At 30.5% G+C, this 72,089-nt stretch overlaps 1 protein-coding gene across 3 annotated transcripts; it reads left to right on the forward strand.

Moving 5' to 3' along the window:
- Positions 1-18,407: 18,407 nt before the first annotated feature.
- LOC143248427 (menorin-like) lies at positions 18,408-34,802 on the forward strand. 3 transcript variants are annotated; one of them, XM_076496778.1, is made up of 3 exons: positions 18,408-18,924; positions 31,817-32,049; positions 32,668-34,802. In XM_076496778.1, exons 1-3 carry the CDS (start codon positions 18,777-18,779, stop codon positions 33,799-33,801), a joined length of 1,515 nt encoding a protein of 504 aa, XP_076352893.1. In that variant the 5' UTR covers positions 18,408-18,776; the 3' UTR covers positions 33,802-34,802. The 3 variants fall into 3 exon arrangements, with proteins under 3 accessions (XP_076352893.1, XP_076352894.1, XP_076352895.1); XM_076496779.1 differs by lacking the exon at positions 18,408-18,924 and adding an exon at positions 30,655-30,925; XM_076496780.1 differs by lacking the exon at positions 18,408-18,924 and adding an exon at positions 30,656-30,945.
- Positions 34,803-72,089: the final 37,287 nt, after the last annotated feature.

The following is a 72,089-nucleotide window of genomic DNA, read 5'->3' on the forward strand; positions in this document are numbered from 1 at the left end:
TGAACGTAACAACAAAATATAATACAATACTGTTAATGAAAGTAACACTAAATAAATAATACAGTATTGTTAATGAAAGTAACAATATTAACCACTAATCATTAGTGGATCCTTGCACTGGACAATCAACCACAGAACAAATCATTAGTGAATCCTTGCACTGGTAAATCAACCACAGAACAAATCATTAGTGGATCCTTGCACTGGATAATCAACCACAGAACAAATCATGAGTGGAAAAAAGTGTTGATTGCTCTGAGTGCAAATTAATTTTGATGTTGAAATTGAAAATACTTTTCATCTGAAGAACCTCAAACTTCATTTGTCTAATCTCTAAGACTTATAAATATGTTTCTAAGTTTTTTTCCGTTAAACTTTATTTTTATTTTCTTTACTGTAACTCAATACAATGCTTCATATCTATCACAGTATTTCTCACTTTCTATCTATGTGACAAGAGCCATGAAAAATTTATGTCACTAACATGTTTTTATGGAAATAAAGTTTACACTGGAGGTAAAACAGAAATTCAGTGTACAGAAAATAATATAATATGTGATTTGATATATTAAGGCTCTGACTTCCTGGTGAATATATATATACATAGCATTAAACATCTTAGAGAACAACTGGTATTTATAAAGGGAGGATGTGGCATGTGGGTGGGACAAGTGGGTCTAATTGTCTATTTTACAGTGATGTAACCAAATAAGACTGAAGACTACAAATATAATGTTTTGCCTGAGTGATGACGGTATTACACTGAATAATTTCTATTCCAGGCTCTCTAAAAAACCTCTTCATTTAGGTCGCCCGATGGTTAGTAAAGAATCTGTTTAAAACTTTAAAGCCATTCTTGCCATGGTGAGTTCAAATATTCTTACTCTTGTTATATTTCTTAACAAGTGGTTCCAACAAATCCATAACTTTTCCAGGCTCTGTACCCTGTTAAATAATATTTTCACACCCAATTATAGTCATTATCAGTGTACTAACTTAGTTCATTTCTCTTTGTGATATTTGTAGTGGTAAAATAGAAGAAAGGCCCAGCATGGCCAAGTGGTTACGGTACTCAACTTGTAATCTGCAGGTCGTAGCTTCGAATCCCTGTTGCAACAAACTGGGACACATTGCTCATTATGTTGATTTATCGTTAGAACAATCCAATATGGAAACTGTATGTTATATTCTTTGTACTGTTATAATTTTATAAAATCATTACAACAGTTTCAGGTTAAACGTTGAAGACCATTATTATGTTCTGGAGTCGTTATTTAAAGTAACTTGGCTCCAAACATCAGTAATCACCTTTAGTGTATCAAAAACCCTGTCTTTGGATTTCTTCAATAAGTCAAAAACAAGCTTATCAACTGAGGTTGAATAAAAATTGTAACAGCCTGTTTGTATATCGTGTCGATGCTAGTGTTTGTTCAGTTGTAACTTCAGGTTTGCTTAGTTGTAAATTACACAAAACATTTTGTAATTTAAGAGCTTAATTGCAGTCTATTATACTATGGTTTAGTCATTTTGATTTTAGCACACTTTGTATTATTGTTGTAAGTGTTACTATGAAATTTATAAAATGTTAATGGTGTTCAGAAATGGAAGTTTTATTTCAAATAGTTTTATTACCACTGTAATGAACTCAGTTTGATAAAGGTGAACATTTTAAAATAAGGTATGAAAACAGCTTTAATGAAGAAAACTGTTACAAGACTTAACATTGTAACAAATTTATGATGTTTTCACAAAACTTTGTCATGTGATTCAAGCAGTCCTTCAAAATCTGATAATTACTACTGTCTTTACCATGCGGTATAATTACTACAATAATTTATATTTACCATGGTTTGATAGTACAGTTCAATTACTACTGTAACTTGCCGTTTATATAGTATATGTACAAGGAAGTAATATTGTATTTGAATTGAAGTCAAGGTTGTGCTATTGTCCAAAATACAAATAGATAACTTACTTACTATTGTATAATACTCATTTTGTATTGTTTAAATCACTGTCATTTATTTATAGTTCACTGCATGGATCTAGTGTGTAATTTTGAATTTAAAAATTAATTAAGAATTTAGGTAAGAAAATAGGCTATTAGAATAAAAAGAATTGGAATTGTGTGTGAAGGACGACGTTTCGAAAGGCTGAGGATGTCATCCTCTACACTTGTGTCTACAGTTGCCATCCATTCTACAAAGTTTCATATTAAGGGTTTTGTTTTCATTAAATAGTTTTTTATTGTTGTTGTTGAATGATAGTGGAATATAATATACACATAAATGGATTAAAACTGAGAACAAATGTTGAGAACTTGTTTGATAAATTTGCCAATCAATGTTACGTGCAGAGGAATAAAGTTTTACGAAAGTATTTCTGTCAGAAATTAAAATAATCCACAAATGTCAGTGTTTTTAAGTGTTTAACTGTTATGAAAACGGAGAATGTTAGGCATTAATATTAATCTACATCATCAAGCAGCAAACATGTGATGCTGGAATTTCTAGTGGTGTTCTATAAACTATTACTTTGTTGGATAAAATGTGTTAATTGAGAGAAGCTAATATGCTAGATACAAAGTCTCGGTTGTTGACCTGCTGTCAATTTGTTGTTGAAGCACGTTATCAGGTCGTGGAATAACACTGAAATTTTAAATATGTAAGAACAGTAAAGAAATGTTGAGACAAATACAAAAGTTGTTATTAAATAAATAGATAAAGGATTGAAGAACAAATTCAGGTATAATTAGAATGAGAGCTTTGTCTAAATGAAGGTCAGTTTTGCTGTGGAAGAAAGTGGGCATGTCTTGCAAACGTTTCCCAAATGTTGACACTACCAGCAGGAGCACCTTATGTAAATACCTCTTACGGTAGTTTAACAATGTTTGGTTAAGGACTGCACTGAAGAAATACAGAAAATGCCCATTTTGTTTTACAGAACATCTTAAACCTTACACCCTTGTGGCTCTGGACACTGGCCTTCTGGAAGATGGATCGTAATAATTTCAGTGATTTTTCTTTGGGTCATTCTCATCGCTATCCAATGGTAAAAAATTGATTAAGGTTTATCATTAATAAAGTGTGAAAACTGAAGTCTATGTTATTGATTACACTGTTTGAGTAACATTAATAAAGCGTGAAAACTGAAGTCTATCTTACTGATTACTCTGTTTGGGTAACATTAATAAAGTGTAAAAACTGAAGTCTATCTTATTGATTACACTGTTTGGGTAACATTAATAAAGTGTAAAAACTGGAGTCTATCTTACTGATTACACTGTTTGGGTATCATTAATAAAGTGTAAAAAATGAAGTCTATCTTACTGATTACACTGTTTGGGTAACATTAATAAAGTGTGAAAACTGAAGTCTATCTTACTGATTACACTGTTTGGGTATCATTAATAAAGTGTAAAAACTGAAGTCTATCTTATTGATTACACTGTTTGGGTAACATTAATAAAGTGTGAAAACTGAAGTCTATCTTACTGATTACTCTGTTTGGGTAACATTAATAAAGTGTAAAAACTGAAGTCTATCTTACTGATTACACTGTTTGGGTATCATTAATAAAGTGTAAAAACTGAAGTCTATCTTATTGATTACACTGTTTGGGTAACATTAATAAAGTGTGAAAACTGAAGTCTATCTTACTGATTACTCTGTTTGGGTAACATTAATAAAGTGTAAAAACTGAAGTCTATCTTATTGATTACACTGTTTGGGTAACATTAATAAAGTGTAAAAACTGGAGTCTATCTTACTGATTACACTGTTTGGGTATCATTAATAAAGTGTAAAAAATGAAGTCTATCTTACTGATTACACTGTTTGGGTAACATTAATAAAGTGTAAAAACTGAAGTCTATCTTATTGATTACACTGTTTGGGTAACATTAATAAAGTGTGAAAACTGAAGTCTATCTTACTGATTACACTGTTTGGGTATCATTAATAAAGTGTAAAAACTAAAGTCTATCTTATTGATTACACTGTTTGGGTAACATTAATAAAGTGTGAAAACTGAAGTCTATCTTACTGATTACACTGTTTGGGTATCATTAATAAAGTGTAAAAACTGAAGTCTATCTTACTGATTACACTGTTTGGGTATCATTAATAAAGTGTAAAAAATGAAGTCTATCTTACTGATTACACTGTTTGGGTAACATTAATAAAGTGTAAAAACTGAAGTCTATCTTATTGATTACACTGTTTGGGTAACATTAATAAAGTGTGAAAACTGAAGTCTATCTTACTGATTACACTGTTTGGGTATCATTAATAAAGTGTAAAAACTGAAGTCTATCTTATTGATTACACTGTTTGGGTAACATTAATAAAGTGTGAAAACTGAAGTCTATCTTACTGATTACACTGTTTGGGTATCATTAATAAAGTGTAAAAACTGAAGTCTATCTTACTGATTACACTGTTTGGGTAACATTAATAAAGTGTAAAAACTGGAGTCTATCTTATTGATTACACTGTTTGGGTAACATTAATAAAGTGTAAAAACTGGAGTCTATCTTACTGATTACACTGTTTGGGTATCATTAATAAAGTGTAAAAAATGAAGTCTATCTTACTGATTACACTGTTTGGGTAACATTAATAAAGTGTGAAAACTGAAGTCTATCTTACTGATTACACTGTTTGGGTATCATTAATAAAGTGTAAAAACTGAAGTCTATCTTATTGATTACACTGTTTGGGTAACATTAATAAAGTGTAAAAACTGGAGTCTATCTTACTGATTACACGGTTTGGGTATTATTAATAAAGTGTAAAAACTGAAGTCTATCTGATTGATTACACTGTTTGGGTAACATTAATAAAGTGTGAAAACTGAAGTCTATCTTACTGATTACACTGTTTGGGTAACATTAATAAAGTGTGAAAACTGAAGTCTATCTTACTGATTACACTGTTTGGGTAACATTAATAAAGTGTGAAAACTGAAGTCTATCTTATTGATTACACTGTTTGGGTATCATTAATAAAGTGTAAAAACTGAAGTCTATCTTACTGATTACACTGTTTGGGTAGCATTAATAAAGTGTGAAAACTGAAGTCTATCTTATTGATTACACTGTTTGGGTATCATTAATAAAGTGTAAAAACTGAAGATTATCTTATTGATTACACTGTTTGGGTAACATTAATAAAGTGTAAAAACTGAAGTCTATCTTATTGATTACACTGTTTGGGTAACATTAATAAAGTGTGAAAACTGAAGTCTATCTTACTGATTACACTGTTTGGGTAACATTAATAAAGTGTAAAAACTGAAGTCTATCTTATTGATTACATTATTTGGGTATTATGAATAAAGTGTAAAAACTGGAGTCTATCTTACTGATTACACTGTTTGGGTATTATTACTAAAGTGTTGAAACTGAAGTCTATCTTACTGATTACACTGTTTGTGTAACATTAATAAAGTGTGAGAACTGAAGTCTATCTTATTGATTACACTGATTGGGTAATTATTTTTTTCTTCTACTAGGCACATAATTTGAGTGATAATGAACCAATTTATGATCATGGAATGATTATAACCTTCTAGAAAAGTTTAAGATAATCACTGTAGTGAAGAATAACAATAGCATATTAAAAAGTGATTTTAATTATTTGTTTTTTTGTGTTGTTTTTTCAGAGTGATGAATTTCCATTATCAGTAGAATCGTAAGTTGTATTCTGGTTATATTAATTATTTGTTTAGTGAAGAAAACAGTTTTCATTGTGTGGCATTTTGTAATTTAAAAAATATGATTTAAAAATGTGTTTAATGATATAAGAAGGTCAGATATAATCTGGACATCTGTGAGCTAGTGGTTAACACACTTGGCTGTGAAAGTGTTTCATGATTCATATCCTGCTATTGTAAAAATTACTTCCACGCAGTTGTTACATTGTAAGAATGACAATTAGATGTGAGTAGCCCAATAGTTAGTACTGGTAGGTTATTTGTATGTTCAAAATTAGGGGTTACTATAAACTTTGTATGAGAGGTTTAAAACAAGTGAAGAACGTTATTCTTCCTTTCAGATTATTTCATACATCTATTAAAAAGTATACATATTTGTTCTTTATAAACTCCAAATGATCTTCCAAGATTTTCAGTTTAGAAATGAGGTACCAGATTCCCTCTTTGAAATTCCACCTAATTACCAGGAAGACCCTAGTCGTTTTCCAGACTTATGATGATTGCTAGGTTTACTCATGTTTTCAATTGAGATGCAACCTACGTGGCCATCCTTCTTCCGTCAGAAGAGGCCAACTCCTGCAGCTAGTCCTAGACCTGTCTGTCATCTCTGGCTGGCAGTGTCTGATCTCCAGTTCTGTTTAGATAGTAGTTGTTATCAAGCTGTACAGGTTTTGTACAGAAAGTTTTATTTCATAATATTCTATGATTTTACAATTAATATTTATTGAGTTATTTCTAGTTATTGAGATGTATAAATCATCCAGTTCTTCTATTTGTTGAGCAAGTCTTTGACATTGAATTTTCTTAATACTAGCACCATACAAATAGTTTGAACTGCCCCTGTTGGGAAAAATGTTGATGAATGAGATGCTAATTTTCCTCAACAAACAAGAATTTGATTTATAGAGTTCATATTGTGTTTGTACATCAAGAGTGTGTTTGTTCTTTGGTTTAACAATGAAGGAAGATCTTTTATTCTAAAATTTGGATTTTTAAAACAATGTTGCTGTTACTCTAAGATGACAAGTTCAGCTTCATCTCAACCTGGATTCTAAAGGCCTTGTTTTATATAATATCTTGTAATTATTGTACAGAATCTGAGGTTGTAAGTTTAGAAAGTACAATTGTCTGGTTGGTGATCTCTTGTTGTAGCTGTAGTGAAAAATTATATCATGTTTTTAATAAATTCTGATTACTATTAATAAAGAATTTTTAACTATCCCTAGTTTTTGTTTTCCAATAAAGTTTTACATATTTATAGTTTCTAAATGTACTCTATTTTGGAAATACTTCCAAAAACTTAAATAGAGACATGGTAAGAAGCAGAAAGTTTGTAGTTGCATTGAGTTCATTATGTTTTCATATTTTATCAAAACATTCGTTTTTGGGGACTTTTATTACCTGTAAGGAAATTCATGAGGATAAGAGACGTGAGAAGTTGGATATAATTAACATTGTACATAGTTTTAAGTAGTTTAATTATTGTAAGAATAGTCATATCACATATAAGCCAATTAAGTTTGTTTTTATTCAGTGGAAGAAAGCAGTTTCAGACTAGGTTGCTTTCTTTCTATAAAGAAACAGGAATATATTACCATAACTTAAATTATTCAGTTCAATTTTGGAATAAAAAGAAAGTAGTAATACATTACAGTAAATGTAAGGAGAATATATTCATTTTGTGCTGAATTTATCTGGTTTAGGGTTAAGTTCACATCGTGTTGTATGTTTAAATAAAATCCACACCAATATGTGTGTAGAGGTTGTGGTGGTATTATTACATTGAGTTTGATAACCAGTGGTGTAATATTTCTCTTCACTTTCTGAGAATGTTACAAAAATTAGTTTACAGATCTGTGAACAAGTCTTATTTAGTATTGGGTTGTTTCTTAAATTCTATATTAAAAAGTTAAACAAAGGTGGCCAGTAATTTTTGTTTCTAGGTGAATAGAATAGCAGTGAGTGTTAGTAACCTTATATTCATCAGCAATATTCCAGTCAGGTTTTCTTCATCTGTCTCTTATTGCAGTGCAGTCCTTAATTTTTACTGTTGGTTTAGTTGCATTATACAAGTCTGTCAGTAGTGTATTGTCATAGATAAACCACATAAGTCTTTCCTTCCTTTTGTTCCTATTCTTACTCAAGTGGCTATTAAGTCGGTGTAGATCAAGCATCTGACTTGAGAACAAGGTAGTTACTGATGTATTCAGAGATTTTCTTCCACTTGCATATTTTTGTATTTGAAATACACCGTGCACAGTGAAGTAAACTTATAACAGAATTTTGTTATGTGACTTGCTAGGTTTAGTGCTAACAAGTAAGATATTTGGCCAAATACCATCACTGAATCTGCTACAAGTTCCGAAAATAATTTGAAGTACTAACAAAGTAGAGAATATTTTATGTTTTCGTAGCCCATGTAGCATGAAATGATGATTCTTAAAATGTTTGTCCGTCCTACATACGCTCTTCTGTTTCAAGAGTCTTTTTCAATTGTCCTTTCAGTAGCAGGACCTATATAACAGAACTGATTTTTGTTAATTTGTGAAATATTTGGTTACTAGGATTTTCTGTGATTCCAGGTGCTGTTGGATTATATTTTTATAATTAATTATTTGCTGTTAATCCATTTTAGTAACTTAAGCCCACTTAATATTTATATTGATTATATTTCTGTACATATCGAAGCAAAAACAGAATGTTACACATGTATAACCTTTCGCAAAAACAGAATGTTACACATGTATAACCTTTCTTGTATGATGCATTTCAAAAACAACTTTCTCATAAGAAGAAAACCTTTCCATCAATGACAGCTTGTGGGAACAAGTACTATAGTAACATGGCCTTTTGACCTATAAACTTTAATATTTTATGTAATTATGGACAATTATTTAATATACAATTTGCAGTTATTTGTGAATCTGGACATATAAATATAATAAAATTAATTTCTTAGTTTTGTGTCAGCTGATCTGAAGAATTTTCTTTCAGACTTCTTGCTTGTTTCCTAAGAACTGCAAATATCAGTAAAAATATCTAAGTTGTACAGTATGGCATGAGTTAAGTTTTATGTTTTATAAAGTACTTGTGTTGTATTAATTTAAAGCAGGGTAAGAGTGTACCCCAGTCATTAAGATGCTTTACTGTGGATATGAGGTTCCATGTTTTATAACAACTAAACATTGTGCATCACACTTTGGGACAGTGAGTGTGTTATAAAAGTGACAAGCAAATCCAATAATTTAGTGTGAAGAGTGTGTTCCAACAGTCGATAATGACCAGATGTCTTCCCTCTAGTGTGTCTCTTCAAAATTAGGACATCCTGTGGATTAGCTGTGTGTGAAATTCAACAATCACACAAGCTAACGTGGATTTAGAAAATATTTTTACTGATATTTATTTTATATTTACAGATAATTAAACATAATTATATCAGTCACATATACTACACACCACCTCAAAAGACTCACTTCCTATGATTTTCATTGTGTTAATTAGGAAACTTTTAAAATCTGTTTTTTTACGTTTCATTTACGAGCCTTTATCTCTGAAATTTCACTGACATATCATATACTTGAAATAAAGTTATGGTCTGTAAGTTAGGCCTACCTTATTCATTTGTTTTCATCTTTGTTACAGTAGTTAGAAAGCCATTTCTGTTTTCACTAACTATAATTTCAGTGGAACCCAAGTGATAAATTATTCAGAATAAATTAAGCCAGGTTGACATATTCTCTTACTAAATGTGTTTCCATGGAAGATGTATTGTATTTTCACATCAGTAAATGAATGAGCAATGCGGTTTGCTGAAATTAACCATGTTATAATGAAAAAAACGACTCAGAACAACATGGTGGAAAAAAAATTCCTTGTTTCACGAGCCTGTTTGATCTGATTACCTCTTAAAAATGTGACAGTTAAAATTCTCTATAATTCAGTCACCTTTAGTAAACCACACGTTACTGGAAAACTGGGTTTGTTGGTTTTCATTTTTGGTTTATTGTCTGTGATATTTGTTTTGTATGTTATACTGTGAAAGTGTATTGAAATAAATATTTTGAAAAAATATTGTTCTCTGAAGAAAGAATGCACGTCTTCGATGTAAAGTTGCTGACAGTATTGTTTCGCAGCATTCTAAGAAAATAAATAAAACAACAGAAGGCTGAAACTGAAAATCTTTTAACAATAATGCCACTAGTCAGTTATTATTATTGTTTGATATGTTTACTGAACTTTAAAAAAATAATAAAAAATAACTTTGAAATATTTCGACTAAACGAGAGTTCGATTAAAATATTAACAGAAGGTCAGTAATTGTTAGATTATGCCGAAAAGTAAAAATTACTTTATTTATGTGCAATTCACAGCTTAGTTGAAAGAAAATACACCAAATCCATGTATCGTAAGTACATAAATTTTTCTCAATAGTTATATTAAAGTTTTTTGTTTTTATGTGTAGCGAGTAGTTTAAATACTATTCCATTGATACATTTTTTTTGACAGTAGAGATATTAAAATAGAATAACCTTAATTAAATAAAGTACTTATAAACACGAGAACAGCATGGATAATGCTAGAAGACCCAGCTTTTAATGTTGTTATATTTAGGTTTTACCACACCACTGTTTTTGTGCGATTTGTTAGTAGATGTGTGATTCAGGCAGAAATTTATTGTTTTATAAAATAAGTACTTTCTACTAGAATTATTTCATAAAATAGGTTGTTTTTTTTATAATAAGATTTGTTGAAATATTCGGGTTCTGTTCCTAAATGCAGACGATATTCCACAAAATAAAGATTATGTGGGCAGTCAATGAATTTTAGCCTAAATAGGTTTAGGGAAAGTTATACCATATTTCTAACTTTGTTGGTAACACAGTAAAACTTCTTGATTGATAGTTTTTGCCTATTTTAATTATTTTTCAATGTAGTTTCATTATTATTATATGATGTACAGTGGAAGAAATATCACATTTTAGACGGAGAAATTAAACAAGTAATACAGACGTTATTGAAAATAAATCTTTTATTTTATGAACACGAGAACCACAACTAAAGATATTGTTAAGTTTCTTATTCGATTGACAATAACAAACATACACAGATAAATATTCAAAGTAACACAGTTTCTAAATATCGTAGTTCAATATGTGATATTGAATACTATAAAAACCCTTGAAGAAGTTCTCATTCGTAATTGTGTGAATTTTTTTATACTCGAAGAGTTTTACCAAACTTGCTGAAGAATGAAGCTAATGAAATAAAACTTATTTCTGTTGGAACTATAGGTATGTATCTTTATCTATCTAGTTTTGAATTATTTTGATTATATGAAGACGTTAAGCACACAATATCTCGTCATTCTTTTAGAAAAGGTGATTCTAAAATCCATTAAAAAGAACCTGTCTCGGCGCATGCTTTAAACTATCCACGTTTGACTCCTTCGACAACGGTATGCCAGATTTTGATCTACGAAATCTGATCAAAACATTCTAAGACTTCTTCTGTTACAGGTATCAGCACGGAGGCAGTGAGCTTTACTGAAGTGTGTGCAAAGTACAACTAGTGATCTACCCCACAAACAAGCCATTTCTTCAGACCTTATACCCGTGTTACGTAAAACGTGTTCAACAGTTGTCCCTGTCGTAATAATTATGTTCAGAAAAGAAGAGCAGCATGTTTGTATCAAGATTTGTGTGAAAAATTGTAAAGAAGGAACATAAATCCTTGATGTGTTAAGAACTGCCTTTGGTGATGACTACTTAAGTAAGAATGGCGTTTATCAATAGATAAAACGCTTCCAAGATGGCCGGGAATCGGTCAAAGATGACCCACGTTCTTGGTGACCGTCGACATCGTGATGAAACGAATGCTGAGATGAAAGAAAAAAATTGAAGTGTTCGACGATTAACTGTCCGCGAAATTCCTTTGCATCGTGTCGGACGATGTTAATGGTAAACTTTGCATGTGTCTTCACCATGGCAACGTACCTTCACACACTGCTGTGTCTGTTCAAGAATCTCTGGCAGAAAAAACATTCCTGTGATACCACCATCCCGTATTCTCCCGATCTTGCCACGTGTGGTGTTACTTTGTTCCCAAAAATCAAAATTAATTGAAAGGAAAGAGATGTGATGACATTCCAACCATTCATAATAATATGAAAGCAGAACTCAGTCACATAACAGTTGAACATTTCCAGCATGGCAGGAACATTGAAACAAGTGTGTATCAGGTGGGAGAGATTACTTTGACGGTGATAGCACATAATACTAATTTATGTGTATTATTGTTTTGAATAAAGTGAAGTCTTAGAACATTTTGATCACGTCTGGTATTTCTCAGATTATATAAATACATTAATTAATATTATGTAAATCACCAACCCCCCACTAGAAGATACAATTTGTTTGTTTGTTTGTTTGTTTGTTTTTGAATTTCGCACAAAGCTACTCGAGGGCTATCTGTGCTAGCCGTCCCTAATTAAGCAGTGTAAGACTAGAGGGAAGGCAGCTAGTCATCACCACCCACCGCCAACTCTTGGGCTACTCTTTTACCAACGAATAATGGAATTGACCGTCACATTATAAACATGCTGAAAGGGCGAGCATGTTTGGCGCGAAGGGGATGCGAACTCGCGACCTTCAGATTACGAGTCGCACGCCTTAACACGCTTGGAGAAGATAAAAAGAAACATAAAAAAGTACGAACATGAGCATTGATTTGGATAAAGATTAATCTGTCTGAAACGTGTCTGCTTCCTTCAAACTGAAAGTAGTTAAAAATTAATCTGCATAAAACGTGTCTGCATCCATCAAACTGAAAGTACTTCTGTCTGAAACGTGTTTGCATCCATCAAACTGAAAGTAATTAAAGATTAATCTGCATGAAACGTGTCTGCATCCATCAAACTGAAAGTAGTTAAAGATTAATCTGTCTGAAACGTGTCTGCATCCATCAAATTGAAAGTGGTTAAAGATGTATCTGCCTCAGACCCGTTTGCATCCAGCACATTGAAAGTGGTTAAAGATTTATCCGCCTCAGACCTATCTGCATCCATCACATTAAAAGTAGTTAAAGATTAATCTGTCTGAAACGTGTCTGCATCCATCAAACTGAAAGTAGTTAATGATTAATCTGTCTGAAACGTGTCTGCATCCATCACATTAAAAGTAGTTAAAGATTAATCTGTCTGAAACGTGTCTGCATCCATCAAACTGAAAGTAGTTAAAGATTAATCTGTCTGAAACGTGTCTGCATCCATCAAATTGAAAGTAGTTAAAGATTAATCTGTCTGAAACGTGTCTGCATCTATCAAATTGAAAGTGGTTAAAGATTTATCTGTCTCAGACCTGTCTGCATCCATCACAATGAAAGTGGTTAAAGATTTATCTGCCTCAGACCTGTCTTCATCCATCACATTGAAAGTGGTTAAAGATGTATCTGCCTCAGACCTGTCTGCATCCATCACATTGAAAGTTGTTAAAGATGTATCTGCCTCAGACCTGTCTGCATCCATCACATTGAAAGTTGTTAAAGATGTATCTGCCTCAGACCTGTCTGCATCCATCACATTAAAAGTGAGTCATGAAGCTTTCACTACTCATAAACATTTGAAATTAATCATAAAGAGATTCCAGTGTTAAGAGGTTTAGAAAATGCGGCAAATACTTGTAAGAATAGTATGTGATTAGTATGTTGTAATCTTCCAAAATACATAGTTACATTAAAAGGATACGCACCTATCTTCCAACAAGTACTAGTTCACATGTAAACACATAAGAGGCAGTAGCTAAGTTGCTAGTGTAGGGCGGGAAGTAACCAAAATGACCTTGACTCAATTCGACAAGAATATACTTTACAAATGAAAAAAGTTGTATTATAATTCTAACCATGATGAAAAGAATTTGTATATCACTGAACTTAACGGCCACTAAAACATATTTATATGTTCTTACATTTTACAGAACAATACAGAAAGCTAAATGTGCATTCATGTAACAGGTTAAACACATAAAGAAATAACAGTGTTGTCCACTGTCTCACAATGTGAGCCGTGTTCTTCAAATTTATCCTAGGGTTTGGTTTTTGTTTGTTTTCTGAATTTCGGCAAAGCTACTCTAGGGCAATCTGCGCTACCCAATCCTAATTTAGCAGTGTAAGACTAGAGGGAAGGCAGTTAGTCATCACTGCCCACCGCCAACTCTTGGACTACTATTTTACCAATGAATAGAGGAATTAACCGTTACATAACAACGCCCCCACGGTTGAAAGGGCGAGCATGTTTGGTGGGACAGGGATTCGAACCCGTGACCCTCAGATTACAAGTCGAACGCCTTAACCCACCTGGCCATGCCGGACCTATTATCCTAGGGGTAAATTTAATCTGACAAGTCGACAGTTTGATAACATTTGATATTTACAATAACACAAACTGAAGTATGTAGGAATTACACAAATTTGGATTACCAAGGTTAAATTAACTTTCACGCAAGTTTGTTTTTACACAAATGGTCACGAAAGAAATCATGAATCAGTTTAAATATCAACCTTAACACATGGTGACCAAACATGGACACTAACAAAAGATATAAGGTATATCAACCTTAACACATGGTGACCAAACATGGACACTAACAAAAGATATAAGGGATAGCAACCTTAACACATGATGACCAAACATGGACACTAACAAAAGATATAAGGGATAGCAACTTTAACACATGGTGACCAAACATGGACACTAACAAAAGATATAAGGGATAGCAACCTTAACACATGATGACCAAACATGGACACTAACAAAAGATATAAGGGATAGCAACCTTAACACATGATGACCAAACATTGACACTAACAAAAGATATAAGGGATAGCAACTTTAACACATGGTGACCAAACATGGACACTAACAAAAGACATAAGGGATAGCAACCTTAACACATGGTGACCAAACATGGACACTAACAAAAGATATAAGGTATATCAACCTTAACACATGGTGACCAAACATGGACACTAACAAAAGATATATGGGATATCAACCTTAACACATGGTGACCAAACATGGACACTAACAAAAGATATGAGGAAAAAGATACAAACTTCACAAAAAGCTATGGAAATAAAAATACATCATATAACACTACAAGACGGATGGAGAAATGACAGAATAAGATAAACAATAGATATAATAGATGCAGTATTGTATCTATTAAGATACTGTATTGTAAGATATTAAAATATGTATATTGTAAGATCTAAATGGAAATGGGCTGAGAATGTATGAATGTGTTCCAATAATAGGTGGACATCAAGAACAATGTGATGACAGCTTAGAATAGAAAAAGGGTGAAGGGACGATGAATACAGTGTGGTACTGGACTGATCTGTCCAACAAGAGATGACTTAGATAGATAGGATCTAAAACATCCCAGTGATGTTAAAAAAGATGTGTTCTGTTTTCTATAGAATTGAACTAAAACTACAAAATGAGAGAGAGAGAGACAAAACACTGTAGAATATTTACCTACTTCACGAGAAACGAAAACATGCTAATTTTTGATAGACATTGTCACGTGTACAAGACAGAGCTTTCATTGAAGATAACACAAATTCCACTACTTTTTTACTCTATAACTGGATACAGAGGTTTTATACAGTCACGTCTATAATAAGTGTTACATTCCATTTGTAGTCGGAATAAAACGCAAACTCGAACATAAAAATGCTATGGGTGCAATGCTAGATAACATAACTAGAGGGCATGTTATAACATAGGGTTTTTATTTCATTATATTACACTAGCAAAAGTAACCAGATTTGCTGAGATTATTACGTTGATACATTCGAGATGGTCAGTGTGTGTATTCTGAACTTATTTTAGAAGAATTGTCAGAAATATTTTAAAATTTTTTTATTTCCCAGAAACATAAAAAGTAGTAAAGAAAATACAGTAAATTAATGATTATTTATTACCAAAGAACTTTATAATATGTTATGGTCTCACGCGAAGTGACTTAAAGTATTTGTCGAAAGTCCTCAGCCAACAACAGAGGGACACCTTCCATTATCTTATAGGTAATTAGAGATGCTACTCTATGTCACTTTATCTAATCTATATAAAAAAAAATTATGTCACGTTTGATTTCTTGAAATAAGAAAAATCGTAAAAGCCAAAATACATTTATTCAGATAGAAGAGTTCGACTACTGGCGGCTCGTTATAATTTGAGTGCAAAGGATCCGTGAAGAGTGGTGTCATGAAACCTTATAAGTGTAGTGAATGTTGTTATGATTTCAAGAAATTAATAAACAAACCTAAAGTAAAGACACATTGTGTAATAACAGAGCCTAGAGCCAAGTGCTCAAAGTATATTATGAAAGTAAAAAATAATGATTCAATTCTAAACTTAAATCATTTCTGAATTAAGCACGTGAGTGTCTGTTGGTACGTGATTTCTATTTGTAATATAAGGAACCATATTTTGCATATGGTTTTTCACTACATTAAAAAGATTCATACATTAACATATTTAGGTAATGTAAGTAATACTTGGATGCACACCGCCAGTATGCTTGCAAAATTTCAGATGCCTATGTTATTTTCCTTTGGAGCTATGGTAACCACACTTATTTTCTATGTGCTTTTTCGCTAGATTATCTCATCAAAAAGAAGCACACGCACGAGGATAAGTGATAATACCCAGCTGCACACCCTCAAGGTGCACTTAGTATGGGTGTAACATTTCAGATTTCTAGGTTCTTCCCTTGGAGCTTGTTTGTTGTGAATTATCAAAACCTTATTTTTAACGTTATAAATTATTTAACGTTCAGAATTATTACTGAGTTACAAGCGGGTTTCAGAAATAGCTTATAGACCTTGAATTTATAGACAACTAGTGTGTTGTTCTCTATTCTAACTTCATCTTAATAACATTATCAATATAAAGGCACCTTGTACGATGCACAAAACCTACTAAATTTTTTCATTATTAAGATTTTAATACTGACACGCGTTACAAAATAGTTTGGATTTTGGATTACACCACATTAATTAAGTCTAAGCGACATCTCACTTACATGTGATTTAAACTCCTTTGTTTTCATCTGCCAACCAGAAGCAGCACCCCTGCCACAAGTGCTCTATTCGGTTCAAAACCAGAATAAATAAACTGGCAATCATTTAACAAGGTTAAAACTGGAAGTACAGAGCTTCTTCGACAGTGTTAAGTCTCAAACCTTGGATTACCATAGTCCGAACGCTAACCACTACCGTGTTTCTCCGATAATAAGACCTACCCTTAAAATAAGCCCTAGTTAAGAGTGGCAGGAAGAGGAAATAAATAAAAAAAATTAATTTATTAATTAGTTTAATAGTTAGTTAATTAGTTTGTTTAAGTATTAATCAGTTAGTTTAATAGTTTAATAATAGTTTATTTTAAATGGTTAGTTTAATAGTTTTACTTTGTAACTTCATTTTTTTAATATATCAAAATAAGACATTTCCCGAAAATAAGCCCTAGTGTCATATTTTGGAGTGAAAATTAATATAAGCCTTGTCTTATTTTCGGAGAAACACGGTAGGTCATTCTCCGGTCTCCAATTGGTCAAAATATTACTTTGTTCTCTTGTTTCTAGGATTATTTCATATATGATACTCATGTTCTACTGAATATGCATTAGGAATATAAGTGGTTAACTTTCAGCTTCAAGATTAGGTCATTCATTGGTGTTATGTGTTCAGGTCAATCCCACTATTCGTTGATAAAGGAGTTGTCTCGGAGTTGGCGGTGGCAGGTGAGGACTAGCTGACTTCCCCTCAGTCCTACACTGGTGAATTCGGAAAGGCCAGCATATATATAATACATTTTAATATTTCTATAGCACAACATGAAAATGTTGCTAGAATAAATCTAATAATTTTTCAAAAAATTTAAGAAATTAATAGAAATACAACCAGCGGGTTTGTTTTCAGTTTTGGTTTCCTCTTCATTGCATGTTATAATGACCTACCTTTGCGTTATAAAGTAACGGGTAGTTGCATTTATGAGACTTATTTCTTACTGTCTCTCTCAGTGGAATTATAAGATGAGTAATTCATGCTCTGCCCGCCACTGAGGAGGGGGTTAAAACTTATTTAATTATTTTGAAACACGATAATTATACATGAATGATCGCAGCTTATGTATAAAGTAGAACCAAGTAAATAACATGCATTATTTTTGTACACAATTAAAACATCTTTAATTAGTAGTTTTTAAATATTAATGACCGAAACAATTGTGTACAGGAAAACGTTTAGTTTTATTTATTTTATTTTACTACAATCATGAAACAAAATGTTACTATCAGGTATTTAGTTTCTGTTTTTGGAATTTCGCGCAAAGCTACACGAGGGCTATCTGCGCTAGTCGTCCCTAATTTAGCAGTGTAAGATTAAAGGGAAGACAGCTAGTCATCACCACCCACCACCGACTCTTGGGCTTCTCTTTTACCAACGAATAGTGGGATTGACTGTAACATTATAACGCCCCCACGACTGAAAGGGCGAGCATGTTTGGTGCGACGGGGATTTGAGCCCGCGACCCTCAGATTTCGAGTCGAACGCCTAAACCCACCTGGCCGTGCCGGGCCTTGAAACGTCACTCTAAGGAAAGTAGTTTCTGCGACGAGCACGTGACAAACTTACGGTTCACGGAACCGTGCAACACACGTGACAAACTGTAGTGGTACGACGTCTCTTCAAGTGCTCGACATCAGTAGGTTAAAATATTTCGGGTTCTAAACGTCAAGTTTGTATAGTTCTTTGAAAAAAACAAACAAACTGGACATTGAAGTGGATATCGTTTGTAGAGGGCGTTCAGGTGTAACGTTCGGTGATAGTCTAAATTTTAAAAACAGGACAGAAGCAGTTTTGTAGACAACAACGAACAAAGAAACTAAGGCCTGAAAATTTAGTGTTACCAGTTCTGTGAGTATTTCTCATCAGGAAATAGTTCGTTATTTATTAGGACACTCAGGTGACCACGAGAGGACGTTGAAGACACAACAAACACAATGTTTATCTCCTCCGCAATTCTAATACTGTTACTGAGCTTTGAAGGACAAACGGAGGCATTATCAAAATCAGTAGAACCCGATGCCAGTGACGTCACTTGGGCACATGCAGTAAACAGCCGCAGAGAACTGGAAAGACATCTCGCAAGTACGTGGCATTGTATATTTACACAACCGTACTTTGTACGAGAAAGGTTGCGTAACAGTTAATGAACTAAATCATTATTAAATTATATTAAATTACCTACATTAATTTACTGCGTTAATTATTACTTATTCATAACCTGTGGGTCCTAAGTAAATAACAAGTTGTGAAAAAAAACTATTTTCAATTTTTTCTTAAATTTTTCTTTCGACTTTTGAAAGATTGTCTCACATTCTCCGATCTTAATTAATTATCTTATTAACGAGAAAATAACTCCAGCTCAGGATTCGTGTCTAAGAAAAAATATATATTAGTTTACTTGTTTCTTGTTAAGTGACACAATGGTCTATCTGAACTATGCCCACCACAGGTAACGAATTCCGATTTTTAGGGTTATAAGGTCATAAGACTTACTGCCTAAGTCATTAGGGACTATGCAAGAAGGTTCCGTTAAGTGTGTACAATCTACAAATGTTGTGATGATAAAATAAGAGGTCAAAGTATGATCTTTACTACAATGTACAGTTAACTAACGAAGGACCTTGAGGGTAAAATAAAACCGCATAAACAGTCGGTGAAAAATTCCATCTCTTTATGAAACAAGTTGTGGCTTAGTGTTTGTCGCACCAGAGAGTCTAATGTTCATGTTATGTTACCACCGAAGCTAAACTGCTGTAGTTTGGGGCAGTGTATGCGTTATAAGAGTAACTATTAAATCCCATTATTCTGTCATATAAGCGCTGACAATGGTTGTTATTGAAGAACTGTTTCCCTCTCGCCTTATCAGTCAAACCAAGACAAAATCCTAGGACAACAATCAAGCTACATTCACAATGTACACATTGTACAGAGTCAGGTCATAAAACTTGTCAAAGTTATCGCTTTTACATTCTTGTTATCATAAACTAAATAATCATTAAATGACTAAATAAGTTAAATAACAACATGAACAGTATTGTATATCCTACAGAAACAACGTGATATTTGTTTTGTTACTTTAATTAGTTACATTTCGCTAAATATGCTTAAGTTAGTATAAAGAGTTGATGTAGTTATGTGCAGACTTATACATAATGAACCAGATGCAATATTACTTGTCTAAATATTTACCTTGAAACAAAAATAATATTTACAAAACCAATGAAAGTGATATTTTAGAAATTTAAAAGTAAAACTAACAACCAATATTTTGTAAACGTTTTTCTCGAATAATTGTATGAAAACCTAACAACTTATAAACATAAAAACAAAATACTTTACCTCCGTAGACCCGGCATGGCCAGGTGAGTTAAGACATTCGACTCGTAATCTGAGGGTCGCGGGTTCGTTATTATGTGATGGTCAATTCCACTATTCGTTGGTAAAAGAGTAGCCCAAGAGTTGGCGGTAGGTGGTGATGATTAGCTGCCTTCTCTCTAGTCTTACACTGCTAAATTAGCGACGGGTAGCGCGGATAACCCTCGAGTAACTTTGCGCGAAATTAAAAACAAACAAACAATTTACCTCCGTTTACCCTGTATAACCCTGGTTGACTCGCCAACATCAAGATTTATATGTATGGGCCAGATTCTTTACAAGAGGTGTTTGTGACTTGTTGGCAATAAATTTAAACAATAAACAAATAACGCACAGTTTACTTGTTTTAAAACAATAAATTATAATAAAATAAATAAATAAAAATCGTGGCAGATATTCCGATTTAACACTTAACATCTCAAGAAGAGATGCAAAGCAATCGAGGGCGCTCAGAAGAGACCTGTTCTTCGTCCTACTCGTGAAGTTAAATTCTGGGCTAGTGATTATTGGCTAAACCGAAAAGATTTAAAGTTAACGAGATTATGCTGCAATCTGGTGGAAAAGGTCCGTTGGTGGTCCACGAGAGGTTAAATATTGACCCCTAAAATATAAAAAAACAACAACACAAGAGGATAGGGATCTGTAGATCAAAAAAAAACCTCAGCATTTGCTGGGGGGGGGGGACGAGAGTATCCCGAGAAAACCGAGGGCGCCGAATAATCTATCCTGACCGTGCCCTGATGTTGCTGAAACGCAAATCATGGTTAGTAAAGCTTTTGAAAACAAAAACTCAAAAACATGCACAACGGTAAAACACAAGAGTTAAGTCAACGATGGGTCAAAAGACCGATCTAAGGCATCAGGAGGATAAAGATAGGCTGTTCGTGGATATAAAACAATTCTATCTGTATCGATGAGTCGTTCTATTTCTGTCTGGGTGTCTTCTTACGAATCTGTTTGTGTCTTCTTGCTAAACGTGATGTTGTCTGTAGCGGTTGATACGTCTGTAGTCTTAACGTGCGTGGGTTGAGTCTGGCATGAAGTTGTCTTCTTTGGTTTTGGTCGCTGCTGAAGAGTATCCTTGGCTTTTTTCTTAACATTAAGTGTCGAAATGCTGCTGGCAGCACAGATAATGGGCATCCATGGAGATGAAAAGCTTACTGGACGGGGGGTACTCTGGTTGACAGACTTGACATGTTGAGGTGGAGATGGTGGACGCCGGGGACGTTCGGCACTCAAATAAAAATATTGTATGGTACATCCATGGATAAGTATAAAATACTGTATGGTACATCCATGGATAAGTACAAAATACTGTATGGTACATCCATGGATAAGTATAAAATACTGTATGGTTCGTCCATGGATAAGTATAAAATACTGTATGGTACATCCATGGATAAGTATAAAATACTGTATGGTACGTCCATGGATAAGTATAAAATACTGTATGGTACATCCATGGATAAGTATAAAATACTGTATGGTACATCCATGGATAAGTATAAAATACTGTATGGTACATCCATGGATAAGTACAAAATACTGTATGGTACATCCATGGATAAGTATAAAATACTGTATGGTTCGTCCATGGATAAGTATAAAATACTGTATGGTACATCCATGGATAAGTATAAAATACTGTATGGTACGTCCATGGATAAGTATAAAATACTGTATGGTACATCCATGGATAAGTATAAAATACTGTATGGTACATCCATGGATAAGTATAAAATACTGTATGGTACATCCATGGATAAGTATAAAATACTGTATAGTACATCCATGGATAAGTATAAAATACTGTATGGTACATCCATGGATAAGTATAAAATACTGTATGGTACATCCATGGATAAGTATAAAATACTGTATGGTACATCCATGGATAAGTATAAAATACTGTATGGTACATCCATGGATAAGTATAAAATACTGTATGGTACATTCATGGATAAGTATAAAATACTGTATGGTACATCCATGGATAAGTATAAAATACTGTATGGTACGTCCATGGATAAGTATAAAATACTGTGTGGTACGTCCATGGATAAGTATAAAATACTGTATGGTACATCCATGGATAAGTATAAAATACTGTATAGTACATCCATGAATAATTATAAAATACTGTATGGTACGTCCATGGATAAGTATAAAATACTGTGTGGTACGTCCATGGATAAGTATAAAATACTGTATGGTACATTCATGGATAAGTATAAAATACTGTATGGTACGTCCATGGATAAGTATAAAATACTGTATAGTACATCCATGGATAAGTATAAAATACTGTATGGTACATTCATGGATAAGTATAAAATACTGTATGGTACATCCATGGATAAGTATAAAATACTGTATGGTACATCCATGGATAAGTATAAAATACTGTATGGTACATTCATGGATAAGTATAAAATACTGTATGGTACATCCATGGATAAGTATAAAATACTGTATGGTACATTCATGGATAAGTATAAAATACTGTATGGTACATCCATGGATAAGTATAAAACACTGTATAGTACATCCATGGATAAGTATAAAACACTGTATGGTACATCCATGGATAAGTATAAAATACTGTATAATACATCCATGGATAAGTATAAAATACTGTATGGTACGTCCATGGATAAGTATAAAATACTGTGTGGTACGTCCATGGATAAGTATAAAATACTGTATGGTACATCCATGGATAAGTATAAAATACTGTATGGTACATCCATGAATAATTATAAAATATTGTATAGTACATCCATGGATAAGTATAAAATACTGTATGGTACATCCATGTATAAGTATAAAATACTGTATAGTACATCCATGGATAAGTGTAAAACACTGTATGGTACATCCATGGATAAGTATAAAATACTGTATGGTACGTCCATGGATAAGTATAAAATACTGTATAGTACATCCATGGATAAGTATAAAATACTGTATAGTACATCCATGGATAAGTATAAAATACTGTATGGTACATTCATGGATAAGTATAAAATACTGTATGGTACATCCATGAATAATTATAAAATATTGTATAGTACATCCATGGATAAGTATAAAATACTGTATGGTACATCCATGGATAAGTATAAAATACTGTATGGTACGTCCATGGATAAGTATAAAATACTGTGTGGTACGTCCATGGATAAGTATAAAATACTGTATGGTACATCCATGGATAAGTATAAAATACTGTATAGTACATCCATGAATAATTATAAAATACTGTATGGTACGTCCATGGATAAGTATAAAATACTGTGTGGTACGTCCATGGATAAGTATAAAATACTGTATAGTACATCCATGGATAAGTATAAAATACTGTATGGTACATCCATGGATAAGTATAAAATACTGTATGGTACGTCCATGGATAAGTATAAAATACTGTGTGGTACGTCCATGGATAAGTATAAAATACTGTATAGTACGTCCATGGATAAGTATAAAATACTGTATGGTACGTCCATGGATAAGTATAAAATACTGTATGGTACATCCATGGATAAGTATAAAATACTGTATGGTACATCCATGGATAAGTATAAAATACTGTATGGTACATCCATGGATAAGTATAAAATACTGTATGGTACATCCATGGATAAGTATAAAATACTGTATAGTACATCCATGGATAAGTATAAAATACTGTATGGTACATTCATGGATAAGTATAAAATACTGTATGGTACATCCATGGATAAGTATAAAATACTGTATGGTACATCCATGGATAAGTATAAAATACTGTATAGTACATCCATGGATAAGTATAAAATACTGTATGGTACATTCATGGATAAGTATAAAATACTGTATGGTACATCCATGGATAAGTATAAAATACTGTATGGTACATTCATGGATAAGTATAAAATACTGTATGGTACATCCATGGATAAGTATAAAATACTGTATGGTACATCCATGGATAAGTATAAAATACTGTATAGTACATCCATGGATAAGTATAAAATACTGTATGGTACATTCATGGATAAGTATAAAATACTGTATGGTACATTCATGGATAAGTATAAAATACTGTATGGTACATCCATGGATAAGTATAAAATACTGTATGGTACATCCATGGATAAGTATAAAATACTGTATGGTACATCCATGGATAAGTATAAAATACTGTATGGTACATTCATGGATAAGTATAAAATACTGTATAGTACATCCATGGATAAGTATAAAATACTGTATGGTACATCCATGGATCAGTATAAAATACTGTATGGTACATTCATGGATAAGTATAAAATACTGTATGGTACATCCATGGATAAGTATAAAATACTGTATGGTACATTCATGGATAAGTATAAAATACTGTATGGTACATTCATGGATAAGTATAAAATACTGTATAGTACATCCATGGATAAGTATAAAATACTGTATGGTACATTCATGGATAAGTATAAAATACTGTATGGTACATCCATGGATAAGTATAAAATACTGTATGGTACATTCATGGATAAGTGTAAAATACTGTATGGTACATTCATGGATAAGTATAAAATACTGTATAGTACATCCATGGATAAGTATAAAATACTGTATGGTACATTCATGGATAAGTATAAAATACTGTATGGTACATCCATGAATAATTATAAAATATTGTATAGTACATCCATGGATAAGTATAAAATACTGTATGGTACATCCATGGATAAGTATAAAATACTGTATAGTACATCCATGGATAAGTATAAAACACTGTATGGTACATCCATGGATAAGTATAAAATACTGTATGGTACATCCATGGATAAGTATAAAATACTGTGTGGTACGTCCATGGATAAGTATAAAATACTGTGTGGTACGTCCATGGATAAGTATAAAATACTGTATGGTACATCCATGGATAAGTATAAAATATTGTATAGTACATCCATGGATAAGTATAAAATACTGTATGGTATATTCATGGATAAGTATAAAATACTGTATGGTACATCCATGGATAAGTATAAAATACTGTATGGTACATCCATGGATAAGTATAAAATACTGTATGGTACATTCATGGATAAGTATAAAATACTGTATGGTACATTCATGGATAAGTATAAAATACTGTATGGTACATTCATGGATAAGTATAAAATACTGTATGGTACATCCATGGATAAGTATAAAATACTGTATGGTACATTCATGGATAAGTATAAAATACTGTATGGTACATCCATGGATAAGTATAAAATACTGTATGGTACATTCATGGATAAGTATAAAATACTGTATAGGTACATCCATGGATAAGTATAAAATACTGTATGGTACATTCATGGATAAGTATAAAATACTGTATGATACATCCATGGATAAGTATAAAATACTGTGTGGTACGTCCATGGATAAGTATAAAATACTGTATGGTACATTCATGGATAAGTGTAAAATACTGTATGGTACATTCATGGATAAGTATAAAATACTGTATAGTACATCCATGGATAAGTATAAAATACTGTATGGTACATCCATGGATAAGTATAAAATACTGTATAGTACATCCATGGATAAGTATAAAACACTGTATGGTACATCCATGGATAAGTATAAAATACTGTATGGTACATCCATGGATAAGTATAAAATACTGTATGGTACGTCCATGGATAAGTATAAAATACTGTGTGGTACGTCCATGGATAAGTATAAAATACTGTATGGTACATCCATGGATAAGTATAAAATACTGTATAGTACATCCATGGATAAGTATAAAATACTGTATAGTACATCCATGAATAATTATAAAATACTGTATGGTACGTCCATGGATAAGTATAAAATACTGTGTGGTACGTCCATGGATAAGTATAAAATACTGTATAGTACATCCATGGATAAGTATAAAATACTGTATGGTACATCCATGGATAAGTATAAAATACTGTATGGTACATCCATGGATAATTATAAAATACTGTATGGTACATCCATGAATAATTATAAAATACTGTATGGTACGTCCATGGATAAGTATAAAATACTGTATAGTACATCCATGAATAATTATAAAATACTGTATGGTACATCCATGGATAAGTATAAAATACTGTATAGTACATCCATGGATAAGTATAAAATACTGTATAGTACATCCATGGATAAGTATAAAATACTGTATGGTACATCCATGAATAATTATAAAATATTGTATAGTACATCCATGGATAAGTATAAAATACTGTATGGTACATCCATGGATAAGTATAAAATACTGTATGGTACGTCCATGGATAAGTATAAAATACTGTGTGGTACGTCCATGGATAAGTATAAAATACTGTATGGTACATCCATGGATAAGTATAAAATACTGTATAGTACATCCATGAATAATTATAAAATACTGTATGGTACGTCCATGGATAAGTATAAAATACTGTGTGGTACGTCCATGGATAAGTATAAAATACTGTATAGTACATCCATGGATAAGTATAAAATACTGTATGGTACATCCATGGATAAGTATAAAATACTGTATGGTACGTCCATGGATAAGTATAAAATACTGTGTGGTACGTCCATGGATAAGTATAAAATACTGTATAGTACGTCCATGGATAAGTATAAAATACTGTATGGTACGTCCATGGATAAGTATAAAATACTGTATGGTACATCCATGGATAAGTATAAAATACTGTATGGTACATCCATGGATAAGTATAAAATACTGTATGGTACATCCATGGATAAGTATAAAATACTGTATGGTACATCCATGGATAAGTATAAAATACTGTATAGTACATCCATGGATAAGTATAAAATACTGTATGGTACATTCATGGATAAGTATAAAATACTGTATGGTACATCCATGGATAAGTATAAAATACTGTATAGTACATCCATGGATAAGTATAAAATACTGTATGGTACATTCATGGATAAGTATAAAATACTGTATGGTACATCCATGGATAAGTATAAAATACTGTATGGTACATTCATGGATAAGTATAAAATACTGTATGGTACATCCATGGATAAGTATAAAATACTGTATGGTACATCCATGGATAAGTATAAAATACTGTATGGTACATCCATGGATAAGTATAAAATACTGTATAGTACATCCATGGATAAGTATAAAATACTGTATGGTACATTCATGGATAAGTATAAAATACTGTGTGGTACATTCATGGATAAGTATAAAATACTGTATGGTACATCCATGGATAAGTATAAAATACTGTATGGTACATCCATGGATAAGTATAAAATACTGTATGGTACATCCATGGATAAGTATAAAATACTGTATGGTACATTCATGGATAAGTATAAAATACTGTATAGTACATCCATGGATAAGTATAAAATACTGTATGGTACATCCATGGATAAGTATAAAATACTGTATGGTACATTCATGGATAAGTATAAAATACTGTATGGTACATCCATGGATAAGTATAAAATACTGTATGGTACATTCATGGATAAGTATAAAATACTGTATGGTACATCCATGGATAAGTATAAAATACTGTATGGTACATTCATGGATAAGTATAAAATACTGTATGGTACATTCATGGATAAGTATAAAATACTGTATAGTACATCCATGGATAAGTATAAAATACTGTATGGTACATTCATGGATAAGTATAAAATACTGTATGGTACATCCATGGATAAGTATAAAATACTGTATGGTACATTCATGGATAAGTGTAAAATACTGTATGGTACATTCATGGATAAGTATAAAATACTGTATAGTACATCCATGGATAAGTATAAAATACTGTATGGTACATTCATGGATAAGTATAAAATACTGTATGGTACATCCATGAATAATTATAAAATATTGTATAGTACATCCATGGATAAGTATAAAATACTGTATGGTACATCCATGGATAAGTATAAAATACTGTATAGTACATCCATGGATAAGTATAAAACACTGTATGGTACATCCATGGATAAGTATAAAATACTGTATGGTACATCCATGGATAAGTATAAAATACTGTGTGGTACGTCCATGGATAAGTATAAAATACTGTGTGGTACGTCCATGGATAAGTATAAAATACTGTATGGTACATCCATGGATAAGTATAAAATATTGTATAGTACATCCATGGATAAGTATAAAATACTGTATGGTATATTCATGGATAAGTATAAAATACTGTATGGTACATCCATGGATAAGTATAAAATACTGTATGGTACATCCATGGATAAGTATAAAATACTGTATGGTACATTCATGGATAAGTATAAAATACTGTATGGTACATTCATGGATAAGTATAAAATACTGTATAGTACATCCATGGATAAGTATAAAATACTGTATGGTACATTCATGGATAAGTATAAAATACTGTATGGTACATCCATGGATAAGTATAAAATACTGTATGGTACTTTCATGGATAAGTATAAAATACTGTATGGTACATCCATGGATAAGTATAAAATACTGTATGGTACATTCATGGATAAGTATAAAATACTGTATAGTACATCCATGGATAAGTATAAAATACTGTATGGTACATTCATGGATAAGTATAAAATACTGTATGGTACATCCATGGATAAGTATAAAATACTGTGTGGTACGTCCATGGATAAGTATAAAATACTGTATGGTACATTCATGGATAAGTGTAAAATACTGTATGGTACATTCATGGATAAGTATAAAATACTGTATAGTACATCCATGGATAAGTATAAAATACTGTATGGTACATCCATGGATAAGTATAAAATACTGTATAGTACATCCATGGATAAGTATAAAACACTGTATGGTACATCCATGGATAAGTATAAAATACTGTATGGTACATCCATGGATAAGTATAAAATACTGTATGGTACGTCCATGGATAAGTATAAAATACTGTGTGGTACGTCCATGGATAAGTATAAAATACTGTATGGTACATCCATGGATAAGTATAAAATACTGTATAGTACATCCATGGATAAGTATAAAATACTGTATAGTACATCCATGAATAATTATAAAATACTGTATGGTACGTCCATGGATAAGTATAAAATACTGTGTGGTACGTCCATGGATAAGTATAAAATACTGTATAGTACATCCATGGATAAGTATAAAATACTGTATGGTACATCCATGGATAAGTATAAAATACTGTATGGTACATCCATGGATAATTATAAAATACTGTATGGTACATCCATGAATAATTATAAAATACTGTATGGTACGTCCATGGATAAGTATAAAATACTGTATAGTACATCCATGAATAATTATAAAATACTGTATGGTACGTCCATGGATAAGTATAAAATACTGTATAGTACATCCATGGATAAGTATAAAATACTGTATAGTACATCCATGGATAAGTATAAAATACTGTATGGTACGTCCATGGATAAGTATAAAATACTGTATGGTACATCCATGGATAAGTATAAAATACTGTATGGTACATCCATGGATAAGTATAAAATACTGTATGGTACATTCATGGATAAGTATAAAATACTGTATAGTACATCCATGGATAAGTATAAAATACTGTATAGTACATCCATGGATAAGTATAAAATACTGTATGGTACGTCCATGGATAAGTATAAAATACTGTATGGTACATCCATGGATAAGTATAAAATACTGTATGGTACGTCCATGGATAAGTATAAAATACTGTATGGTACATCCATGGATAAGTATAAAATACTGTATAGTACATCCATGGATAAGTATAAAATACTGTATGGTACATCCATGGATAAGTATAAAATACTGTATAGTACATCCATGGATAAGTATAAAATACTGTATGGTACATCCATGGATAAGTATAAAATACTGTATGGTACATCCATGGATAAGTATAAAATCAGCTACCTCTTTAAACAATAAATTATAACAAGTTAAACGTATACACATATATAAGTGTTAGTTACGCTGTTGGTACCACAGTTGTCTCCAGAGGTTTAAATGATTGTCTGTTGTTGTCAAAGTCCACACAGTCGTCTGGTTAAATTATTGTAGAACAATTTACAAAATTAATTATTATTCTGTTTTCAATCATTACAATAAAATCTGTGATAATTTTATTTTAAAAACTGCTACTATATGACATGTATGGTTAAACTCACTACCACGCAGTCTAGATCTGCCTTTCTGTCTACTAACTTTTAGCTAGCTACATAACTAATTGGAACTACATTTTGTATGCGTATTTGTAGTTTGGCCGAGCCATATCACTTCCTACACAATACGAGATATGATGCAATAAAACTAGATCAAAACATAGAAGGGTTTAGTAATATGACGCAATAATACATGTTCCAATTCACAACAACTGAACTACACAAAGCGTTATTTGTTACAGAATTTCACGCAAAGCTACACGAGGGCTATCTACGCTAGCCGTCTCTAATTTAGCAGTGTAAGACTAGAGGGAATGTAGCTAGTCATCAACACCCACCGCCAATTCGTGGTTTTCTCTTTTATCGTTACGGATTTACCGTTACATTATAATACTCTCACGGTTGAAACGGCGAGCCGGTTTGGTGCGACGAAGATTCAAACCCGCGACCCTCAGATTACAACTTGAGCGCCTTAACCACCTGGCCATGCCAGGTCAGTATGATTTACACACAGTTACGTATATAAATCTCCTATAAACTATTGCTTCTAAAGATAACTAAAGTTAACATTCGATCTATACTTAAGCTATGTAAATCTTAACATAGGTGTTATACAGTAGTGTATATCAGAAAACAAACCATTCTGCAAAGTTTGATTGTAATTTTGTTAATATCTGTTTATAACATTATTTTAAATAAACGGTTCACCTAGCTATAAATACCCTTTTCATCTCTATTAAATATTTTTATGTCTAATACAATCGTATTTTCCATTCCCCACACAAAAAAATCAAATACGGAAATGATTTTTTTATTTAGTTATAGTTGTCGTATATTCAAGAACACTGTTTTAGTCTGTGGTAGTATACTAACAGGTGTAGATATGGAGACATTCCACGCTCTTGGCTTCATATTATGCTATTGAATCGTATAATAGCAAGAAGTACACAACTTCTGTGTTTGTCGTTTTTTACGATAAAAGATGATGGAGCCCCATGTAATTAACAGATAGATGAGAAATTCATTGCATTTAAGTGAATTATGTGTGCAGCTTAAATTTTATAAATAATTCCAAACTAGTTAGAAACATCCTCCACATTCCACTATGGGGTGATAAATCCGCGATATTAAGAAAATATTTAGAAGTAAAAGAGTGAGGAAGTCTCAGTAAAATAAACCAATAGTCAGATAAAAAATTAAAAATAACATATATTTTTGTTTTTCAAATCGTACTGTAGATGTCTTTTTAATTCATAAAAACAGTTTCGAAGCAGTTTTACAATTACCTACGAGAATGGGTTTAACCCTAAATAATTATACAGATCAATCGACTTCATAACTAAATCAGTCAAAACCTTATTTTTGTTTTTGATATTTATTCCAGGTGATGTTGTATTTTTGGAAGCCGATGTTTTGTTAGGTCACGTAAGAGGCAAAGAATCAGGTCCGGCTGTTCCTATTATGGCTCATCCTCCCTTGAAAACATCGGACGTTACCCTGGAAGATTGGATTGACACTGTCATAGCAAGTAGAAAGAGAAAGGGCGTGAAACTTGATTTTAAAGTACTCGATGTTTTGGAAGAATCATTAAAAATTTTGCAATCTCGTAAAGAGGAGGTTCGTAATGTCCCCAAACAGTGATATAGTATACTTTAAATATCATTGTTATATCCTAGTGGCTTTACGACTTAAATAAAATTAAATAACCGCTGCTAGTAAATGGTCATTCAGGGGCTATTTTAACGTGTAACTGGTGAAGTTGAACACGTTCAATGTACAACTAAAAACTAGATTTATCCAGTTTTATTTTCGCATGTAAATATCGGAGACCTGGAGAACCAAAAAAAGTTTCTATACAAATGTACATTACACGGTATTATGTAGATTTTATCATCATTAGATGAAAATATAATAAAAGTTTCTTGAACATCTAATATAACGCATTTTCACTATGCGAAAAAATCGACATTGTATCTCATAAATTAAGTCGACAACAAATAAAGAGGAACATAATATAATGCCCAGCACTGTCAGTGGAACATTATAATGTGGTACACATTTTAACTTATGGCTTGTGCATCTCTGAAATTAAAATAGCCCCTGTGTTCAGTGTTGAGTTTTTAATCCTGCATGAGTTAATGTCAGAAAGTTTTACAAATAAAATTAGTTAGGGCTGATATTTAAATGTTTCATTATGTGATTTGGTAATGTATGACATTTTGTCTTACTGTATAGCTTCATCAACTCTGGTTGAATGCTGATATTCTTCCCGGTCCAGTTGATGCCAACACACGTCCTGTTAATGCCAGTTCATTTCTGTATTTGTGCAACCGTTACTTTCCCACAGCTACGCTCTCTGTAGGGTGGACAACACAATTCAAACCTAACGGCACTTACCTTTGGAAACACGTCCACCAGATGGCAGAATTGTTAAGATGCACGAGAATTAATCAGCCGGTTACATTTCCGGTCCGTGCTGCATTTGTTGGGTTCTCTGTACACAAACTACAATGGCTTGTTAACGTTGTCCAACATTCGACACTGACAGTATGGAGTTCCTCTTTGGATGTTGTAGATGTAAAAGATCTACTGAAACTGCGAAGTTTACTCCCGAAATCAAAAGTCTTTTACGACTTGCCTGAACCTTTGAACTCTTCCTTTCAATCCAAAAAAGACTCGATAAAAGAAATTCAAAAACTGCCCACATTTGAGGAATCAAGTTGGTTAATTGTACGATTCAATATGAATGAATCTAACTGTAGATCAGACCCATTCGTTAGCCCACGTACTGTTTTGTTCACTGGAGGCGACATGTTTTCGTATATCACAAAGAAAACTTTTGAAGTTGATTCCTACACGTCGCTAGAGATTGGCTGTAAAGTTGGTTATTTTATAACATCTGAATCAGCTAATGCAAGAAGTCACGAACTCGAACCTCCCAATCTGAAGTTTTTACTGCCCGGATCTTTTTCTGTAGTAGCGGATGAATATATACAAGAAACTTTACTTTCTGCTTCAGTGTTCAGTAAAGAATTTAACAGATCAGATTCAGAAGAATTATGTTATTTCGTGTCAATATTCGTAAAAACTGGAGTTCAAATAAAGACGTGGAAAGTGTCTTGTGAATCCGACTATATCTCTATTTTATCTTCATCTAAACAGCCAATCACGACTTATGAAACTTCCTTTAATGTTTCCCAACCAATAGGAATAGGTTTTATGTTTGAAGGAAAAGGTTCTGATGGTGTAGTTGTATATGATGTAGAAATCAAAGGGAAACAAGCTGGAGTTAACTATGCTGTTTATGTTCAACCAGAGTTTGTTGTGTTTCTGATAACCTTGTTATGTACTGTGGCACAAAAGTTTTGACTACGATATTAGTAAAAAACAACAACAGATTATATGTATCAATTCATAAGTCTAGCTATATTAGATATAAACGTAATTCAACTTTATCTTCACAGAAAAGTAATGTAAACACATGAAAAATTGTCATAAAAGAAGAAACAAATCTTTCTTTGAAGTTACAGTTTGACTAAATATTAAACATAAAATGTACCGAAGTAAATGTGATTTTTTTGTATAAATTATTTTCCTTGTGTTATTTAACCTCAGATGTACAGATGGAGGCCATATTGATTCACCTAAACTATTTATGTAAAAAGTTATTTGTGGTCTCGTAACTTCATTGGTTACAAGCCCTCTAGTAACAATATAATTTTATAAGAAATGAATGAAGAAACGACTTTAATATTGTAATACTCACTGTATTGTATGTTGAAGATGAATAATTTCATACAATATTGTTGTTATAACAAACAAAAAGTTATTCAATGTAATTAAATGAAAGATATGACCGGTTGTGAAGTGTAGAAAAGCAAGTTGTTAATTTGAAGATTCAACTTGACCAGGAGTCCAGAATAAGCAAGAACGAAATAAATTAATAAATGATAGAGAAACAGGTACGCAACTTACCTGGTTGTATTAATAGATTTATTGTAGGCCTAAATGAGGTTTTATTTCTTACTGGAATAGGCGGTGAAACTAGTGTAGTCCTGGAGACGGATTTCACCCCCTTTTTTAATAAATTACTAAAGTTATCCTCTTCAAAAAATAAAAATTATTACATTAAAAACAAAGTAAAATTGGTAAAAAGCAAGTATAATCTAAAAACTAAGGCGGGTTTTATTTTCTAGTATTCTTACGGGCTCAATTTAATTTAGGATTTCTTTTGGAAAAATCAGCAAAAATACGTAAGGCGCCCCTCGTCATTTCGCCGCCTATGCTCATTGGACGTAAAGAAATACTTTTCGTTTGAACCCTATAAATCCTGTATTCAAGTAAAATATTAAAATTCAGTGTTTTCAAAACAAGATAGTTTTTGTTGTTCCTTACATAAAGCACCTTTTTGTGTGTACTATATGCGGATGTTTTCGTATTATTTATGAACAGTTAGGTTACCGTAATCACTTTTATGCCTCGAGTCGCGTGGTATGGTTAATGCAGGGGTTCCCAACCTTGGCAGGGGAGTCGCGTCGCCTTGTTAGAAGTAGCTTGGGATAGCATTAATTTTATTTCATCAATTACATTTTCATGCTCTTACATTTTGTTTTGTTTCGGTGCAAAGCAAAACGTGTACTACGTTAGTTCAATGTCATTAGGTGATATTATGGGTGTATGTATGCGTGCCTGTGTGAATGTGTATGTGTCTGCGACTGTATGTATGTGTGTATTAGTGAGTAGCGAGTATGTGAGTGCACGCGCATGTACGTATGCTTGTGTGTCTGTTTAGCTGTGATTAAGTGTGTGTGTGCTCGCTGTCGACACGTGAGTCACATGTCCGTTACTGATTGGTGGATGACGAATCGCGCGACTGGCCACGCTCCCTTCCCTCCCAATACTTACCCCATCATTACTCTACCTGCACCCCCCACAAGTAGTCAGTGTAAGATCTACAGTTGAAAAAGCGTTCATTATTCAACATTTTTATTTTATTTTAACAAGGAGATAAGTAAGCAGTAGAGGTGAGTTGTGTCCATGGCTAAACGGCGCAGATACTCAGAATGCTATCTCAACATTGGCTTCACCACTGTGCTCGCCAACGACGGCATCGAGAAACCACAGCGTGTTTTGTGCCATGCTGTCCTGAGTGCAGAGTCAATGAAACCATCAAAACTCAAGCGTCATCTCGAGACGAAACATCCAGAACACGCAAAGAAGGGTTTGGATTTCTTCAAACGGCATGAACGGTGTCTTAAAAGTCAAAGAATCGATAGAAGTGGGTCGTTTCAGCAGCAGAGTGCAGCCGTAGTGGAAGCTTCATATGAGATTGCATTCGAAATTGCTAAACAAAAAAAGCCTCAAACGATTGGAGAAACACTTCTTAAACCCTGCATGATGAAAGCAGTAAATCTTATTCTTGGAGAAGCCAGTGCAAAGAAGATGCAGCAAGTATCCCTGTCAAATAATACTATACAGAGGCGCATTTCTAAAATGTCTATGGATGTGAAGGAACAGGTTTTGACTGAAATTAAGGGTTCCCCTTTGTTCTCCTTTCAGCTCGACGAGTCAACAGATGTAAGTTCATGTTCTCAGTTGCTTGTTTTCGTGAGATACATTAATTCAGGTGACATCAAAGACGAATTCTTATTCTGCAGTGCACTTGAAACCACAACAAAAGCTGATGATGTCATGGAAAAAGTTTCAACTTTTTTTCAAGACGAAGATCTTCAATGGGAAAACGTGTGTGGGGTTTGTACGGATAAGGCACCGGCTATGCTGGGATCGAAATCAGGATTCCAGTCGCGTGTGAAGAAGCTAGCACCTCAAGCAAAGGGCATCCACCGCATGATTCACCGATATGCTCTCACCAGTAAGACTCTCCCTGCCTCTCTGCAGGAAGTGTTTGAATCTGTAATCAAAATTGTAAATTATGTGAAGACTCAAGCACTCAACACTTTCCTATTCAAAGAACTATGCAAAGACATGAATGCTGACCACGAAGTCCTTCTCTTCTACACAGCAGTACGTTGGTTGTCGAAAGGAAACGTTATTAATCGTGTCTTTGAAATGAAAGATGAAATAAAGCTATTCCTGGAGACTCAAGAAAGGAAAGATCTTGTAGCTCACTTCGAAGATGAAGCATGGAATAAAAGGGTTGCGTACCTAGCCGACATTTTTGACCAGCTGAACAAGCTCAATTTGAAGCTTCAAGGAAGGGAAACTCATGTTCTCCTTTTTCAAGATAGTCTTTGGGCCTTTGTTTCCAAACTGCAGAACTGGCGTCGGAAAACCAATCTTGGAAACATCGCTATGTTTAAAAAACTTTGTGGAGTGACGGATGAGTCTCAGATCCAACTGGATCAGTTCCTCAAGGATGAGATTACCGAACATCTTCAGTCTTTAGAAAAGGAAGTCGAGCGATACTTCCCTGAGCTATCACAGGAACAGGAGGCCCTGGTAAGAAACCCATTTTGTACTGAACTTGATGTATCCAGCATCCCAGATGATATCCAAGATGAATTTCTGGATGTAAGGAACGACTCTTCAGCTCGTGATCTCTTCAAGGTGAAATCCGTTACTCAGTTCTGATGCGCTATGTATCAGTCATACTCCAAAGTCAGCATGATAGCTTTACGTGTCCTTGTTCCATTTGCTTCTACCTATTTGTGTGAGGCAGGATTTTCCACTCTTGTCAATATAAAAACAAAGAATAGGAACAGATTGAATGTTGGAGATGACATGAGACTGGCTCTAACAAACGCTCGGCCAATAATTTCAAAGCTTGCTGCTGAAATGCAACATCAGGCATCTCACTAGTTGGGTTGGATAGCTGTTCAAACCTATGTTAATATTATTTTAAGAAATATATGTTCTTTTTGTGAATTCAGGTTGGACTAATGTAATTTAATTTGTTAATAAATAATTACAGATTTTTTAAATATTTTTTGTAGATGTTTCTTTCCCTCTCCTTCACAGAAAATAAAATAAAAATTAAGCTGCTGATAGTAAGCCCTAAGTAGGGGGTCACATGGGTTTCAAACTTTTAGGTAAGGGGTCGCGAGTGCGAAAAGGTTGGGAACCCCTGGGTTAATGGAATCATGGCATACCAGATCACAAAAACTATAGGCATGTTTGCACTTGCGTTCACAGAATATTGAAGATATGTACTAAATAGGAAGACAAAAAATGAATTGTTATCAATTAAATTTGTAGCAACTAATAGAATATTTAACCCACATATTGTACAGAAAGCAGTTAATAAATTTACTACTGTAATAAGAACTGATTAAAATATTATTTAAAAACCTAATTACGAAAATAAATTACAAAAGAAGCTTTCATTTTCTCTATATTCTAGGTTTAACTAATAATGTATTTAAAGTGTTTAGAAAACAAGAAATATTTCATCCTATATTTACACCGATTGATAAGATAGACCAAAGATAACACACAGTTAATGGAAAAACAGAAATCTATGAAATTGAATGTGAGTGTAGAAATAGATATACTGGACAAAGTAAACGTAATATAAAGTATTGTTTAATGGGGCGTAAAGGATACGTAAATGTGTGCGTTTTCTTATAGAAAAACTACATCAAGCTATCTGCTGAGTACACCGAGGATAATCGAACTTCAGTTTTCGTGTTGTAAATTCACAGACTTACCGCTGTACTAACACGGGACAGATACGTAAGAAATAATAAAAACAAAACCAGAAAATTCAGCTATAGCAAAACGCGTACATGAAACACAACATACAGTACTGTGAGGTCCCCCGCTGATACAGCAGTAAGTCTATGGACTTACAACGCTAAAATCAGGGGCTCAATTTGGGAGATAAAACAAACGTAATATTGGCTTAACCAGAAGGTATTATAGTCAATAAGGTTCGTGAATCATCGATAATAAATGCATATAAAAGAGATAACGTATTATTAAGTAGAGATAAAGGTCCGGTGAGTATTTATTGTCAATGTATGGTAACTTAAAAAAAAAAAAAATTCACAAAGAAATTGTAAATTTTTACATAGGTTAAATAACCTATTTTACAAAAAAAAGAAAAGTATAAACAAGACATTTATATGTAAAAACGGCTCGTTTGGGTTGAGAAAATTTTTTACGAAGAGGAGTGAACAACGTTTCGACCTCCTTCGGTCATCGTCAGGTTCACAAACTAATATTTGATAAATTTGAGTTGTTGAGCCTTCTTGTATTTGTTGAATTCCACGTAAAGATACTTGAGGTCCAGTTGTGCTAGCGAACCCTAATTGTGAAATGATAGGCTCTTGGGCTATCTTTTTAAATTAAAAATAGTTATAATGTTTTTATAATATAGTTCGCTGTGTTTAACTCGATGTTCAAAAGTAAGCGATTTAACAACTGCGCTGCTGCCATCTAGGTATTAGTAAAATTTGTAAAAACTAAAAGAGTTGTTATTTCAAAATATCTCATAATTTGTAGTTTATATGTGTCATCTGAAACACACCAAAACGATTACATTGTGATCATTATTTTAAAGATTGTGGAAGATTTAGTTTCAGGGAAGAGAAATTAAACGTAAAGACAATATAGATATCTCCACCGATAACCCAAAGACGATATAGATGCCTCCACCGAGACATTTCCAAAAATACGGTATAGTTACAAAACCTAGTGAAATGTGAATTTTGGGAAAGTCTTGAATTTGTACAAAATGTGATACCGTGCATAACAACACTTTAGACTAATTGATGGAGGTGTGTAATATGAGTTTACACATTTGCTAATGTTACATAACAAAGATATTTCTACTGGTGTGACAGTTATGGAAAGAAACATAATTTCTTGTAAATTAATCCCTGAAAGTAAGATAAATTATAAACTAACCCTTGAACGTAACTAACCCTTAAAACTTATAAACTAACCCTTGAACGTAACTAACCCTTAAAACTTATAAACTAACCCCTAAAACTTGTAAACTAACCTCTAAGTATAAATAAACTGGAAAAGGTCACAAATAGACAAAGACAGCCAAAGGTTCATTAGTTTCTTGTCAGAAACGTCCACTCCACACATTTTTCTGTGTTTGCTTATGAAGTTTATAATAAACTCACATAGATGGCAATACCAGTGCGTCTTGTGAATGTTTCCGACGATTCATATTAAAAACATTTAAATTTGGAAAAAAACAAAACAAAAAACAAATCAAGACAACCATGACAGTGATTTAACGATTGTTTAATTTTTATAAGTATTTCAATAATTTTAAAATAACGCTATTTAACTGACTCATAATGTTGAGCTGCTTATAATATACGTATACATTGATATATAAAATGTGTTGTGTGTGCCTATAAAAATCATAACTCAGAGTAATCTTTGTAACAAGGAAGTGAAACCTCAATACTTTGAATAATTACATCTTCTACATAAGGTTTACCTGACTATCTCAGGTACAGTAATAAGGTTTACCAGACTATTTGAGGTACAGTCATAAGGTTTACCTGACTATCTGAGGTACAGTCACGAGGTTTATCTGACTATCTGAGGTACAGTCATAAGGTTTACCTGACTATCTGAGGTACAGTCATAAGCTTTACCTGACTATCTGATGTACAGTCATAAGGTTTACTTTTTATACAATAACTTTAAAATCCTAACAATAATTTTCTGAACTACACACTTATACAGTATGAAAATAGACTTCAGAAAGTAGATCATGTTTGTACTATAAAACATGGAGAAGAGATCGTAATGTTTTAAAGAAAACAAGAGGGAATCTTCAACAGCCGCGGCACTTGAAATTCTTTTAGACAGGGTTAAAATAATTAATCTATAGGACCTTTTTTTCCTTTTTATCATTTGTATTTTTGTGAGCCGGGAATGCCAAACGTGGAGCACGTGTACACCTGATTCAATTTTATTACTCATCAAAATCTCTACTAACCTATTAAAATTATTTCAGGTAGGATTAGGGTGAATTAAGCTATGAAATATTAGGCGTGGTCAAATACATCAGTCGAAAGGGTTTGACCTACTCAGAACAAAACTGCAATTCTATCTCAATTTTGTTTTTGAATTTTGTGCAAAGCTACTCAAGGGCCATCTGCGCTAGCCGTCCCTAATTTAGCAGTGTAAGACTAGAGGGAAGGCAACTAGTCATCACCACCCTTTGCCAACTCTTGGGCTACTCTTTTACCAACGAATAGTGGGATTGACCGTCACATTATAACGTCCCCACGGCTGAAAGGGCGGGCATATTTGGTGCGACGGGGATTCTAACCCGCGACCCTCAGCTTACAAGTCGAACACCTTAACCCACCTGGCCATGATCGGTCAAAAATGATGGAGCTATGAGCTAAAAGTTCGTACTTGCAAAAATAACAATAAAAAATCAGAGCTATTCTATGAGCCACTATGCCGTGGCTGAAGAGCAACCTTTAAAATATTTCCAACCAAACGACGTAACAGTGGAATGAGATGTTCTGTTTTTAGCTTTGAAACAGAAAACAAATTTGGCATTCTCTGTTTTTGAACCTAGAAAATGTTTAATACGAAAAAATGTTGACCTTAACATTATCTAATTGGCCAAGATCTTATTTCTAAATTGAAAGTTTTTGAGCAATGAAACTTTAAGAAAACACATTTAATAAATAAATGGTTAGGTGGATAATATTACTGCCACCTAAATGTACCAGTTTAGGGAGTTTATTATTTATCAAAAAACGTTGTATTTGGGGACAAAAATAACACTGTGACATTCACTTTTAAAACTATGATACATTTAGCGCTGTAATTTTATAAGGATATATTACGCTTAGGGATTTCGAGTTGACTGTCTGTATATTTAGTACGATATGTGCTTATAGTAATAAACTGATATTAGTTTCCAATCTGGGTTAACTATCTACTTAGAGCAAAACTAAGACCAACTAATTAAATAATACTTTTATGACCTTACTTAAAGAGAATAAAATTCATTGTTTCACAAGTTTCGTACCCTGCTGTTAACGATAAAAGATTTAGGTTAAACCTGAATCCCTAAATTACGTTGACAATACAAATTATAATCTCTGTAATAAAAGTTTTAGGTTGTCCAGAAAGAAATGTCGTTTTTGAACTGCGAAGTTCAGAAAAGTATAAACCAGTGTTGTAAAACATGCTTTAATCAAAGCAGAACAATTTGCTTCAACGTGTAACGATGCTGTTTATGTCCCTGTCGTAGAAATCAGAGTTTCTATGGTCAATGAACTCCCTGAAAGCTTCTTCTGTAGCTGACTGGTTTTGAAAGCGTTTATTATTTGAAGTTGTCAGAGTACTTGAAAAAATAAAAATATTTAGGGGAAAGGTCTGGGGAAGAAGGTGAATGAGACAGAACCTCGATTTACAATTTGTTCAATTTTTGGAGCGTCATCCTTGACAGGTCTTATAATGCCAATTTTGCTGATCTTCAGTCAGCTCATGCTGAACCCACTTATCCAACTTTTTCGTCTTTTTAATCACACTCAAATAGTTGGCAATGCTTGATTTGCTTGTGCCAAGCTTTTCTGCAAGCTCACGTACTATTGTGCGAGAGTCTGTCTCAACTGATTCCCTTAATGTGTTTTCATCTAAGATTGGCTTCTTTCCACGACATTCGTGATCTTCAAAACTTTCATCCCCATGTTGAAACTTTTGGAACCAATGCTGAACTGCACGTTCAGTGAGAGATCCATGGCCGGATGCCTAATTGATGTTCAGTGTAGTTTCGGTAGCTTTTCGTCCAAGTTTGAAGTCGTACAGGAAAACCAGACGAAAGTCTTTCTTGTCCATGCTGTCTTGCAGGCTGGATTATTATGAGTAGAGTAGAAACAGCAGACAATTGAGACATCTTGTCAGCGTTATGGTGAGAATTCTGACACTTAGTTCTGAAAAACTTAATACAATAATGAAAATTCATATCAAAATAATAATAATCAGCTATATTACACATCCTAACCAATACTCTAAGTGAAAGTGACGATAAATGAATAAAGTATACCACAAATATTACTGTAATCTGTCGGTAATTTAATAATACGATCTACGTATTAAGTAAAACAAAACAGTCACAGTGAACACATGTCTTGATATTTATACCATAAAAGTACTTTACTATAAACATAACTACGTATTAAGTAAAACAAAACAGTCACAGTGAACACACGTCTTGATATTTATATTACAAAAGTACTTTACTATAAACATAACTACGTATTAAGTAAAACAAAACAGTCACAGTGAACACATGTCTTGATATTTATATTACAAAAGTACTATAAACATAACTACGTATTAAGTAAAAACAACAACACAGTGAACACATGTATTATATTAAAACAAAAGTAGTCACAGTGAACACATGTCTTGATAAAACATACCAGTCACAGTGAACACATGTCTTGATATTTATATACAAAAGTTTTACTATAAACATAACTACGTATTAAGTAAAACAAACCAGTCACAGTGAACACATGTCTTGATATTTATACTACAAAAGTACTTTACTATAAACATAACTACGTATTAAGTAAAACAAACCAGTCACAGTGAACACATGTCTTGATATTTATACTACAAAAGTACTTTACTATAAACATAACTACGTATTAAGTAAAACAAAACAGTCACAGTGAACACATGTCTTGATATTTATACTACAAAAGTACTTTACTATAAACATAACTACGTATTAAGTAAAACAAAACAGTCACAGTGAACACATGTCTTGATATTTATATTACAAAAGTACTTTACTATAAACATAACTACGTATTAAGTAAAACAAACCAGTCACAGTGAACACATGTCTTGATATTTATACTACAAAAGTGCTTTACTATAAACATAACTACGTATTAAGTAAAACAAACCAGTCACAGTGAACACATGTCTTGATATTTATACTACAAAAGTACTTTACTATAAACATAACTACGTATTAAGTAAAACAAACCAGTCACAGTGAACACATGTCTTGATATTTATACTACAAAAGTACTTTACTATAAACATAACTACGTATTAAGTAAAACAAAACAGTCACAGTGAACACATGTCTTGATATTTATACTACAAAAGTACTTTACTATAAACATAACTACGTATTAAGTAAAACAAAACAGTCACAGTGAACACATGTCTTGATATTTATACTACAAAAGTACTTTACTATAAACATAACTACGTATTAAGTAAAACAAACCAGTCACAGTGAACACATGTCTTGATATTTATACTACAAAAGTACTTTACTATAAACATAACTACGTATTAAGTAAAACAAACCAGTCACAGTGAACACATGTCTTGATATTTATACTACAAAAGTACTTTACTATAAACATAACTACGTATTAAGTAAAACAAACCAGTCACAGTGAACACATGTCTTGATATTTATACTACAAAAGTACTTTACTATAAACATAACTACGTATTAAGTAAAACAAAACAGTCACAGTGAACACATGTCTTGATATTTATACTACAAAAGTACTTTACTATAAACATAACTACGTATTAAGTAAAACAAACCAGTCACAGTGAACACATGTCTTGATATTTATACTACAAAAGTACTTTACTATAAACATAACTACGTATTAAGTAAAACAAACCAGTCACAGTGAACACATGTCTTGATATTTATACTACAAAAGTACTTTACTATAAACATAACTACGTATTAAGTAAAACAAACCAGTCACAGTGAACACATGTCTTGATATTTATACTACAAAAGTACTTTACTATAAACATAACTACGTATTAAGTAAAACAAACCAGTCACAGTGAACACATGTCTTGATATTTATACTACAAAAGTACTTTACTATAAACATAACTACGTATTAAGTAAAACAAAACAGTCACAGTGAACACATGTCTTGATATTTATACTACAAAAGTGCTTTACTATAAACATAACAACGTATTAAGTAAAACAAACCAGTCACAGTGAACACATGTCTTGATATTTATACTACAAAAGTAGTTTACTATAAACATAACTACGTATTAAGTAAAACAAAACAGTCACAGTGAACACATGTCTTGATATTTATACTACAAAAGTACTTTACTATAAACATAACTACGTATTAAGTAAAACAAAACAGTCACAGTGAACACATGTCTTGATATTTATATTACAAAAGTACTTTACTATAAACATAACTACGTATTAAGTAAAACAAACCAGTCACAGTGAACACATGTCTTGATATTTATACTACAAAAGTACTTTACTATAAACATAACTACGTATTAAGTAAAACAAACCAGTCACAGTGAACACATGTCTTGATATTTATACTACAAAAGTACTTTACTATAAACATAACTACGTATTAAGTAAAACAAACCAGTCACAGTGAACACATGTCTTGATATTTATACTACAAAAGTACTTTACTATAAACATAACTACGTATTAAGTAAAACAAACCAGTCACAGTGAACACATGTCTTGATATTTATACTACAAAAGTAGTTTACTATAAACATAACTACGTATTAAGTAAAACAAACCAGTCACAGTGAACACATGTCTTGATATTTATACTACAAAAGTACTTTACTATAAACATAACTACGTATTAAGTAAAACAAAACAGTCACAGTGAACACATGTCTTGATATTTATACTACAAAAGTACTTTACTATAAACATAACTACGTATTAAGTAAAACAAAACAGTCACAGTGAACACATGTCTTGATATTTATACTACAAAAGTACTTTACTATAAACATAACTACGTATTAAGTAAAACAAACCAGTCACAGTGAACACATGTCTTGATATTTATACTACAAAAGTACTTTACTATAAACATAACTACGTATTAAGTAAAACAAACCAGTCACAGTGAACACATGTCTTGATATTTATACTACAAAAGTACTTTACTATAAACATAACTACGTATTAAGTAAAACAAAACAGTCACAGTGAACACATGTCTTGATATTTATACTACAAAAGTACTTTACTATAAACATAACTACGTATTAAGTAAAACAAACCAGTCACAGTGAACACATGTCTTGATATTTATACTACAAAAGTACTTTACTATAAACATAACTACGTATTAAGTAAAACAAAACAGTCACAGTGAACACATGTCTTGATATTTATACTACAAAAGTACTTTACTATAAACATAACTACGTATTAAGTAAAACAAACCAGTCACAGTGAACACATGTCTTGATATTTATACTACAAAAGTACTTTACTATAAACATAACTACGTATTAAGTAAAACAAACCAGTCACAGTGAACACATGTCTTGATATTTATACTACAAAAGTACTTTACTATAAACATAACTACGTATTAAGTAAAACAAACCAGTCACAGTGAACACATGTCTTGATATTTATACTACAAAAGTACTTTACTATAAACATAACTACGTATTAAGTAAAACAAACCAGTCACAGTGAACACATGTCTTGATATTTATACTACAAAAGTACTTTACTATAAACATAACTACGTATTAAGTAAAACAAAACAGTCACAGTGAACACATGTCTTGATATTTATACTACAAAAGTACTTTACTATAAACATAACTACGTATTAAGTAAAACAAACCAGTCACAGTGAACACATGTCTTGATATTTATACTACAAAAGTACTTTACTATAAACATAACTACGTATTAAGTAAAACAAACCAGTCACAGTGAACACATGTCTTGATATTTATACTACAAAAGTACTTTACTATAAACATAACTACGTATTAAGTAAAACAAAACAGTCACAGTGAACACATGTCTTGATATTTATACTACAAAAGTACTTTACTATAAACATAACTACGTATTAAGTAAAACAAACCAGTCACAGTGAACACATGTCTTGATATTTATACTACAAAAGTACTTTACTATAAACATAACTACGTATTAAGTAAAACAAAACCAGTCACAGTGAACACATGTCTTGATATTTATACTACAAAAGTACTTTACTATAAACATAACTACGTATTAAGTAAAACAAACCAGTCACAGTGAACACATGTCTTGATATTTATACTACAAAAGTACTTTACTATAAACATAACTACGTATTAAGTAAAACAAAACAGTCACAGTGAACACATGTCTTGATATTTATACTACAAAAGTACTTTACTATAAACATAACTACGTATTAAGTAAAACAAACCAGTCACAGTGAACACATGTCTTGATATTTATACTACAAAAGTACTTTACTATAAACATAACTACGTATTAAGTAAAACAAACCAGTCACGGTGAACACACATCTTGATATTTATACTACAACAGTAGTTTACTATAAACATAACTACGTATTAAGTAAAACAAACCAGTCACAGTGAACACATGTCTTGATATTTATACTACAAAAGTACTTTACTATAAACATAACTACGTATTAAGTAAAACAAAACAGTCACAGTGAACACATGTCTTGATATTTATACTACAAAAGTACTTTACTATAAACATAACTACGTATTAAGTAAAACAAACCAGTCACAGTGAACACATGTCTTGATATTTATACTACAAAAGTACTTTACTATAAACATAACTACGTATTAAGTAAAACAAACCAGTCACAGTGAACACATGTCTTGATATTTATACTACAAAAGTACTTTACTATAAACATAACTACGTATTAAGTAAAACAAAACAGTCACAGTGAACACATGTCTTGATATTTATACTACAAAAGTACTTTACTATAAACATAACTACGTATTAAGTAAAACAAACCAGTCACAGTGAACACATGTCTTGATATTTATACTACAAAAGTACTTTACTATAAACATAACTACGTATTAAGTAAAACAAAACAGTCACAGTGAACACATGTCTTGATATTTATACTACAAAAGTACTTTACTATAAACATAACTACGTATTAAGTAAAACAAAACAGTCACAGTGAACACATGTCTTGATATTTATACTACAAAAGTACTTTACTATAAACATAACTACGTATTAAGTAAAACAAAACAGTCACAGTGAACACATGTCTTGATATTTATACTACAAAAGTACTTTACTATAAACATAACTACGTATTAAGTAAAACAAACCAGTCACAGTGAACACATGTCTTGATATTTATACTACAAAAGTACTTTACTATAAACATAACTACGTATTAAGTAAAACAAACCAGTCACAGTGAACACATGTCTTGATATTTATACTACAAAAGTACTTTACTATAAACATAACTACGTATTAAGTAAAACAAACCAGTCACAGTGAACACATGTCTTGATATTTATACTACAAAAGTACTTTACTATAAACATAACTACGTATTAAGTAAAACAAACCAGTCACAGTGAACACATGTCTTGATATTTATACTACAAAAGTAGTTTACTATAAACATAACTACGTATTAAGTAAAACAAACCAGTCACAGTGAACACATGTCTTGATATTTATACTACAAAAGTACTTTACTATAAACATAACTACGTATTAAGTAAAACAAAACAGTCACAGTGAACACATGTCTTGATATTTATACTACAAAAGTACTTTACTATAAACATAACTACGTATTAAGTAAAACAAAACAGTCACAGTGAACACATGTCTTGATATTTATACTACAAAAGTACTTTACTATAAACATAACTACGTATTAAGTAAAACAAACCAGTCACAGTGAACACATGTCTTGATATTTATACTACAAAAGTACTTTACTATAAACATAACTACGTATTAAGTAAAACAAACCAGTCACAGTGAACACATGTCTTGATATTTATACTACAAAAGTACTTTACTATAAACATAACTACGTATTAAGTAAAACAAACCAGTCACAGTGAACACATGTCTTGATATTTATACTACAAAAGTACTTTACTATAAACATAACTACGTATTAAGTAAAACAAAACAGTCACAGTGAACACATGTCTTGATATTTATACTACAAAAGTACTTTACTATAAACATAACTACGTATTAAGTAAAACAAAACAGTCACAGTGAACACATGTCTTGATATTTATACTACAAAAGTGCTTTACTATAAACATAACAACGTATTAAGTAAAACAAACCAGTCACGGTGAACACACATCTTGATATTTATACTACAACAGTAGTTTACTATAAACATAACTACGTATTAAGTAAAACAAACCAGTCACAGTGAACACATGTCTTGATATTTATACTACAAAAGTACTTTACTATAAACATAACTACGTATTAAGTAAAACAAAACAGTCACAGTGAACACATGTCTTGATATTTATACTACAAAAGTACTTTACTATAAACATAACTACGTATTAAGTAAAACAAACCAGTCACAGTGAACACATGTCTTGATATTTATACTACAAAAGTACTTTACTATAAACATAACTACGTATTAAGTAAAACAAAACAGTCACAGTGAACACATGTCTTGATATTTATACTACAAAAGTACTTTACTATAAACATAACTACGTATTAAGTAAAACAAAACAGTCACAGTGAACACATGTCTTGATATTTATACTACAAAAGTACTTTACTATAAACATAACTACGTATTAAGTAAAACAAAACAGTCACAGTGAACACATGTCTTGATATTTATATTACAAAAGTACTTTACTATAAACATAACTACGTATTAAGTAAAACAAACCAGTCACAGTGAACACATGTCTTGATATTTATACTACAAAAGTACTTTACTATAAACATAACTACGTATTAAGTAAAACAAACCAGTCACAGTGAACACATGTCTTGATATTTATACTACAAAAGTACTTTACTATAAACATAACTACGTATTAAGTAAAACAAAACAGTCACAGTGAACACATGTCTTGATATTTATACTACAAAAGTACTTTACTATAAACATAACTACGTATTAAGTAAAACAAAACAGTCACAGTGAACACATGTCTTGATATTTATACTACAAAAGTACTTTACTATAAACATAACTACGTATTAAGTAAAACAAACCAGTCACAGTGAACACATGTCTTGATATTTATACTACAAAAGTACTTTACTATAAACATAACTACGTATTAAGTAAAACAAAACAGTCACAGTGAACACATGTCTTGATATTTATACTACAAAAGTACTTTACTATAAACATAACTACGTATTAAGTAAAACAAAACAGTCACAGTGAACACATGTCTTGATATTTATACTACAAAAGTACTTTACTATAAACATAACTACGTATTAAGTAAAACAAACCAGTCACAGTGAACACATGTCTTGATATTTATACTACAAAAGTAACTATAAACATAACTACGTATTAAGTAAAACAAACCAGTCACAGTGAACACATGTCTTGATATTTATACTACAAAAGTAGTTTACTATAAACATAACTACGTATTAAGTAAAACAAAACAGTCACAGTGAACACATGTCTTGATATTTATACTACAAAAGTACTTTACTATAAACATAACTACGTATTAAGTAAAACAAACCAGTCACAGTGAACACATGTCTTGATATTTATACTACAAAAGTACTTTACTATAAACATAACTACGTATTAAGTAAAACAAACCAGTCACAGTGAACACATGTCTTGATATTTATACTACAAAAGTACTTTACTATAAACATAACTACGTATTAAGTAAAACAAAACAGTCACAGTGAACACATGTCTTGATATTTATACTACAAAAGTACTTTACTATAAACATAACTACGTATTAAGTAAAACAAAACAGTCACAGTGAACACATGTCTTGATATTTATACTACAAAAGTACTTTACTATAAACATAACTACGTATTAAGTAAAACAAACCAGTCACAGTGAACACATGTCTTGATATTTATACTACAAAAGTACTTTACTATAAACATAACTACGTATTAAGTAAAACAAACCAGTCACAGTGAACACATGTCTTGATATTTATACTACAAAAGTACTTTACTATAAACTATAAACATAACTACGTATTAAGTAAAACAAACCAGTCACAGTGAACACATGTCTTGATATTTATACTACAAAAGTACTTTACTATAAACATAACTACGTATTAAGTAAAACAAAACAGTCACAGTGAACACATGTCTTGATATTTATACTACAAAAGTACTTTACTATAAACATAACTACGTATTAAGTAAAACAAAACAGTCACAGTGAACACATGTCTTGATATTTATACTACAAAAGTACTTTACTATAAACATAACTACGTATTAAGTAAAACAAACCAGTCACAGTGAACACATGTCTTGATATTTATACTACAAAAGTACTTTACTATAAACATAACTACGTATTAAGTAAAACAAACCAGTCACAGTGAACACATGTCTTGATATTTATACTACAAAAGTACTTTACTATAAACATAACTACGTATTAAGTAAAACAAAACAGTCACAGTGAACACATGTCTTGATATTTATACTACAAAAGTACTTTACTATAAACATAACTACGTATTAAGTAAAACAAACCAGTCACAGTGAACACATGTCTTGATATTTATACTACAAAAGTACTTTACTATAAACATAACTACGTATTAAGTAAAACAAAACAGTCACAGTGAACACATGTCTTGATATTTATACTACAAAAGTACTTTACTATAAACATAACTACGTATTAAGTAAAACAAACCAGTCACAGTGAACACATGTCTTGATATTTATACTACAAAAGTACTTTACTATAAACATAACTACGTATTAAGTAAAACAAAACAGTCACAGTGAACACATGTCTTGATATTTATACTACAAAAGTACTTTACTATAAACATAACTACGTATTAAGTAAAACAAACCAGTCACAGTGAACACATGTCTTGATATTTATACTACAAAAGTACTTTACTATAAACATAACTACGTATTAAGTAAAACAAACCAGTCACAGTGAACACATGTCTTGATATTTATACTACAAAAGTAGTTTACTATAAACATAACTACGTATTAAGTAAAACAAACCAGTCACAGTGAACACATGTCTTGATATTTATACTACAAAAGTACTTTACTATAAACATAACTACGTATTAAGTAAAACAAAACAGTCACAGTGAACACATGTCTTGATATTTATACTACAAAAGTACTTTACTATAAACATAACTACGTATTAAGTAAAACAAACCAGTCACAGTGAACACATGTCTTGATATTTATACTACAAAAGTACTTTACTATAAACATAACTACGTATTAAGTAAAACAAAACAGTCACAGTGAACACATGTCTTGATATTTATACTACAAAAGTACTTTACTATAAACATAACTACGTATTAAGTAAAACAAAACCAGTCACAGTGAACACATGTCTTGATATTTATACTACAAAAGTACTTTACTATAAACATAACTACGTATTAAGTAAAACAAACCAGTCACAGTGAACACATGTCTTGATATTTATACTACAAAAGTACTTTACTATAAACATAACTACGTATTAAGTAAAACAAACCAGTCACAGTGAACACATGTCTTGATATTTATACTACAAAAGTACTTTACTATAAACATAACTACGTATTAAGTAAAACAAACCAGTCACAGTGAACACATGTCTTGATATTTATACTACAAAAGTACTTTACTATAAACATAACTACGTATTAAGTAAAACAAAACAGTCACAGTGAACACATGTCTTGATATTTATACTACAAAAGTACTTTACTATAAACATAACTACGTATTAAGTAAAACAAAACAGTCACAGTGAACACATGTCTTGATATTTATACTACAAAAGTACTTTACTATAAACATAACTACGTATTAAGTAAAACAAACCAGTCACAGTGAACACATGTCTTGATATTTATACTACAAAAGTACTTTACTATAAACATAACTACGTATTAAGTAAAACAAACCAGTCACAGTGAACACATGTCTTGATATTTATACTACAAAAGTAGTTTACTATAAACATAACTACGTATTAAGTAAAACAAAACAGTCACAGTGAACACATGTCTTGATATTTATACTACAAAAGTACTTTACTATAAACATAACTACGTATTAAGTAAAACAAAACAGTCACAGTGAACACATGTCTTGATATTTATACTACAAAAGTACTTTACTATAAACATAACTACGTATTAAGTAAAACAAACCAGTCACAGTGAACACATGTCTTGATATTTATACTACAAAAGTACTTTACTATAAACATAACTACGTATTAAGTAAAACAAACCAGTCACAGTGAACACATGTCTTGATATTTATACTACAAAAGTACTTTACTATAAACATAACTACGTATTAAGTAAAACAAAACAGTCACAGTGAACACATGTCTTGATATTTATACTACAAAAGTACTTTACTATAAACATAACTACGTATTAAGTAAAACAAACCAGTCACAGTGAACACATGTCTTGATATTTATACTACAAAAGTACTTTACTATAAACATAACTACGTATTAAGTAAAACAAACCAGTCACAGTGAACACATGTCTTGATATTTATACTACAAAAGTACTTTACTATAAACATAACTACGTATTAAGTAAAACAAAACAGTCACAGTGAACACATGTCTTGATATTTATACTACAAAAGTACTTTACTATAAACATAACTACGTATTAAGTAAAACAAAACAGTCACAGTGAACACATGTCTTGATATTTATACTACAAAAGTACTTTACTATAAACATAACTACGTATTAAGTAAAACAAACAGTGAACACATGTCTTGATATTTATACACAAAAGTACTTTACTATAAACATAACTACGTATTAAGTAAAACAAAACAGTCACAGTGAACACATGTCTTGATTTTATACTACAACAGTACTTTACTATAAACATAACTACGTATTAAGTAAAACAAAACAGTCACAGTGAACACATGTCTTGATATTTATACTACAAAAGTACTTTACTATAAACATAACTACGTATTAAGTAAAACAAACCAGTCACAGTGAACACATGTCTTGATATTTATACTACAAAAGTACTTTACTATAAACATAACTACGTATTAAGTAAAACAAACCAGTCACAGTGAACACATGTCTTGATATTTATACTACAAAAGTACTTTACTATAAACATAACTACGTATTAAGTAAAACAAAACAGTCACAGTGAACACATGTCTTGATATTTATACTACAAAAGTACTTTACTATAAACATAACTACGTATTAAGTAAAACAAACCAGTCACAGTGAACACATGTCTTGATATTTATACTACAAAAGTACTTTACTATAAACATAACTACGTATTAAGTAAAACAAACCAGTCACAGTGAACACATGTCTTGATATTTATACTACAAAAGTACTTTACTATAAACATAACTACGTATTAAGTAAAACAAAACAGTCACAGTGAACACATGTCTTGATATTTATACTACAAAAGTACTTTACTATAAACATAACTACGTATTAAGTAAAACAAAACAGTCACAGTGAACACATGTCTTGATATTTATACTACAAAAGTACTTTACTATAAACATAACTACGTATTAAGTAAAACAAACCAGTCACAGTGAACACATGTCTTGATATTTATACTACAAAAGTACTTTACTATAAACATAACTACGTATTAAGTAAAACAAACCAGTCACAGTGAACACATGTCTTGATATTTATACTACAAAAGTACTTTACTATAAACATAACTACGTATTAAGTAAAACAAACCAGTCACAGTGAACACATGTCTTGATATTTATACTACAAAAGTACTTTACTATAAACATAACTACGTATTAAGTAAAACAAAACAGTCACAGTGAACACATGTCTTGATATTTATACTACAAAAGTACTTTACTATAAACATAACTACGTATTAAGTAAAACAAAACAGTCACAGTGAACACATGTCTTGATATTTATACTACAAAAGTGCTTTACTATAAACATAACAACGTATTAAGTAAAACAAACCAGTCACGGTGAACACACATCTTGATATTTATACTACAACAGTAGTTTACTATAAACATAACTACGTATTAAGTAAAACAAAACAGTCACAGTGAACACATGTCTTGATATTTATACTACAAAAGTACTTTACTATAAACATAACTACGTATTAAGTAAAACAAAACAGTCACAGTGAACACATGTCTTGATATTTATACTACAAAAGTACTTTACTATAAACATAACTACGTATTAAGTAAAACAAACCAGTCACAGTGAACACATGTCTTGATATTTATACTACAAAAGTACTTTACTATAAACATAACTACGTATTAAGTAAAACAAAACAGTCACAGTGAACACATGTCTTGATATTTATACTACAAAAGTACTTTACTATAAACATAACTACGTATTAAGTAAAACAAAACAGTCACAGTGAACACATGTCTTGATATTTATACTACAAAAGTACTTTACTATAAACATAACTACGTATTAAGTAAAACAAAACAGTCACAGTGAACACATGTCTTGATATTTATACTACAAAAGTACTTTACTATAAACATAACTACGTATTAAGTAAAACAAACCAGTCACAGTGAACACATGTCTTGATATTTATACTACAAAAGTACTTTACTATAAACATAACTACGTATTAAGTAAAACAAACCAGTCACAGTGAACACATGTCTTGATATTTATACTACAAAAGTAGTTTACTATAAACATAACTACGTATTAAGTAAAACAAACCAGTCACAGTGAACACATGTCTTGATATTTATACTACAAAAGTACTTTACTATAAACATAACTACGTATTAAGTAAAACAAAACAGTCACAGTGAACACATGTCTTGATATTTATACTACAAAAGTACTTTACTATAAACATAACTACGTATTAAGTAAAACAAACCAGTCACAGTGAACACATGTCTTGATATTTATACTACAAAAGTACTTTACTATAAACATAACTACGTATTAAGTAAAACAAAACAGTCACAGTGAACACATGTCTTGATATTTATACTACAAAAGTACTTTACTATAAACATAACTACGTATTAAGTAAAACAAAACAGTCACAGTGAACACATGTCTTGATATTTATACTACAAAAGTACTTTACTATAAACATAACTACGTATTAAGTAAAACAAACCAGTCACAGTGAACACATGTCTTGATATTTATACTACAAAAGTACTTTACTATAAACATAACTACGTATTAAGTAAAACAAAACCAGTCACAGTGAACACATGTCTTGATATTTATACTACAAAAGTACTTTACTATAAACATAACTACGTATTAAGTAAAACAAACCAGTCACAGTGAACACATGTCTTGATATTTATACTACAAAAGTACTTTACTATAAACATAACTACGTATTAAGTAAAACAAAACAGTCACAGTGAACACATGTCTTGATATTTATACTACAAAAGTACTTTACTATAAACATAACTACGTATTAAGTAAAACAAACCAGTCACAGTGAACACATGTCTTGATATTTATACTACAAAAGTACTTTACTATAAACATAACTACGTATTAAGTAAAACAAACCAGTCACAGTGAACACATGTCTTGATATTTATACTACAAAAGTACTTTACTATAAACATAACTACGTATTAAGTAAAACAAACCAGTCACAGTGAACACATGTCTTGATATTTATACTACAAAAGTACTTTACTATAAACATAACTACGTATTAAGTAAAACAAAACAGTCACAGTGAACACATGTCTTGATATTTATACTACAAAAGTACTTTACTATAAACATAACTACGTATTAAGTAAAACAAACCAGTCACAGTGAACACATGTCTTGATATTTATACTACAAAAGTACTTTACTATAAACATAACTACGTATTAAGTAAAACAAAACCAGTCACAGTGAACACATGTCTTGATATTTATACTACAAAAGTACTTTACTATAAACATAACTACGTATTAAGTAAAACAAAACAGTCACAGTGAACACATGTCTTGATATTTATACTACAAAAGTACTTTACTATAAACATAACTACGTATTAAGTAAAACAAAACAGTCACAGTGAACACATGTCTTGATATTTATACTACAAAAGTACTTTACTATAAACATAACTACGTATTAAGTAAAACAAACCAGTCACAGTGAACACATGTCTTGATATTTATACTACAAAAGTACTTTACTATAAACATAACTACGTATTAAGTAAAACAAACCAGTCACAGTGAACACATGTCTTGATATTTATACTACAAAAGTACTTTACTATAAACATAACTACGTATTAAGTAAAACAAAACAGTCACAGTGAACACATGTCTTGATATTTATACTACAAAAGTACTTTACTATAAACATAACTACGTATTAAGTAAAACAAAACAGTCACAGTGAACACATGTCTTGATATTTATACTACAAAAGTACTTTACTATAAACATAACTACGTATTAAGTAAAACAAAACAGTCACAGTGAACACATGTCTTGATATTTATACTACAAAAGTACTTTACTATAAACATAACTACGTATTAAGTAAAACAAACCAGTCACAGTGAACACATGTCTTGATATTTATACTACAAAAGTACTTTACTATAAACATAACTACGTATTAAGTAAAACAAAACAGTCACAGTGAACACATGTCTTGATATTTATATTACAAAGTACTTTACTATAAACATAACTACGTATTAAGTAAAACAAACCAGTCACAGTGAACACATGTCTTGATATTTATACTACAAAAGTACTTTACTATAAACATAACTACGTATTAAGTAAAACAAACCAGTCACAGTGAACACATGTCTTGATATTTATACTACAAAAGTACTTTACTATAAACATAACTACGTATTAAGTAAAACAAACCAGTCACAGTGAACACATGTCTTGATATTTATACTACAAAAGTACTTTACTATAAACATAACTACGTATTAAGTAAAACAAAACAGTCACAGTGAACACATGTCTTGATATTTATACTACAAAAGTACTTTACTATAAACATAACTACGTATTAAGTAAAACAAACCAGTCACAGTGAACACATGTCTTGATATTTATACTACAAAAGTACTTTACTATAAACATAACTACGTATTAAGTAAAACAAACCAGTCACAGTGAACACATGTCTTGATATTTATACTACAAAAGTACTTTACTATAAACATAACTACGTATTAAGTAAAACAAAACAGTCACAGTGAACACATGTCTTGATATTTATACTACAAAAGTACTTTACTATAAACATAACTACGTATTAAGTAAAACAAAACAGTCACAGTGAACACATGTCTTGATATTTATACTACAAAAGTACTTTACTATAAACATAACTACGTATTAAGTAAAACAAAACAGTCACAGTGAACACATGTCTTGATATTTATACTACAAAAGTACTTTACTATAAACATAACTACGTATTAAGTAAAACAAACCAGTCACAGTGAACACATGTCTTGATATTTATACTACAAAAGTAGTTTACTATAAACATAACTACGTATTAAGTAAAACAAAACAGTCACAGTGAACACATGTCTTGATATATTATACTACAAAAGTACTTTACTATAAACATAACTACGTATTAAGTAAAACAAAACCAGTCACAGTGAACACATGTCTTGATATTTATACTACAAAAGTGTTTACTATAAACATAACTACGTATTAAGTAAAACAAAACAGTCACAGTGAACACATGTCTTGATATTTATACTACAAAAGTACTTTACTATAAACATAACTACGTATTAAGTAAAACAAAACAGTCACAGTGAACACATGTCTTGATATTTATACTACAAAAGTACTTTACTATAAACATAACTACGTATTAAGTAAAACAAAACAGTCACAGTGAACACATGTCTTGATATTTATACTACAAAAGTACTTTACTATAAACATAACTACGTATTAAGTAAAACAAACCAGTCACAGTGAACACATGTCTTGATATTTATACTACAAAAGTAGTTTACTATAAACATAACTACGTATTAAGTAAAACAAACCAGTCACAGTGAACACATGTCTTGATATTTATACTACAAAAGTACTTTACTATAAACATAACTACGTATTAAGTAAAACAAAACAGTCACAGTGAACACATGTCTTGATATTTATACTACAAAAGTACTTTACTATAAACATAACTACGTATTAAGTAAAACAAACCAGTCACAGTGAACACATGTCTTGATATTTATACTACAAAAGTACTTTACTATAAACATAACTACGTATTAAGTAAAACAAACCAGTCACAGTGAACACATGTCTTGATATTTATACTACAAAAGTACTTTACTATAAACATAACTACGTATTAAGTAAAACAAACCAGTCACAGTGAACACATGTCTTGATATTTATACTACAAAAGTACTTTACTATAAACATAACTACGTATTAAGTAAAACAAAACAGTCACAGTGAACACATGTCTTGATATTTATACTACAAAAGTACTTTACTATAAACATAACTACGTATTAAGTAAAACAAAACAGTCACAGTGAACACATGTCTTGATATTTATACTACAAAAGTACTTTACTATAAACATAACTACGTATTAAGTAAAACAAACCAGTCACAGTGAACACATGTCTTGATATTTATACTACAAAAGTACTTTACTATAAACATAACTACGTATTAAGTAAAACAAACCAGTCACAGTGAACACATGTCTTGATATTTATACTACAAAAGTACTTTACTATAAACATAACTACGTATTAAGTAAAACAAAACAGTCACAGTGAACACATGTCTTGATATTTATACTACAAAAGTACTTTACTATAAACATAACTACGTATTAAGTAAAACAAACCAGTCACAGTGAACACATGTCTTGATATTTATACTACAAAGTAGTTTACTATAAACATAACTACGTATTAAGTAAAACAAAACAGTCACAGTGAACACATGTCTTGATATTTATACTACAAAAGTACTTTACTATAAACATAACTACGTATTAAGTAAAACAAAACAGTCACAGTGAACACATGTCTTGATATTTATACTACAAAAGTACTTTACTATAAACATAACTACGTATTAAGTAAAACAAAACCAGTCACAGTGAACACATGTCTTGATATTTATACTACAAAAGTACTTTACTATAAACATAACTACGTATTAAGTAAAACAAACCAGTCACAGTGAACACATGTCTTGATATTTATACTACAAAAGTACTTTACTATAAACATAACTACGTATTAAGTAAAACAAACCAGTCACAGTGAACACATGTCTTGATATTTATACTACAAAAGTACTTTACTATAAACATAACTACGTATTAAGTAAAACAAACCAGTCACAGTGAACACATGTCTTGATATTTATACTACAAAAGTACTTTACTATAAACATAACTACGTATTAAGTAAAACAAAACAGTCACAGTGAACACATGTCTTGATATTTATACTACAAAAGTACTTTACTATAAACATAACTACGTATTAAGTAAAACAAAACAGTCACAGTGAACACATGTCTTGATATTTATACTACAAAAGTACTTTACTATAAACATAACTACGTATTAAGTAAAACAAAACAGTCACAGTGAACACATGTCTTGATATTTATACTACAAAAGTACTTTACTATAAACATAACTACGTATTAAGTAAAACAAACCAGTCACAGTGAACACATGTCTTGATATTTATACTACAAAAGTACTTTACTATAAACATAACTACGTATTAAGTAAAACAAAACAGTCACAGTGAACACATGTCTTGATATTTATACTACAAAAGTACTTTACTATAAACATAACTACGTATTAAGTAAAACAAACCAGTCACAGTGAACACATGTCTTGATATTTATACTACAAAAGTACTTTACTATAAACATAACTACGTATTAAGTAAAACAAAACAGTCACAGTGAACACATGTCTTGATATTTATACTACAAAAGTACTTTACTATAAACATAACTACGTATTAAGTAAAACAAAACAGTCACAGTGAACACATGTCTTGATATTTATACTACAAAAGTACTTTACTATAAACATAACTACGTATTAAGTAAAACAAACCAGTCACAGTGAACACATGTCTTGATATTTATACTACAAAAGTAGTTTACTATAAACATAACTACGTATTAAGTAAAACAAACCAGTCACAGTGAACACATGTCTTGATATTTATACTACAAAAGTACTTTACTATAAACATAACTACGTATTAAGTAAAACAAAACAGTCACAGTGAACACATGTCTTGATATTTATACTACAAAAGTACTTTACTATAAACATAACTACGTATTAAGTAAAACAAACCAGTCACAGTGAACACATGTCTTGATATTTATACTACAAAAGTACTTTACTATAAACATAACTACGTATTAAGTAAAACAAAACCAGTCACAGTGAACACATGTCTTGATATTTATACTACAAAAGTACTTTACTATAAACATAACTACGTATTAAGTAAAACAAAACAGTCACAGTGAACACATGTCTTGATATTTATACTACAAAAGTACTTTACTATAAACATAACTACGTATTAAGTAAAACAAAACAGTCACAGTGAACACATGTCTTGATATTTATACTACAAAAGTACTTTACTATAAACATAACTACGTATTAAGTAAAACAAACAGTCACAGTCACAGTGAACACATGTCTTGATATTTATACTACAAAAGTATTTATCATAAACATAACTACGTATTAAGTAAAACAAACCAGTCACAGTGAACACAAGTCTTGATATTTATACTACAAAAGTACTTTACCATAAACATAACTACGTATTAAGTAAAACAAAACAGTCACAGTGAACACATGTCTTGATATTTATACTACAAAAGTACTTTACTATAAACATAACTACGTATTAAGTAAAACAAAACAGTCACAGTGAACACATGTCTTGATATTTATATTACAAAAGTACTTTACTATAAACATAACTACGTATTAAGTAAAACAAACCAGTCACAGTGAACACATGTCTTGATATTTATACTACAAAAGTACTTTACTATAAACATAACTACGTATTAAGTAAAACAAAACAGTCACAGTGAACACATGTCTTGATATTTATACTACAAAGTACTTTACTATAAACATAACTACGTATTAAGTAAAACAAAACAGTCACAGTGAACACATGTCTTGATATTTATACTACAAAAGTACTTTACTATAAACATAACTACGTATTAAGTAAAACAAACCAGTCACAGTGAACACATGTCTTGATATTTATACTACAAAAGTACTTTACTATAAACATAACTACGTATTAAGTAAAACAAACCAGTCACAGTGAACACATGTCTTGATATTTATACTACAAAAGTACTTTACTATAAACATAACTACGTATTAAGTAAAACAAAACAGTCACAGTGAACACATGTCTTGATATTTATACTACAAAAGTACTTTACTATAAACATAACTACGTATTAAGTAAAACAAACCAGTCACAGTGAACACATGTCTTGATATTTATACTACAAAAGTACTTTACTATAAACATAACTACGTATTAAGTAAAACAAACCAGTCACAGTGAACACATGTCTTGATATTTATACTACAAAGTAGTTTACTATAAACATAACTACGTATTAAGTAAAACTATAAACATAACATACGTATTAAGTAAAAAACAAACCAGTCACAGTGAACACATGTCTTGATATTTATACTACAAAAGTACTTTACTATAAACATAACTACGTATTAAGTAAAACAAAACAGTCACAGTGAACACATGTCTTGATATTTATACTACAAAAGTACTTTACTATAAACATAACTACGTATTAAGTAAAACAAACCAGTCACAGTGAACACATGTCTTGATATTTATACTACAAAAGTACTTTACTATAAACATAACTACGTATTAAGTAAAACAAACCAGTCACAGTGAACACATGTCTTGATATTTATACTACAAAAGTACTTTACTATAAACATAACTACGTATTAAGTAAAACAAAACAGTCACAGTGAACACATGTCTTGATATTTATACTACAAAAGTACTTTACTATAAACATAACTACGTATTAAGTAAAACAAAACAGTCACAGTGAACACATGTCTTGATATTTATACTACAAAAGTACTTTACTATAAACATAACTACGTATTAAGTAAAACAAACCAGTCACGGTGAACACACATCTTGATATTTATACTACAACAGTAGTTTACTATAAACATAACTACGTATTAAGTAAAACAAAACAGTCACAGTGAACACATGTCTTGATATTTATACTACAAAAGTACTTTACTATAAACATAACTACGTATTAAGTAAAACAAAACAGTCACAGTGAACACATGTCTTGATATTTATACTACAAAAGTACTTTACTATAAACATAACTACGTATTAAGTAAAACAAACCAGTCACAGTGAACACATGTCTTGATATTTATACTACAAAAGTACTTTACTATAAACATAACTACGTATTAAGTAAAACAAACCAGTCACAGTGAACACATGTCTTGATATTTATACTACAAAAGTACTTTACTATAAACATAACTACGTATTAAGTAAAACAAAACAGTCACAGTGAACACATGTCTTGATATTTATACTACAAAAGTACTTTACTATAAACATAACTACGTATTAAGTAAAACAAAACAGTCACAGTGAACACATGTCTTGATATTTATACTACAAAAGTACTTTACTATAAACATAACTACGTATTAAGTAAAACAAAACAGTCACAGTGAACACATGTCTTGATATTTATACTACAAAAGTACTTTACTATAAACATAACTACGTATTAAGTAAAACAAACCAGTCACAGTGAACACATGTCTTGATATTTATACTACAAAAGTACTTTACTATAAACATAACTACGTATTAAGTAAAACAAACCAGTCACAGTGAACACATGTCTTGATATTTATACTACAAAAGTACTTTACTATAAACATAACTACGTATTAAGTAAAACAAAACAGTCACAGTGAACACATGTCTTGATATTTATATTACAAAGTACTTTACTATAAACATAACAACGTATTAAGTAAAACAAACCAGTCACAGTGAACACATGTCTTGATATTTATACTACAAAAGTACTTTACTATAAACATAACTACGTATTAAGTAAAACAAAACAGTCACAGTGAACACATGTCTTGATATTTATACTACAAAAGTACTTTACTATAAACATAACTACGTATTAAGTAAAACAAAACAGTCACAGTGAACACATGTCTTGATATTTATACTACAAAAGTACTTTACTATAAACATAACTACGTATTAAGTAAAACAAAACAGTCACAGTGAACACATGTCTTGATATTTATACTACAAAAGTACTTTACTATAAACATAACTACGTATTAAGTAAAACAAACCAGTCACAGTGAACACATGTCTTGATATTTATACTACAAAAGTACTTTACTATAAACATAACTACGTATTAAGTAAAACAAAACAGTCACAGTGAACACATGTCTTGATATTTATACTACAAAAGTACTTTACTATAAACATAACTACGTATTAAGTAAAACAAAACAGTCACAGTGAACACATGTCTTGATATTTATACTACAAAAGTACTTTACTATAAACATAACTACGTATTAAGTAAAACAAACCAGTCACAGTGAACACATGTCTTGATATTTATACTACAAAAGTACTTTACTATAAACATAACTACGTATTAAGTAAAACAAACCAGTCACAGTGAACACATGTCTTGATATTTATACTACAAAAGTACTTTACTATAAACATAACTACGTATTAAGTAAAACAAAACAGTCACAGTGAACACATGTCTTGATATTTATACTACAAAAGTACTTTACTATAAACATAACTACGTATTAAGTAAAACAAAACAGTCACAGTGAACACATGTCTTGATATTTATACTACAAAAGTACTTTACTATAAACATAACTACGTATTAAGTAAAACAAAACAGTCACAGTGAACACATGTCTTGATATTTATACTACAAAAGTACTTTACTATAAACATAACTACGTATTAAGTAAAACAAACCAGTCACAGTGAACACATGTCTTGATATTTATACTACAAAAGTACTTTACTATAAACATAACTACGTATTAAGTAAAACAAAACAGTCACAGTGAACACATGTCTTGATATTTATACTACAAAAGTACTTTACTATAAACATAACTACGTATTAAGTAAAACAAACCAGTCACAGTGAACACATGTCTTGATATTTATACTACAAAAGTACTTTACTATAAACATAACTACGTATTAAGTAAAACAAACCAGTCACAGTGAACACATGTCTTGATATTTATACTACAAAAGTACTTTACTATAAACATAACTACGTATTAAGTAAAACAAACCAGTCACAGTGAACACATGTCTTGATATTTATACTACAAAAGTACTTTACTATAAACATAACTACGTATTAAGTAAAACAAAACAGTCACAGTGAACACATGTCTTGATATTTATACTACAAAAGTACTTTACTATAAACATAACTACGTATTAAGTAAAACAAACCAGTCACAGTGAACACATGTCTTGATATTTATACTACAAAAGTACTTTACTATAAACATAACTACGTATTAAGTAAAACAAACCAGTCACAGTGAACACATGTCTTGATATTTATACTACAAAAGTAGTTTACTATAAACATAACTACGTATTAAGTAAAACAAAACAGTCACAGTGAACACATGTCTTGATATTTATACTACAAAAGTACTTTACTATAAACATAACTACGTATTAAGTAAAACAAACCAGTCACAGTGAACACATGTCTTGATATTTATACTACAAAAGTACTTTACTATAAACATAACTACGTATTAAGTAAAACAAACCAGTCACAGTGAACACATGTCTTGATATTTATACTACAAAAGTACTTTACTATAAACATAACTACGTATTAAGTAAAACAAAACAGTCACAGTGAACACATGTCTTGATATTTATACTACAAAAGTACTTTACTATAAACATAACTACGTATTAAGTAAAACAAAACAGTCACAGTGAACACATGTCTTGATATTTATACTACAAAAGTACTTTACTATAAACATAACTACGTATTAAGTAAAACAAACCAGTCACAGTGAACACATGTCTTGATATTTATACTACAAAAGTACTTTACTATAAACATAACTACGTATTAAGTAAAACAAACCAGTCACAGTGAACACATGTCTTGATATTTATACTACAAAAGTACTTTACTATAAACATAACTACGTATTAAGTAAAACAAAACAGTCACAGTGAACACATGTCTTGATATTTATACTACAAAAGTACTTTACTATAAACATAACTACGTATTAAGTAAAACAAAACAGTCACAGTGAACACATGTCTTGATATTTATACTACAAAAGTACTTTACTATAAACATAACTACGTATTAAGTAAAACAAACCAGTCACAGTGAACACATGTCTTGATATTTATACTACAAAAGTACTTTACTATAAACATAACTACGTATTAAGTAAAACAAAACCAGTCACAGTGAACACATGTCTTGATATTTATACTACAAAAGTACTTTACTATAAACATAACTACGTATTAAGTAAAACAAACCAGTCACAGTGAACACATGTCTTGATATTTATACTATATAAACATAACTACGTATTAAGTAAAACAAAACAGTCACAGTGAACACATGTCTTGATATTTATACTACAAAAGTACTTTACTATAAACATAACTACGTATTAAGTAAAACAAAACAGTCACAGTGAACACATGTCTTGATATTTATATTACAAAGTACTTTACTATAAACATAACTACGTATTAAGTAAAACAAACCAGTCACAGTGAACACATGTCTTGATATTTATACTACAAAAGTGCTTTACTATAAACATAACTACGTATTAAGTAAAACAAACCAGTCAGTGAACACATGTCTTGATATTTATACACAAAAGTACTTTACTATAAACATAACTACGTGTCACAGTGAACACATGTCTTGATATTTATACTACAAAAGTACTTTACTATAAACATAACTACGTATTAAGTAAAACAAACCAGTCACAGTGAACACATGTCTTGATATTTATACTACAAAAGTACTTTACTATAAACATAACTACGTATTAAGTAAAACAAAACAGTCACAGTGAACACATGTCTTGATATTTATACTACAAAAGTACTTTACTATAAACATAACTACGTATTAAGTAAAACAAAACAGTCACAGTGAACACATGTCTTGATATTTATACTACAAAAGTACTTTACTATAAACATAACTACGTATTAAGTAAAACAAACCAGTCACAGTGAACACATGTCTTGATATTTATACTACAAAAGTACTTTACTATAAACATAACTACGTATTAAGTAAAACAAACCAGTCACAGTGAACACATGTCTTGATATTTATACTACAAAAGTACTTTACTATAAACATAACTACGTATTAAGTAAAACAAAACAGTCACAGTGAACACATGTCTTGATATTTATACTACAAAAGTACTTTACTATAAACATAACTACGTATTAAGTAAAACAAAACCAGTCACAGTGAACACATGTCTTGATATTTATACTACAAAAGTACTTTACTATAAACATAACTACGTATTAAGTAAAACAAACCAGTCACAGTGAACACATGTCTTGATATTTATACTACAAAAGTACTTTACTATAAACATAACTACGTATTAAGTAAAACAAAACAGTCACAGTGAACACATGTCTTGATATTTATACTACAAAAGTACTTTACTATAAACATAACTACGTATTAAGTAAAACAAACCAGTCACAGTGAACACATGTCTTGATATTTATACTACAAAAGTACTTTACTATAAACATAACTACGTATTAAGTAAAACAAAACAGTCACAGTGAACACATGTCTTGATATTTATACTACAAAAGTACTTTACTATAAACATAACTACGTATTAAGTAAAACAAAACAGTCACAGTGAACACATGTCTTGATATTTATACTACAAAAGTACTTTACTATAAACATAACTACGTATTAAGTAAAACAAAACAGTCACAGTGAACACATGTCTTGATATTTATACTACAAAAGTACTTTACTATAAACATAACTACGTATTAAGTAAAACAAACCAGTCACAGTGAACACATGTCTTGATATTTATACTACAAAAGTACTTTACTATAAACATAACTACGTATTAAGTAAAACAAACCAGTCACAGTGAACACATGTCTTGATATTTATACTACAAAAGTACTTTACTATAAACATAACTACGTATTAAGTAAAACAAACCAGTCACAGTGAACACATGTCTTGATATTTATACTACAAAAGTACTTTACTATAAACATAACTACGTATTAAGTAAAACAAAACAGTCACAGTGAACACATGTCTTGATATTTATACTACAAAAGTACTTTACTATAAACATAACTACGTATTAAGTAAAACAAACCAGTCACAGTGAACACATGTCTTGATATTTATACTACAAAAGTACTTTACTATAAACATAACTACGTATTAAGTAAAACAAAACAGTCACAGTGAACACATGTCTTGATATTTATACTACAAAAGTACTTTACTATAAACATAACTACGTATTAAGTAAAACAAAACAGTCACAGTGAACACATGTCTTGATATTTATACTACAAAAGTACTTTACTATAAACATAACTACGTATTAAGTAAAACAAAACAGTCACAGTGAACACATGTCTTGATATTTATACTACAAAAGTACTTTACTATAAACATAACTACGTATTAAGTAAAACAAACCAGTCACAGTGAACACATGTCTTGATATTTATACTACAAAAGTACTTTACTATAAACATAACTACGTATTAAGTAAAACAAACCAGTCACAGTGAACACATGTCTTGATATTTATACTACAAAAGTACTTTACTATAAACATAACTACGTATTAAGTAAAACAAAACAGTCACAGTGAACACATGTCTTGATATTTATACTACAAAGTAGTTTACTATAAACATAACTACGTATTAAGTAAAACAAAACAGTCACAGTGAACACATGTCTTGATATTTATACTACAAAAGTACTTTACTATAAACATAACTACGTATTAAGTAAAACAAAACAGTCACAGTGAACACATGTCTTGATATTTATACTACAAAAGTACTTTACTATAAACATAACTACGTATTAAGTAAAACAAAACAGTCACAGTGAACACATGTCTTGATATTTATACTACAAAAGTACTTTACTATAAACATAACTACGTATTAAGTAAAACAAAACAGTCACAGTGAACACATGTCTTGATATTTATACTACAAAAGTACTTTACTATAAACATAACTACGTATTAAGTAAAACAAAACAGTCACAGTGAACACATGTCTTGATATTTATACTACAAAAGTACTTTACTATAAACATAACTACGTATTAAGTAAAACAAAACAGTCACAGTGAACACATGTCTTGATATTTATACTACAAAAGTACTTTACTATAAACATAACTACGTATTAAGTAAAACAAAACAGTCACAGTGAACACATGTCTTGATATTTATACTACAAAAGTACTTTACTATAAACATAACTACGTATTAAGTAAAACAAACCAGTCACAGTGAACACATGTCTTGATATTTATACTACAAAAGTACTTTACTATAAACATAACTACGTATTAAGTAAAACAAACCAGTCACAGTGAACACATGTCTTGATATTTATACTACAAAAGTACTTTACTATAAACATAACTACGTATTAAGTAAAACAAAACAGTCACAGTGAACACATGTCTTGATATTTATACTACAAAAGTACTTTACTATAAACATAACTACGTATTAAGTAAAACAAAACAGTCACAGTGAACACATGTCTTGATATTTATACTACAAAAGTACTTTACTATAAACATAACTACGTATTAAGTAAAACAAAACAGTCACAGTGAACACATGTCTTGATATTTATACTACAAAAGTACTTTTACTATAAACATAACTACGTATTAAGTAAAACAAAACAGTCACAGTGAACACATGTCTTGATATTTATACTACAAAAGTACTTTACTATAAACATAACTACGTATTAAGTAAAACAAACCAGTCACAGTGAACACATGTCTTGATATTTATACTACAAAAGTACTTTACTATAAACATAACTACGTATTAAGTAAAACAAAACAGTCACAGTGAACACATGTCTTGATATTTATACTACAAAAGTACTTTACTATAAACATAACTACGTATTAAGTAAAACAAACCAGTCACAGTGAACACATGTCTTGATATTTATACTACAAAAGTACTTTACTATAAACATAACTACGTATTAAGTAAAACAAAACAGTCACAGTGAACACATGTCTTGATATTTATACTACAAAAGTACTTTACTATAAACATAACTACGTATTAAGTAAAACAAAACAGTCACAGTGAACACATGTCTTGATATTTATACTACAAAAGTACTTTACTATAAACATAACTACGTATTAAGTAAAACAAAACAGTCACAGTGAACACATGTCTTGATATTTATACTACAAAAGTACAAAACAGTCACAGTGAACACATGTCTTGATATTTATACTACAAAAGTAAACATAACTACGTATTAAGTAAAACAAAACAGTCACAGTGAACACATGTCTTGATATTTATACTACAAAAGTACTTTACTATAAACATAACTACGTATTAAGTAAAACAAAACAGTCACAGTGAACACATGTCTTGATATTTATACTACAAAAGTACTTTACTATAAACATAACTACGTATTAAGTAAAACAAAACAGTCACAGTGAACACATGTCTTGATATTTATACTACAAAAGTACTTTACTATAAACATAACTACGTATTAAGTAAAACAAAACAGTCACAGTGAACACATGTCTTGATATTTATACTACAAAAGTACTTTACTATAAACATAACTACGTATTAAGTAAAACAAAACAGTCACAGTGAACACATGTCTTGATATTTATACTACAAAAGTACTTTACTATAAACATAACTACGTATTAAGTAAAACAAAACAGTCACAGTGAACACATGTCTTGATATTTATACTACAAAAGTACTTTACTATAAACATAACTACGTATTAAGTAAAACAAACCAGTCACAGTGAACACATGTCTTGATATTTATACTACAAAAGTACTTTACTATAAACATAACTACGTATTAAGTAAAACAAAACCAGTCACAGTGAACACATGTCTTGATATTTATACTACAAAAGTACTTTACTATAAACATAACTACGTATTAAGTAAAACAAAACAGTCACAGTGAACACATGTCTTGATATTTATACTACAAAAGTACTTTACTATAAACATAACTACGTATTAAGTAAAACAAAACAGTCACAGTGAACACATGTCTTGATATTTATACTACAAAAGTACTTTACTATAAACATAACTACGTATTAAGTAAAACAAAACAGTCACAGTGAACACATGTCTTGATATTTATATTACAAAGTACTTTACTATAAACATAACAACGTATTAAGTAAAACAAACCAGTCACAGTGAACACATGTCTTGATATTTATACTACAAAAGTAACTTTACTATAAACATAACTACGTATTAAAGTAAAACAAAACAGTCACAGTGAACACATGTCTTGATATTTATACTACAAAAGTACTTTACTATAAACATAACTACGTATTAAGTAAAACAAAACCAGTCACAGTGAACACATGTCTTGATATTTATACTACAAAAGTACTTTACTATAAACATAACTACGTATTAAGTAAAACAAACCAGTCACAGTGAACACATGTCTTGATATTTATACTACAAAAGTACTTTACTATAAACATAACTACGTATTAAGTAAAACAAAACAGTCACAGTGAACACATGTCTTGATATTTATACTACAAAAGTACTTTACTATAAACATAACTACGTATTAAGTAAAACAAAACAGTCACAGTGAACACATGTCTTGATATTTATACTACAAAAGTACTTTACTATAAACATAACTACGTATTAAGTAAAACAAAACAGTCACAGTGAACACATGTCTTGATATTTATACTACAAAAGTACTTTACTATAAACATAACTACGTATTAAGTAAAACAAACCAGTCACAGTGAACACATGTCTTGATATTTATACTACAAAAGTACTTTACTATAAACATAACTACGTATTAAGTAAAACAAACCAGTCACAGTGAACACATGTCTTGATATTTATACTACAAAAGTACTTTACTATAAACATAACTACGTATTAAGTAAAACAAAACAGTCACAGTGAACACATGTCTTGATATTTATACTACAAAAGTACTTTACTATAAACATAACTACGTATTAAGTAAAACAAAACAGTCACAGTGAACACATGTCTTGATATTTATACTACAAAAGTACTTTACTATAAACATAACTACGTATTAAGTAAAACAAAACAGTCACAGTGAACACATGTCTTG

Source organism: Tachypleus tridentatus, chromosome 4 (genome assembly GCF_004210375.1).
Source record: "Tachypleus tridentatus isolate NWPU-2018 chromosome 4, ASM421037v1, whole genome shotgun sequence".
NCBI lineage: Eukaryota > Metazoa > Arthropoda > Merostomata > Xiphosura > Limulidae > Tachypleus > Tachypleus tridentatus.

Coding starts and splice junctions, on each gene's coding strand:
- LOC143248427 (XM_076496778.1), top strand. CDS start 18,777: ATGTTTATCTCCTCCGCAATTCTAATACTGTTACTGAGCTTTGAAGGA. Junction 18,925..31,816: donor ACTGGAAAGACATCTCGCAA/GTACGTGGCATT, acceptor TATTTATTCCAG/GTGATGTTGTATTTTTGGAA. Junction 32,050..32,667: donor TGCAATCTCGTAAAGAGGAG/GTTCGTAATGTC, acceptor CTTACTGTATAG/CTTCATCAACTCTGGTTGAA.